At 42.2% G+C, this 60,948-nt stretch overlaps 1 protein-coding gene across 3 annotated transcripts; it reads left to right on the plus strand.

The window, feature by feature from the left end:
- The first annotated feature begins 4,318 nt into the window (after nt 1-4,318).
- On the plus strand, nt 4,319-55,065 carry GRB2 (growth factor receptor bound protein 2). Of its 3 annotated transcripts, none has more exons than XM_083148023.1 (6): nt 4,319-4,456; nt 32,475-32,708; nt 45,979-46,076; nt 48,346-48,468; nt 48,639-48,843; nt 51,620-55,065. In XM_083148023.1, exons 2-6 carry the CDS (start codon nt 32,631-32,633, stop codon nt 51,803-51,805), a joined length of 690 nt encoding a protein of 229 aa, XP_083004149.1. In that variant the 5' UTR covers nt 4,319-4,456; nt 32,475-32,630; the 3' UTR covers nt 51,806-55,065. The 3 variants fall into 3 exon arrangements, with proteins under 3 accessions (XP_083004149.1, XP_083004151.1, XP_083004150.1); XM_083148025.1 differs by having other exon boundaries at nt 48,639-48,807; XM_083148024.1 differs by lacking the exon at nt 4,319-4,456 and adding an exon at nt 4,691-4,808.
- The last annotated feature ends 5,883 nt before the right edge of the window (nt 55,066-60,948 follow it).

The following is a 60,948-nucleotide window of genomic DNA, read 5'->3' on the forward strand; positions in this document are numbered from 1 at the left end:
TATGATACAATAACATAAACCACATCTAACACCTACAAAGGATGTTTCAGCAATGTTTTAAGCCCATGCCCACTATTTTGCACATTAATTAATTTAATCAATTAATTAATGTTCATAATTATAGTTGAAAGGCAAGATTTGCAGGTCCATATATGTGAAGGGTATGCCAGCGTACACGGACGTACGCTCACTCTCACGAGCGGTGACATAAGCTGAGTTTTCTATTGAAAACAATAGGGACCCGTCCGTGCAAGCTGGCGTACGCTCAGATAGCCGCAAGAAGTCGGTGGGAAGACGGACGAGAGACGTCCGTAAACGGTGGCGTACGCTCTGTTGTACGCCAGTTGTCGGAGTGTAAGGGCTGGTCCGTCCGTGTACGTTGGCGTACGCTCAATTGTACGCCACTCCCCTTCGACGTTGTTTCTGGCTGTACGTATGCGGCTGAGTTGTGGGTGGACTTAACCCCAAAGGCCGCGTACGGAGAGCGTACGCTAATAGTGAACGTACGCACGTTTGCCCGCTCCGATCAGAATAACCTCCTTAATTCCTACAGCCTGCAGTGCCAAACAGGTGTGAACATTCAGTGATTGTAGCAGCAGGTTTTCTGTAGTTACACCACTGTTCAAAAGTCTGGGGTCATCCAGACAATTTCATGTTTTTACATGAAAACTTACTTTTATTTATTAAATGAGTTGCAAAATGAATAGAATATATAGTCAAGACATCGGCAAGGTTAGAAATAATTATTTTTATTTGAAATTATAGCTTTGTCCTTCAAACTTTGCTTTTGATAAAGAATGCTCATTTTGCAGAAATTACAGCATTGCAGACCTTTGGCATTCTAGCTGTTAACTTGTTGATTTAATCTGAATACATTTTACCCCACACTTCCTGAAGCACCTCCTACAAGTTGGATTGGCTTGATGGGCACTTCTTGTATACAGTCAAGCGTCTCCTACAACAGTTCAAGTTGAGATCTGGACACTCCATTACAGACAGAATACCCGCTGCCTGCTTATTCCTTAAATAGTTATTGCATAATTTGGAGATGTGCTTTAAGTCATTGCCCAGTTAGAGGAGGAAATTGGCTCCAATCAAGCGCTGTCCACAGGATATGGCATGGCATTGCAAAATGGAGTGATAGCCTTCCTTATTTAAAATCCCTTTTACCTTTTACAAATCTCTCACAAATGTTCTTGTGATCCAAACACCTCAAACTTCGGTTCGTCTGTCCATAATACTTTTTTCCAATCTTCCTCTGTCCAATGTCTGTGTTCTTTTGTCCATATTAATCTTTCCTTTTATTGGTTAATCTCAGATATGTTTTCTTCTTTGCCACTCTGCCTAGAAGGCCAGCATCTCTGAGTCATCTCTTCACTGTGGATGTTGACACTGGCATTTTGTGGGTAGCATTTAATGAAGCTGACAGTTGAGGACCTGTGAGGCAGCTATTTCTCATACAAGAGACTCTAATGTACTTGTCTTCTTGCTCAGTTGTGCACCAGGGCTCCCAATTATCTTTCTATTATGGTTAGAGCCTATTTGTGCTGTTCTCTGATACCCCCTTCACACCAAGAAGCAAATGACCAGGTTAAAGCTTTTCAACTCTTTGTGACTGCTCATGTATTGGGGTGTGATTGTGTATGCAAGGGTTGGAGAGGGGTTCTGCTTATTTTGTTAGTTCCAAACCCATGGCAGCTCTGCTCCAATATACAACTTCATTGTTGCACTTTTTAATAATACCCTTTCAGAAGAACATTTTATGTATGTCAAGCATAAATGTGTTTCCATTTTGACATTTTGACCATGTCGACCTTTAGACTGATGAACTTTTGACCCGGTCGAACTTATGACTGTCGACCTAGACATTGTAGATCTAATGACCGTATACCCAATAGAACATCATCATCATCTTGACCCAGCAGGACCCCTAGACACACTTAAGGATCTATTTACTAAAGCTGTGTACACACTGGAGCAATGTGTACCTAGACCATATGATATGCCATATACCAGCCGACATATCATAATGTGCGTACACATCAGAACAATGTAAAGATGACAGAAAGATCCCTTGTTCCATGCTTCAGAACACTGTATGGAGCCGGAATATATAGCATGTGACTTTAGGAGTGTGTAAATTGGCCATAGCTCTGAACGACCCGACAGCAAAAAAAGGCATTTCGGGCTGAGGTTGCTCCAGTACCAGCTTAAGCCATAAAAATTAAGTGAAATAAAGAACCAGCCAATCAGCTCCTAACTGTCACATTACACATTGTTTTGAGAAATAGTTATTAGGAGGTGGTTGGTTTGTACTTTATATCCATCCACTTTATTGGTCTCTAAAGCCGTGTACATATGGACCGATTTACAGGTGATTTTGACTAGATTGTCAAAATCGGTTGGAAAGTTTGACATATCGCCCCCAACGCTATAGCTCGGCCAAACAGACAAGAACAGTGCAAGAGTGCATTTGGCCACAACGCCCTACATCTTGATTACACATTGAGTCCTGTGTGTACACCCTTTTAGGCTTAGTATATAGACACCTGATTTACCTTCCCAGCCACTCCAACAAGTAATTTCTATTATCAAGGTAGGTAGTTTGGCAACGTCTATTTTTTTTTTGAGGGGGGGGGGGGATGTCATACCTCCCAATTCCTTAGGACAAGTGTAAAGTGCAACAGAATATGCTACGCTATATAAAAAACTGTTCATAAATAATAATGGGCCGTACAAATGCTTCGATTTGGACACATTTCGAATCTAAATTGAACAGTGTTAACTGCCTTCAATCTAGATTTGTTCCTGATGCGCGGCCCCGCAGCACTGGGATCGAAAGCAGAAATAGACTTGCCTGGCAAGTCTATTTCTGCTTTGATCTGGAAGATTGAAGGCAGTTACATGCTGCTCTATGCAGAATCCCTCCCTCCCCCACATGCCATCCTCCCCCCCTCCTATTCGATTGCGGCAACCCGCCGGATCCTGGCGGCTGTCGATATTAAATCAGTATCGATGGCTGCCTGGATCGAGCCGTGCGTACACCCCTTCACAAAAGAGGGCTTTGAGAAAAGGAGGGAAAAGGGCCTTGCTCCAGGGAGTTTACAATCTAGCAGTGAAGGAAATAGTAGGGAATAGCCATCAAATAATTGCAACTACTTTCTGAAGTATATCCAATCAATTTTTTACAGTTCAAATTGATCACCTGATGTATCTGTTAGCGTGTTTCTATAGTGTAAGTCGATGCAACTTTCAACACTCCTTCTATGTGACGGTTGCGAAGCGAACTAACTAGAGATGGGTTGTTCGCGAACGAAGCGGGTCTTTTGAACGGATCCCATAAAAGTTCTAAACGGAACGGATCCTAAAAAGGTGACCCGTCGTTCTTTTACTTTCAGTATTGTTACATTTGCCTGATCTCAGCACTGCCACCTGTGGCAGCTGAGATGTACTAACTCTGGAGACTGAGTTACAGTGCTGTGACTGCAAGTAAAATAAAGAATAACAAGGCTGCTGCTGCTAGGGATGGCCATCGGTGCAGACCATAGTTGCCTACCCTCCTGCATTCTGAAGGAGACTCCCTGAATTAGCAGCAATCTCCCTCTCTCCCTGATTAGTCTAGCAATCTCCCTCATTTCTCCTAGCCCACATTACAATGTTACATTTATGGGGAAAAAAAGGAATGAGAGACAGATACATTTACATTAAATAATCAGAACCATTTCCCAGCACTTTACCAAGTATAGTAGCTCTTACTAATGGCTTTGGGGCTCATGTACATTTGGATCTAAGTAATTTTAAAAGATTCCTCTTAGATGTAGCAGTACACACCCACACTTCTAGGTGCCACATTCACAATCTCTAAATAGATGGAACTAGACATGCCCTTTGGGTGGAGCACGACATGCCCCCTCAATGGGGCGCTGTGCAAAATTCCACTACCAACTATAATCTCCCTAAAACTAGTTTTCAAAAGTAGGCAAGTATGGTGCAGACGCCATCGATGGTTGCCATCGATGGCGATTCTGCACCCAACCATCGATCAGTTTTACCCGGTCATGTATTTTCTTATTTGTTCAGCTCACTGTTTAAAAAAAAAAAAAAAAAAATTATTGTAAAACAAATGACCCCTTCTTTCAAAGTAAGACGTTGATACGTGTAAAAAATTCGGATCTTGTCACGGACCGAACTTTCGGATACCGACTCTCGTTAGTGACCCGTTTTGCCCATCTCTAGAACTAACTAGCATAACGTAATATCATTACATTTACCCACAACAAAGATGGCCCCCTCTGAACGTCATGAGTTCTATCACGTGATACATTGACACAAGGCGTTCCTACGCCCGCGGGATCTGACGTTGTCCCGGAAGTCTCGCGGGAGGATCTGCCCCGGGGCGGAGCGGAAGCGGCCAGCAAGAGAGAGAGAGAGGGGAGAGGTAGCTCCGCGGAAAACGGTGAGACCGGCAGACGGGGAATAACGGGGCGGAAGTGGCACTGAGACATAGGGAGGCATACTGTCATCTAGACGGGCTGGGTTAGAAAGAGATGGAAGGTAACACCCCGGCCCGGCTATGGAGTGTCAGCCTGGTGCTGGGGACATCTGCTGGGTGGAGTAGGGTAGGCAGGGACGCCTGTACGATGTACGTGATGGGGGCAGCGGTGATGGCACTTGGTGGGTGGGGGGTGGTGGTCATGAGTAAAGTGCTAGAGCTGTGGTGTTATACTGACTAATGGACGGACGGCAGTGAGCTGAGCTGACTGCATCAGGCTTGTCCTGTATGCAGGAAGAGGATGGAAGAGAGATGGGTGAGTGAGGGGGTATTCTGCCTTTTTCCCCCCCAGAAGCTGTATAGGCAATATTGGGGGTTGGGTTGGAAGTAGTAGAGAGAAGTGCGGGTGGCATGAGCAATCCCCTGCTAGAGGATGTGATTTTAGTTTAAGCAAGTTCACTGAGTCTCTGCACTAAAGAGTATAGGACAGGCAGTGGCACAAGGTGATGGGGGAGCAACAGATGAAGAGAGTGTGTTAGTGAAGGCAAAATGGGGAAGCAACTTTTGGGAGGGGATATCTGATCAAAATACTTGTTGTGGGTGGATTTGGAGCTGATTTGGAGCTTTTTTTGGCGAGAGACTGATGCAGGAAGTGATTTCATATATAGATAGATATGAAGAATGGTGTAAACCTCATCTAATTTGGATACTTGTCATCTCCATTTTACCCTACATTGAGCATTCCTCTAAAATGTTAAGGCTTTCTTCGGACCATGTATTATAACTTATTCATTGCAGGCTTAGGAGCAAGATATAGCCAATTGACTACTCAGTACAGCTTGCCCAGTACGTGGCATCAGTAACTGATTTTGCATGGTGTATAATACTGAGCTTTTCATCTGGGAAACCTTTAAAAATACAATATCACAAAATATAACACTTGACCAAAACTACAGTATCAAAGCTGGTGATTCATTTTCTATATAATGTGATTTGCCAGACCCTGTGGTTTGTATCTTACACATTATCTTTTATTTAAATATTCTTTTTTGGGGTTTTTAGATATACAATCTTTTCATTTTGTCCTTGATGAATAAGCATGACTGCTGCTTTGTCTGTGGTGCCTTCTTTCATGTAATACCCCTTTTACATCAAAAATCCCGGATCCGACCCGGGATTTGGAAGAAGAATCCAAACTGGGACGGATCTGGGATTTACACTGCGGTGCCCACCCACAGTGTAGAGGGAGGCGGCGCTTGGAGATGACATCATCTCCAAGCGCCGGGACCGCAGTGATCCCCGTCGGAAACACCGTTCGCCGTGCTGGGGGCAGCCCAGCACCAAGGTAAGCTGCTGGTCTGCCCTCAGCCCCTGTGCACCCCCCCAGCTGTCATCCGGGAGGTGAATGGCTGCCGCACACAGGCCTCCATTCACCTTCTATGCTGCCGCCGCTGCTGTCTGCAGGGTATAGCGGTCCGCAGGTTGCACGTCCTGCATTGATGTAAATGTGAGCTGGGTCGGATGACCCGCCATACCCATTTACACCGCCCTCGGTACTTTTTTTTTTGCATCCATCGGGACCCAAAAAAATCGCGTTGATTGCATTGCATGCAACTAAATCGCATGCGATGCGATCAACGTGATTTTTTACATTGGAACCAATGTAAAATGCCCCCCAGACCACAATTTTCATTGTATACCCACCCTCATGGGTGAAATGCCCCCCCCCCATTGTTAACGCCAACCTGAAGCATGGCGAGTGGCGGCGGTACGCTTCCTCTGACATTTTCATACCCCCACTATCCACGTCGGCGTGCAGTTGATTTTATATAGTGTGGCGAGCGCAGTGGGGGTATGAAAAGGTCGTAGGACGCGTACCGCCGCCCCTCGCGGGCTCGCTACGCTTCAGGTTGGCGTTAATCGTGGGTTGCCGTTAACAATGTGGGGGCATTTAACATACACTTTACCCATTAGGGTGCCTATACAATCAAAAATCGGGGCCATTGGCCCATTTAACATTGTTCCCTATGGAAAATTTATAATGGCATGCAATGGACGCGATCAACACGATTTTCACATTGCCAGCAATAAAGGCTAAAAATAGCTAAATATCGCGTCGGTCGCTTACCTTAAGTTACCTTAACTTAAGGTATGCGATCACCCACGACGGGCGCCGTACTAGGAAACAAGTACCCTGCCCTCTACCCAGGTCCTAGCCATGTTTTACCCAGCTCAGGACCTGGGTAGAAGTCCCTTGTAAAGGGACACAGCGTGTCCCATTTACGCTGCCGCTGACCCGGGTCTGACCTGCTGAAGACCCGGGGTTTTGCGGCGGTGTAAAAGTGGTATAATCCAGAAACTGTCTTATCTGTGCTGTCCCATGCAAGTGATACATCTATGATCAGCTGAGATATAGGTGAAGCAAACATAGATTATACCTCATGCCTTCTGTCTGGTGATCAGCGATGTATCTTGACATACCTAGGACTATGTTGCTTAGAAACATAGTCCTAGGTATTTGTAACAAAATTTGTTTTGTGTAGGTTGTTATAGATCATCCTGATTTGCTGTACATGATCACATGATGTTACTCAGAGTGGGAAATATCCTGTGTAAAATAAGTGCAGCATTTGTGATGTCAGCAGTCTCGAGATTTCCCCTCAGGTCTCAAACAGGGAAATTTGGTGACACCTATAACTTATTGGGAAACTGGGAAAGAAATGACCATATGCTATATCACAATAGCATGGTCACATAGCTTTGTTTTTCATATTAAATTAGTAAATGTGAATAGCAAGTGCAATTTCTGAGCCAGTTTGTCAAACCTGAATATAAAGTGCATCCGGAAATTATTCTTAGAGCTTCACTTTTTTTTTTTTTTTTTTTTTTAATGTTACAACCTTATTCCAAAATGGAATAAATGTATTATTTCCCTTAAAATTATACACACAATATCCCATAATGACAACATGAAAAAAAACTTTGGGGGAGATTTTTGCAAATTTATTAAAAATAAAAAAACTAAGAAATTGTATTGTAAACTAAAGTATTGACAGCTTTTGCCGTGAAGCTCAAAATTGAGCGCATCCTGTTTCCACTGGTCATCCTTGAGACATTCCTACAGCTTATTTGGAGTCCACAAGTGGTACATTCAGTTGATTGGACATGATATTTAAAGGCACACACCTGTCTATTTAACTAGACATGGCATGTCAGAGCGCAAACCAAGCATTAAGTAAAAGGAATTGGCTCTGAGACTGGATTGTATTGAGGCAAAAATCTGCAGAAGGCTACAGAATAATATAGGCTGCTTTAAAGGTCCCAATGAGCACAGTGGCGTTCATCTGTAAATAGAAATTTGGAGCCACCAGGGCTTCTCCTCCTAGAGCTGGCCAGTAATCTAAACTGAGTAATCGGGGGAGAAGGGCCCTAGTCAGGGAGATGACCAAGAACCTGATGGTCACTTTGTCAGAGCTACAGCATTCCTCTGTGGGGAGATGAGAACCTTCTAGAAGGACAGCCGCTCCTTAGCCAAAAGCACATGGTAGCCAGCCTGGAGTTTGTCAAAATGCACCTGAAGGAGTCTCAGACCATGAGAAACTAAATTTTCTGGTCTGGCCGCATCATGCTGTGGGGATGTTTTTCAGCGACATGAACTGGGAGACTAGTTAGGATATAGGGAAAGATGAATGCAGCAATGTACAGAGACATCCTAGATGAAAACCTGCTCCTGAGCGCTCTTGACCTCAGACTGGGTGTTGATGGTTTATCTTTCAGCAGGACAACAACCCTAAGCACACAGCCAAAATATCAAAGGAGTGGCTTCAAGACAACTCTGTGAATGGCCTTGAGTGGCCCAGATTTGAATCTGATTGATCATCTGTGAGAGATCTAAAAATGGCTGTGCACCAATGCTTCCCATCCAACATGGAGGAGCTGCAAAGAGGAATGGGCGAAACTGCCCAAAGATAGGTGTGCCAAGTTTGTGGCATTATATTTAAAAATACTTGAGGCTGTAATTGCTGCCGAAAGGTGCATCCACAAAATACTGAGTAAAGGCTGTGAATACTTTATGTACATTTTCTTAGTCTTTTATATTGTAAAACTTTTTTTTGCATGTTGTAATTATGTGGTATTTTGTGTAGAATTTTGAGGGAAAAATAAATTTATTCCATTTTGAAATAAAGTTGTAACATAAAAAAATGTGGAAAAAAGTGAAGCGCTGTGAATACTTTCTGGAAGCACTGTAATAAAGCACAATATCATATTCTGATAAAATCAAGGTGATTGTTTTGAAAAGATAAGACAAAATAATTGGTATGTTTTTAAAATCAAAGTTAACCTGGGAATGTATATCCTACCTAAGGAATTGGCCAGTTTTCATATTGAGCACAGCATGGTCTTTCAGATCTTATGTGTGTCATTTATAAATGCACAACATGAAAAATTAGATAAATCCTGCTGAGCCAGTACACTGCATCCTAGGGATTTTGGTTTTTGGGTATCCTGCAGTGAAAATACTAGAGAAGATAACCATTGCAACCTATATGCTTTGAGATTCAAGTAGGTTCTATAAAATCATAGGTAGACCCATTGACCCTTTATACTGTTTATACCCGAACTCGGTGGTTCCCAAACTTTTTGAATCACTGCACCCTACCGTATATAGTATATTTTTCATAGCACCCCAAGGCCAAAAGTTTTGATACTGAGAATTTCAGAAAAAAAATATTAAATTAGATAAATTGTGATTCTCCGGTCTAGTTTATAAGTGGAAGCCACAAGAACTGATTTTAGCTAGATTATTGATTTGATTTGATGATTGAATAATTTGAAATGGTCCTAGACCACAAACCTGCGGCACCACTGCAAGTACTCTGCGGCACCTCAGGAAGCCTAAGCACACAGTTTGGAAACAACTGCCCTAACTGTTTAAGACAGAGGTTCCCAATCTTTTTTGATTCAGGGCACCCTAGAGAATCAGAATTTTTTTCACGGCACCCCTAGGTCCAAAAAAAATGAATTAGATAGGGTTTATATGCGATTCTTAGCGGCAGTTATGTGGTAAAGGGCAGGATTTGCTTCTGTTTGTACACATTCTATGATTGCCAGCCACCAGCACTGGTCTTGCTCATAAATAATTAACCATTAATAATTTGAGTTGGTCCTGGACCACCAAGCCGCGGCACCCCTGCATGTGTCCCGCGGCACCCCAGGGAGCCACGGCACACAGTTTGGGAACCACTGGTTTAAGCGATAACAATGAACAGAAAACATGTTAAGTTATGCAATAGAGTAGAGCTTACTTTAGGGTACATGGGCCCTTATTCTGGTTCACTCACAAAGGCAAATTCTTTCTCAAATGGACAAAACCATGTGCCTTGCAGGTGGGGCAGATGTACCTTGTGCAGAGAGAATTAGATTTGGGTGGGGTTTTACTTGAAAGTTAGATCTGTATTGCCATGTAAACATAATGCGGTCAGTATTTTCCCTGCACAGAAACAAAATAACTCACCCCAATCTAATTCTCTCTGCATATGTTACATCTTCCCCCCTGCAGTGCACAAGTTGTTTTCCATTTCAGCAGGAATTTGCCTTTGCAAGTGAACCAGAATAAGGGCCATGGTGTGTTCTAGGACAGAATTATTTCAGACCCAGCAGTGTTGATAAGGTCTCTTTGTTGTGAACGAAAAAAAACAACAACATTTTTTGGGAGATATGCATATGAATAGGTGCAAAGCCTATTGCCCTGCTCCAGACAACATAAATGTACCCTAATATATAGCTTCCTTTGTTCATCACCTTAGTAAAACGAATATTCTGTCTACTTCTCCTCCCTGACAACAAGGCACTTTGCCAGAACAAACTTCTTTAATAAGTTAATTTTTAAAACAGGAGATGGGAACCAAGGAGAAACTTTTACAGTATGTGTTCTCATGAGCAAGCTGCTGCAGTGCTGGAAAATCTAAAGCTAGTTTCACATTACACGATTTTTCGAAGCAATATGCATGATAACGATATAGTTCTCAATATTTTATGCATGTCGTCTAGTGCACAGTTTCTCAAACTCGGTCCTCAGGACCCCACACAGTGCATGTTTTCTGACAGAATAATAATCTCCACCTGTGGGTCTTTTAAAAGGTGTCAATGGGTAATGAATTCACCTGTGCACCTGCTGGGTGACTTGGAAAACGGGAAATGAGGACTGAGTTTAAGAACCCTTGGTCTAGTGTATATGCACTATATTAACAATGCGCGGTCCAGCAGGTGGTTAGTGACCTCCACTGTCATCTACACATGCATCTCATGGACAGCATGAGCCTGGCTGTTACTGCTGAACAATATCATTCAGTGTGTATGCACTATATTGTTTGTCCAGGAGTTCAAGGGAAAATCATTGGCCATATTATTGTCTAATGTGTACCCGGCATACGGGGTATGACTTGTAGGGTCGACCTGCATTAGCTCGACCACTGGCGGTCGACATGCATCAAGGCTGACATGTCTGAAGGTCGACATGGGGTTAGGTTGACAGGGTTATTAGGTCAACACAAGCATTAGATCTTCATGGACAAGGTTGACAGTCAGAAGGTCGACATGGGAGCTTTCACTTTTTTTCCCCCAAATGTCGACATGGACACTAAAAATGTGTTCTGCGGCCCCTCGAATGGCTCACTAATCTCGCCATGCTTTGGGTACACTATTTTATTCTCTCACCATGCCCTAGTGGTTGGTAGGGCAGTAAATAGCGCCTATCGGCTATAAAAAAAGGTGAAAAACTCCATGTCAACCTTTTTGACTGTCAACCTAGGCCATGTCGTTCTAGAGACTGTATTCCGGCATAAGAATGTCTCCAGGAAGCAGTACATTAGTAAAGTGTAAGGACCAGACAATGAGTACATTTATACAATTTTCTTGGTACAAATGGCTGTCCTAATAAGCCTGTGATTTTCAATTTCATTTAGGATTTGGTGTAACAGATTTTGTGGCTAAATCAGGAATATGCTTCAGCACTCCACATAATCCATATTAAAGTATGACCTATGTCATTACACACTAGGCATACTTAATGCTTTTTCCAGGAATTATAAATGTGCGGCCAGTCAATAGGACAGCAAAACTCCTAATTAACACCATTCCACTATATCTTATATAGGCCAGTGAATGAACATCCCATTTGTTTTATGCAAGAACTTGACAGAAATGCCTGTTTCACTTTGGTGACTTTCTATCCCTATAAAAAATGGCTGCTTAGGCTAAATAGCATTGTTTTAAATAATATATATATATTTTTTTTTTTAACTATGTAATAAAAAAAAAAATACAGTATTTTCTTTTCATATCTTAACAATGTGACTTCTGTTGCTTAATTCATTGATAAGCTGGGCCGTGTGTATGCCTACTTTGTACACCCCTGCCATTGTATGGCCCCCCCCCCTGCAATATTGCCTACTGTGTATGTACTTGCCAATTCGGGGTCCTGTAGCCTGTCTGTTTGGCTGGGTACACGTCATTTAGTATGTACCCATCTTTAGTATGATGGATAGTATCATATGTGAAATAGGCTTATGTATAAAGTGCATTGGTTGTGTAAAGCAGAAGTAACCCTTTTAGAAAAGATTGACTTGTACCATAAAGGGCACATTTCCACCCTTTGCCTGCGCATGTGATGATGGTAGATTTGGGATGTAGTACTGGTATAGCATATTGTTGCCATGCTATGAAAGGGTTTTGCTGTATAATATTTCCCACAATTCATTGGACACCCTTCTTGAGAGTGCGGTCTATCTAGCCCAGCGGTTCCCAACCCTGGTCCTCAAGGACCCCCAACAGTGCACGTTTCCAGGTCACCCGGCAGGTGCACTCATTATTCAGACACATTTTAAAATATCCACAAAAGGAGCTAATTATGTCACTTGTGATTCTGTGTGGAGACCTAGAAAACCTGCACTGTTGGGGGTACTGAGTACCAGGGTTGAGAACCACTGATCTAGCCTATTAGATGGTTAGTGAAGCAGTGATGCTTCCCAACCGAATGAGAATGCATATTCTGCTTCAGGCAGTAAATGCAAGAATAATGTGATGGGCGTCTTAAAATAAGGAAATCTTTAAGCTTTTATTATCCTAAATATTTCTCCCCAAGGGAAGAGTAAAGTTTGCTTAAAGCAAAATGTAAGGATAGAATCCAGCTATCGCCCAGTAAAACCTCATTCACCTGCAGAGGCCACCAGCACACTGTGCTGCGTTCCTGCCATTTTCAAAATAGTCTTTTCCCTTTACATCTTATTACTGCCTTTATTGGTCTCTCTGACCTAGATTGGCGCTAAATAACATGTTTCAGAAAAATGGCCTATAGGGAAACACTATTTAACTATATGCTTATTAAATAGGTCCTGAATTTCTTGCTCATAAAGCCTCTTCCTTCTTATTTTCCTTAGAGATAGCAGGTGCTTCCCAGTTTTCCAAGACTAGTGAAAACCTTTTCACTAAACCCAGAAAGGCTACACTTATCTGAATCTGTTTATTGATAGGTCATGACTTTTAACAGATGGTAACTCAGTAACTCAGTAGGGTACAGTATATGTGTTGGAGACCCCTACCTTACAGTGCATGCACTTGCATTTCACAAGCAGATGGTATAGCCTGCAGTTCTGTCATTATGGGGTCAGACAGGCAATACATCATCTGAGCATGCACAAAGCAGCAACTTGGCCTGACATGGGTTAAGTCAGCATTCTCCTTAAGAGGAAGTTAGCATTTTAGCGTTACATCAAATTAAAGTGGTAGTTCTGCCTTCTGTTTGTGTTCTGTTAAGGATTAGACCCCTAGCACGTACAGTAGAAGGCCTGTTCCCTCACCGCTATTTATTCGGTACGCAAATAGCTAAAAAACTAAATTAATATGCGAGGATAGTAAACAGCAGTGCGTAGAATCACTCTGCATGCATTTTGTTCTGTGCTGCACACAAATCTGGATTCATAACTAGACCATTTTCTGTTCTTTGCTAACACCACGGTAATAACACAGTTCTAAGAACATATTTTCATTTATTTATGTACTGGTTTTATTTAGACGTTCCTCCTTGCTAACTATGGAAAGGCTTTTGGCACACTACTTCGTTAAAAACAGCCATACCAAAACACTGTGATGCAGAATTATAACCATATACATACAATTGATATCTTTTAAATCAAACACATTTATTAATGTAATTGACTTTATGATGTATTGTTCCTAGTGAATTCATATGCTGCAGTACCTTTGGATTTAGGTTCACACTACACAAAGATGAAATGCAAAAAAGATTGTATTTTACTTTTCCGTTTACTTTGCATTTTAATGTGAATCTATCCTGGCCCTCTTTAAGGGTTGTGGCTTATAGCCTGTGTCTACATAGACTGTTAATAGCTCGACCGGCACTATTGATTGACAGTGGAAAGGTCAAGGCATGAAAAAAGGTCAGCATGGTTAAAAGGTTGAAGCAACCAAAAGGTCGACATGGGAAATATCGACACATGAAAATGTCAACTTGAGGTTTCTTTATAAATGGTGTCTGCATCTGTTGACATGGACCCCCAATTTGTGAAATACGTACCCACACATGGCTCACTTCGCTCACCATCCTTGGGGCCTGCTGCTTCGCTTGGCACACTTTACCATTCTCGTTTGTAGTCCCTGTGCATGGTAAAATATGCAAGGCCAAAAAAATGGGAAAACTGATGTCAACCTTTTGACCATATTGACCTTTTGCATGTCGCCCTATTGTCTATCTAGACCAGGGGTAGCCAATCCTAGCCCTCGAGAGCTACCAACAGTTCACATTTTCCAGACAACCTAGCTGCTGCACAGCTGCAATCATTAATCACTGACACATTTTAAAAGATATATAGATGGATCTAATTAGCTTACTTGTGATTCTGTGAGGAGACCTGCAAAACATGCACTGTTGGTAGCTCTCGAGGACTAGGGTTGGCTACCCCAGATCTAGACACTAGGGGTGAAATGTAATAGGATGAGAAATTCAGAAGGTGAGACATTTGGTAAGAAATCTCCATATTTTTTTTTTTAAAGTGGCAATCATTTACACTGCAAAACCAGTTTCATTTTGAAGTGTAAGTGATTGCCGCTTTAAAAAAATATGGAGAATTCTTACTAAATCTCTCACCTTCTGAATCTCTCATCCTATTAAATTTCACCCAGTATCTATCAACTGGAACCATCCTGCAAGGTACAATCAGTAAACATGTCTGGCAGCAATGGGGTTAAGCTGATCCCACCAATCTCCAACTCTTGCTGTGATGTTTGTGACTGTATTTCACAAGTTTGTGGGTGAGAAGACTTTCCGGTCTGATTTCCCCTGCATGCTACAAATATATTTTGTTTCTGTGTGTGGCAATCCAAATTTGTAATGTATATTCCAGTGAAGTATAAAGGTTCCCATATCGTAGGGCAATTTACATCCGATTAATGCCCCTTTCAGACCGCACTTTAAAAACGGTATATTGACGTTTTTTTACCGTTTTAAAACGGTAATGTGTGCGGTCTGAAAGGTGCAGGACCACTTAACCGGTTAGAAAAAAACGTTTTTTCTAACCGGTTAAAATGCAGGGTCCTACCCGTTTCAGAACCGGTATTTTAGGCTCAAAATCGGTTCTGAAACGGTATTTAGGACCCAGCCAATGAGCTGGGTCCTAAATTCAGCACAGTGAATACTTAATGAGCGCTCAGTAAGTATTCACAGCACTGGAGCCCCCCCCGCGCGCGCGTCGACACCCCCCCGCGTGTCGGCGCCCCCCCGTGTCGACTTACCCCGTTCCGGTATCTCCGTTGTGGTTCCCGGCACTGCAGCTCAGTATGCTCGGAAAGCACTTATGAAAAAAGTGTCTTTCAGAAAATGGCTGCCCCCATACGAAAGACAGTTTTTTTAAACAGGGTTTCCTATGGGGCAGCCATTTTCTGGAAGACACTTTTTTTCATAAGTGCTTTCCGAGCATACTGAGCTGCAGTGCCGGGATCCACAACGGAGGTACCGGCACGGGGTAAGTCGACACGGGGGGGGGGGGGGGGGCGACACGCGGGGGGGGGCGCGCACGTAGACACGCGCGGGGGCGTCGACATGCGTGGGGGGGTGTCGACATGCGCGGGGGGCGTCGACACGCGCGAGGGGGGGAGGAGGGGGGAGCTGCACGGAGGGGAGGGCTGAAGGCTGCACTGGCTTTGACCCTGTATTTGGAAAGTTTCCAAAAACGGGTCTGCCAGTGTCAAAAAATCGGCACTTAAACGGTAATATACCGTTTAAGTGCTGCGGTGTGAAAGGGGTTTTATCTGGCAGACCCGTTTTTGGAAACGTTTCCAAATACAGGGTCAAAGCCAGAGATGCGGTCTGAAAGCAGCATTAGTCACCTTTTTATGCAGTTGCGATGCTAAATCCAGGTGGTCCAGTGCAATGCATTGTATTGTGGCGCACGGGTTGCAGAATAATGTTGGATTGCCAATCCTTCAGGCAGGCTTGCCTGGGATCGCAAACGATACATCATATGCAAAATTACTGCATATGGTATATCGTATCTGGTAACCTCCTGGGTGGCACAAGGAGGGATTATGCGTGACTTCCCCTCAGAAAAGTTGACCTAATGTATGTCCAAATTCAGGGTTATTTAGGAGTAACTTTGGTCTAGATCTGGGGTAGCCAACCCTAGTCCTCGAGAGCTACCAACAGTGCATGTTTTGCAGGTCTCCTCACAGAATCACAAGTGAGCTAATTAGCACCATCTGTGGATCTTTTAAAATGTGTCAGTGATTAATGAGTGCAGCTGTGCAGCAGCTAGGTAGTCTGGAAAATGTGCACTGTTGGTAGTTCTCGAGGGCTAGGGTTGGCTACCACTGGTCTAGATGGTTTTGTTTTTTTAATCTGTATTTCCACCGTGCATGCTTCGCTTTCAGCCACCTTTTAGCTGGTATTGGCAGGTTACAGTGAACGTAAGGTCGACGTTCATTAGGTCGACACCCTGAAAAGGTTGATATGGCTTTAGGTCGACAGGGTCATTAGGTCTACACAAGCATTAGGTCGACATGGGCTTTTCACATTTTTGCTGAGCCGACAGAAGGTATTTCATGCGTTACCATCCAATAAGGCATGGAGGTACAATAAAATAGTGTGACGAGCATGGTGAGCGGACGCGTTGCGCCAATAGTGCCCATGTCGACAGTGTTGATATTCTGGCCAAATGACATTGTCGACGTAAGGCCCGTCGACCTAATAATTGTGGACCTTTTAGTGGTCGACTCAATTATCTTAACCCCAGTGAACAATAGCTCAAACTTGTCTGCATAGCAATTTTAAATGCAGTGTCAAAAATCATTAATTTTGTTACAATATGGAAACTTACTGTGAATGTTGTTATTATCACTATTTTTAGATAAAGTAACTTTTCATTTCAGATTATATGCCACACTTTCTTCCACGTTTAAAGAAGACCTGTCCATTTTTAGATAATTGGTTGTTTAATGTACTGCAAAGTGTGACGTGTAGTACCCAGTTTGTTTTATTTCTGTTTACTATTGTAAAGCGCAACAGAATCTGCTGCGCTATCTAAAAAAATTGTAAATAAATAAATATGTCTATGCTCAGGGACATCGTGGAAAATAGCCGAGCTGTATGCACAGTAATGTTGGTTTTATAATCTCCCAGTTTACTGAGATGGTGAGGTAACTGTGTTTGCCTTGTCATGTATCATGTGTTGGATATGCTGTGTGTACTGTGCTCTAGGTGATGGGTTGGTCATGCTATCTATAAAAGGTTACCTGTATTGGATTTGAGATGCTTTCCGTACTGGGTTGGGTGCGGTATGCCATCTACATCTATAATGGGTTGTATGTGCTTTTAAAAAAAATGGGATATCAATAATGGGTTGGAAAAGCTATATATAATGGGTTGTTTATAATGAGTGTGCATTCTATTAATATTGTGACATTTCTAATGGGTCAGCTATGCTCTGGATTAATTGTAATGGGTTGGTGATTGTACCTAGTGGGCAGGATATGATATCTATAATGGCTTTATCATGCTATGTATAATGGATTGTCAATGTTGTCTATAATTAGTTGAACACAGGTGGGTATTCAATTTAGTGCCGCTTCTTCGACTAGGCAACAAATCTGCACTTTTCAAATATTTTTTTTTTTTTTTTTTTTTTTTTTTTTTAGGGCGAATGGTTATTTGCCCTATTCAATTAACATGCCCAATTTTTGCTCAGTGCTGAAAAACATGTGACTCGTCAAATTAGCCACTGATTCATGTGTTTTGGCTACTTTCTGGGCAAAATTCCTGGCATTTTTACCCTTTGTGTCCCTTTTCTCCCATGCCTTTTCGCGTCCCAATAAAGGTGAAATGGCATGTGCAAAAATACTCAACATTTAACAAACTGCTCCTTGTTAACTCTACACGTTTTGGTTTGTATGGAACACTTGTAGCTATCTTATTAGGGTTTAGGGACGTGTTAGATTCTGTATGGATAATGGAGGGCACTTCTATAGAGATTTATACTAATTTTGCAAGTGAATGTTGATTCATGTTAATAGTGTATACAATTTGGTTTTAATTCCCTTTTTTTATATACTCTTATCCCTTTTCATTTGCATAAATTTTCCCACCTGAAAAGATGCATCAGTGCACAAATGTGTAAGGGTAACTCCACATACAACTAAAATGTCATTTCTGCAGAGTGATTAAAACGAATAATATATTGAAAACACTTTGATAGGGCAGTATAAAATGCGGCCGATGAGGAGGTTTGTGCAGGAGGATTGCTTGTTTTCAGTGAGCATGGTCGAAAACAAGCCATCCTAGCTGTCTAACCACCTCGCCGGCTGCTCGCTGTATTCAATGTTCCAGGGAAAACCTCACCATCAGAGGATGGCGAGGATTTCCCGGAACGGCGAGGCTCGCCACAAATGCAGCGAGCCCTGCCGTTTCCACGGCCACACTTGCTGTTTCCACCTTACTGAAAAGAACCAGCAAGGTGGAAACGGCTTATGAAGGGAAGGCCGTTGAATACTCTGATGGCGAGCTATCGGCATTGGTCGCTGTATAGCTCGTCGTCAGAGGCTTGCCTGCGGCTTTGAATATACCCCACTGTGTTATCCAGGGACCCTAATAGGTTTAGCATTTGCCACTATTTTTGGACTTGAGTACAGATAACCTGTAAATGATGCTTGTAATAAGTACATTTAGTATTACATGATCTCTGTTCAGATGTGTGTTTTGTATTGTGATCAGTCGCATTAAAAGAATGGGAGTGTATTGAACACAGTGAGGAATAGCACATTCCTTTTCCCAGTATTGGCAATGTCTAACTATTTGTTGTGATAATAACATTTCTATGAATAGTGATCAGCTGTTGCTGTGTAATCCAGGCTGTTTTGTATAGACACAGGGTAGGCAGGACACCACATGTTACAATGAACACTGAATACTAGCCACATGTAACCAGAACTGGCTTTTGCAATCCATGTTTACTCCCAATTGCACTACGGCACTCCCTCCATCTGATATGCATCACAGAAAACATTGGGACCAGCACATCCATCACTGACATCGATGGTCGGATCGGTTGTATGAAGCTGTTAGGAGATTGAAAGTGTAGTGAGTTAAACTACCAACCAATCATCTCCTGTCAGTTTGAACAATGCCTGTAATATGGGCGTTAGTTCGCTGCTATTTTATCTCTCTCTACTTTATCGCGCTCCAATGCTTAGTACATCTTTCCTCTTATGGCTCATACACAATGGGTGATTTTTGAGCTTCTATCAGCTTCAAAGCCGCCCATTGCGTATGGTTAGGCGATGCACGCTCCCTCACCATCGCCGGTGGCCTCTGTTCATCTGCTGCTATTACCAGCAGACTGAACGGCTTTCCATAGCGTCCATCAGGTCAGAATTAGGTCTATTATTTGATAGGGGTTGGTATTAAAAAGATGCATGTTTTTAGATGCATGCTTGCTAAGCACATGAGCAATTGCATACACACTGCCTGGAGGGAAGCGGTTCTGGTATCTGGATGCCTTGTCCCCCCGGGTGCAGATTGACAGTATTATGGTCGACCACTCTTGGTGCATCCCGCTAAGTTAGATGGCTAAATAAGCAGTAGCTAGCTAGACTTCAGTGGGTTATCGGCGGTTCCGTAGTCGACCAGAGTTTTTCAGGATTTTTTGATGCAGGTCCACTTGGGTCATACTTTACTATACAAGTGGACATAGAGTTAGAATAGAATTGTGTGCCGAGCATTGCGAGGTGCCGTATGCATGGCGAGCGGACACTGTGCACATACTGTATACAGTGTCCCCGGGGGTCCCTGTGACTAAAGGCACCAAATAATTATGTGAATCATGTGACTGCCGATCCCCAGCTGGCGTCTAACTAGTGTTACTGCCGCTCTACCGGCCGCCGTCTAACTCGTCGAGGATGGTCTACCTGCTATACCATAACCAATGGTTCTGGACTTGTTAAAAATGTCAGTCTGAATAATTTTTTTAAAGAAATGTCATCCCACATAAAATCTTTAATGTTAGGTCACACATTTTTGAATAGCACCTTGGTAATGTGCACTACACTGATTGCAGCAGAATTTTAGCACACGCTGTGTCAAAAGCACTTTTGTGTAATTGTGACCTTTTATTGATAATACATTTATTTTCAGTGACAGTAATGTAAAGTTGTCCATACACATACAATATGACACGATTTCGACGTATCGGGCCAGTGAATCCTGTGAAAAGGATTCTGACCCGTTCGGTCCCGTGCACGTCTGGTCCAGCTAATAAAGATACATCATATCCTTCAGCATTGAATGGAATCGAATGGTTTTTGATTAGATTAGATACGTCTTTATTGTCATCACTCCAGGTAGGGTGAAAAAATTCAGTTAAGCATCCATCCAAATACAGACATTAATAAAAATACAAAATGATCCACAGGCTTTACAATAAAACTAACACCCATAAACCCTCCCCTAGCCCAATTCAGCATTTAATTCTAAAATTGCCCTAGGATAAAACTACTCCTCATCCTACTTGTCCTACTCTTCAGACACCTATACCGTCTACCCGAAGGTAGTAAGACAAACAACCCATTTGCCGGATGAGTTCCATCCTTTACGATGTTATGTGCCCTGCACAAGCACCGCTTCCTATGAATGTCATCAGCAGCAGGGAGAGAAGCCCCCACTACCCGTTGGGCCAGTTTAATTACTCTCTGGATTTGCTTCCGTTCTGCAACAGTACAATTTCTGGTCAGGATGCTCTCCACTGCACACCTATAAAAATTTGTTAGTATGCGCAGTGGTAGTTGTTGTCTTTTAAGCATCCTGAGGAAAAAAAGGCGTTGATGAGCCTTTTTAACCAAACAGTTGATGTTAGTTGACCATGTTAGGTCCTCTGAAATATGGGTGCCCAGAAACTTAAAACTAGAGACACGATCCACATTCGTCCCATTAATTTGTACCGGCATAACTGGTCTAGATTTCCTCCAGCGAAAATCTACTACAATCTCCTTCGTTTTGTTTACATTTAGGAAGAGATTATTGGCACTACACCACTCAGCCAAATGCTGAATTTCATCTCTGTATGCCGTTTCGTCATTATTATCAATAAGGCATACTAATGTTGTGTCATCTGCAAATTTAATAATGGTATTGGAATTATAAACTGGCTTGCAGTCGGATGTAAAAATTGAATAAAGAAACGGGCTTAATACACAACCCTGAGGTACCCCAGTATTCAAAATGGTATATATTGTATGCAAAATGACTGCATACAATTTATCGCATGCAGTCTAGCTGCAGGGGAGCTGCCAATGTATTGAATGTGAGGCTGCAGACAATACCTCAGCCAAATGTATGGGGTCCTTTTCTGTTTCACAATAATATATATGAGGTGCCTAAAAAACTTGGAAGAGAAACATTATACTCTACTAAAGCAGTGTACACACTAGACGATATCTTAAACCATATGGACGATAACGACCAGTCACATCAAATTTTTGTCTATATCATATAGTGCGTATGCACTATATCAGCGGATCTCAAACTGTGGGTCCCGACCTTCTCAGCATGGGGTTGCAACTCCATGTTGCTGACCATCAGGCTAATAACTCTTCTAATCTCGGTCAGTGATTCAAGGAGTCTGAAAAATCTGTTGAATTGTCTGTTATTTTAGTCTCTTTCCATCCTTTTGTACCTGCACAATGCTGCCATGTATGTGCTGTCTGCTGACCACACATGTGATGTGATGACTGGATTCAGTACTGAATCCCGGTGGTCGGGATCCCGGCGTTCAGAATCCCGACAGCCGAAATGCAGACAAGGGGGGGACGTGGATCGCCCCCCCCTTGCGGGCTCGCTGCGCTCGCCACGCAGCGGGCCCGGTGCCTCGCTACGCTCGGCACACTAATTTATTCTCCCTCCAGGGGTGTCGTGGACACCCACGGAGGGAGAATGTGTCGGTATTTCGGCGGTCGGGATTCCGGCGTTGGGATTCTGAACGCCGGGATCCCGACCGCCGGGATATTAACTGCATCCCGTGATGACCTTCTGCAGTAACTTGCTGGGGTCGCGTAATTATTTTTATTGTCTGGTGGGGTCCCAGAGCAAAACCGTTTGAGGACCCCTGCACTATATCACTAATGATGCAAGCTCCCATGGGTCCTTCGTGATGGAAGCAATATGTGGAAGTAGAAAATGGTTATTAATATTGACCTAATGCATATACCATTTCATGGGGAGGTTCAGAGGTTAAAGCCAACAAATCAGGAGAGTGAATACAATATGTACCTATGTCCTCTAGTTGTGACCCCCTCCAATTTAGTCTGCGGACAGCATTGACTAGACTTAAACCATTTTATACCCCTGCTATTGCTGCGGTTATGTTAGTGGGATACTCATGAGATTTTTCTGTTACTTATGTATGTAAAGAGTGGGTTTCTTATGTTCTCCAATTGTTTTGCTGACCCATCTAATGTCGTCATAAATGTTTGCTGTGTTTATATCTACATGACATATGATGTCTGGATGTTTTTACTGTTCCTCTACCCCCTTCGTTCCTCTCCCTTTTTTTCTTTAACCCGTATACATATACTTATATTCAATAAAAACCGTTGATGAAAAAAAACAACAACAAATCATCCTGTCACAGCAAGATTACTGCTCTATCCATGCTGTGTGAAAGGAAGTGTTGTTGATGCAATTATTTGGACAGCACCGATGGTTTAATGGTTAGCAATACTGCCTCACAGCGATGAGGTCATCGGTTCGATTCCTATCATGGCCCTAAAGGCCCATACACACTGGGCGACTTGGAGCTGAATGCAGCTCAGTTTTGTCTTTTGAGCTGCTTTTAGCTCCAAAGCCGCCCAGTGTGTACAGTGCAGGGATGCGAACTCCCACATCATTGTCGGCCCAGCCGGTCATCTGCTGGAATTACCAGAAGATGAGCGCCAGGTTGGATGGCTTTCCTTAGCGTCTTGCTATGGGAAATTGTCCACTCCCAGGAAATTTGCCAAAACAAATAAAAAATGCTCAGTGTGTGTGCACTTGGCGCTCTTCAGCCCAGTGATTTTCTCTATCATCGGTCAGCATATACTCTGGGCAAAATGACCCAGTATTTATGGACCTTCACTTTAAGGTGCAGGCAAAGCAGGTCTGTGTCCATTAATCAAAAGAAGTGCAGCTTTTTTTTTTTTTTTTTTAAATAGTGCACCCACTAGCTTTCCATTACTGAAGGCAAAATGCAGATTATGGCTACAGGGAATCACAGACTAATTTCCTGATGTATGTTACAACATATACAGCATTGTAATAAATTAAAATCAAACCTTTATTTGGATATTTCATTAAGAAGGAAAACATACATTTTCTACTATTATTTGTACCTGTACCTCCTTGAAAGGGTTTTCTTAGATTTAGGCACTGGGGTGGTGGTTCCCAAACTTTCTTGACCAGGGCACCCTAGAATATCAGCATTTGTCCAAGGCACCTGTAGTCAGAGTTTCTTATGGATAAATACAAAAGGAAAGTAAATTGTGCTTAACTGTCACCCTCTGGTCCAGTTATGTGGTGGGGAACATAGCTTTGGTTCTAATTGTCCATACCTTTTATGATTGGCAGCCACTGCCTATAATTTTGAGCATAAATAATTTGTTTTGGCATGGACCCCCAACCCGAGGCGTTAATGCAAACATCCCAAGGCACACAGTTTGGGAACCCCTGCACTGGGGGGTTATGCCCCCTACACACGGGCACATTTTTTCCTGTGCTAAGCGATCTAGGTTAGCATAGATCGCTCGGCATATATCCATGCTATGCACCAAAGATCTAGGTTAGCCTAATGTTTGCATATTAGCATGCACTGAATATCTGAGCCAGCGATGTGCAGCACCACACATCGCCATCGCTACGGGCTGTACACAATGAGCATTCTAGTCAGATTGCTTAGAAGATAAGCAACAATTGCTATGTGTCTAGGGGGCATTAGACAAGGGCCCATTGTGAGCTTTTGTCAGATTTGAGCCAAATCAGGTGTATTGGGTCAATTTATCTGTCAAAATCTGATGTGTAGGACCCAATGCACAATCCCGTGCCATTGGGTATAACCAAGAGATTGATTCTCCTGCACATAGGATAAATCTCGAGTCAGTCAGGTCCAACTTGTTGGAAAAGTGTAAGGGGGCCATAAGGTTAGTGTTTGGCTGTGGGTGGAGGTGGTTAGATTCAGACACCCCATCCCACTTAAGGAAGTGTTAGGTTTGGGAACGTTAAGGCTCATACACACTGGGCAACTTTGAGCCGAAAGCAGCTCAAGTTTCATCGTTTGAGCTCAAAAGCCACCCTGTGTGTATGGGGCAGTGATGAGCTCTGATGCACGCTCCTGCATCATCAATGGCACCAGCAGATGAGTGATGGGGTGGGCGGCTTTCCTTAGCATCCTGATATGGAAAGTCATCCACCCCCTGGGAAAATCACTCAAAAGGGTGAAAATCTCTGTGTGTGTATGTACTGAGCGATTTTCAGCCCAGCAATTTTCAGTACTTGTTTAGTTTCACGGCAGCTGATATATCTGATGCGAGATTAGCCTATATATCGGATGTGATATCGGCCGATCCGATGCGATTTTGTTACCTGTTCATAACTCCACTACGCATGGAGTCGAGTTTATATAGTGTGGTGAGTGCAGTAATCCGCGTCCCCTCACGGGGCTTGCTACCCTCGCCATGCTTCGGGCTCGCTGCGCTCGCCACACTATATGAAATCAACTCAATGCGTAATGGATAGTGGGGTTATGAACAGGTAAAAAATCGCATCGGATCAGCCGATATATATTGGCTGATATCTCATCCGATATATCGGCCGCTGTGAAACTAAACAAGTACCCAATTTTCCCCATCATCACTCACCATACAGGCCGGGCAAAATCGCCCAGTGTGTATGGACCTTTAGAGTAAGCTGCAGGGGGTTGGGATCTTTTGGTCTACAGTATGTTGGTCGACACCACTAGGTCAACCTGGGGAAAGGTTCACATGGGATTAGGTCTACACAAGCATTAGGGTCGACAGTCAAAAGGTCGACATGGGGTTTTTCACGTGTTTTTTTTTTACCCAAATGTTGATACAGTCGACATGAACACCGTTTGAAGTGCACAGCATCACTCGATTCGCTCACAATGCTTCGGCACACTATTTTATTCTCTCACCACGCCCTAGTGGATGGTAGGGCATGAAATACTGCATGTTGTCTAAAAAAAAAGACCTAGACACTTGACCTGTTGACCTTGACTGGTGTCGACCCAATGTTGTCGCCCAACATACTGTAGACCAAATGACCGTATCCCGCTGCAGCTAAGGAGAGGGGCGTATTCTTTAGGTGCCCATACATGGAGTGATGTGCTCTGTACTTTTTTGTGCTAGAACGCATTGCATCTGGTTCAAATAGCATGCGCTGTGCTACAGCAGCATGCTTTTTGTACTAGATAGTACAGCTGTACATACTTTTTGTGCTGTGTGCAGAAGCGTGCATCGCATTGGGAAAATGCTCCGTGTATGGGCACCTTTACCAAGCCCATGTCTGTATTCTAAGTAGTGGGATGCCGCTGTTGGTCTTCTATCCATCCTGATCCTGTATGCAGGTCATGCATATGTATTCCCCGGAAGTAATACAGTGATCATGTGCACTAAAATAATGAATGGAAATGATTGACAAATGTGAAGGTCGACATGAGTTTATCAGTTTTAGATGTGTATGTCAGCAGAGCCAATGGGATCTAGTCATTTTTCAAACATATGACCAAGCGTTGGCTTAATTTTAACATTTGTAACAAGTGATGACAAGAATATCACCCGTTAAATCTTCAACAAAATTTGTGTCAATTTAGTAAAAGTTGTAGAGAAAAGGGGTATAGATGGAAAATAGAGAGAATATTGTGGTGGGAAGGCTTGTAATAGAACAGTTTGACAACCACTGTCTACTAACAATAGGCTATGTATTCTGATTGCTGTTTACAGGCAGCCTTGTACTGTGTGTATCTTTTCTGTAAAGCAGTCTGAGTTCCTCTGATAACTACTGCAATAGTCTTATCTTAATATAGCAAGCCTTGCCTCTAGTGTCATATGACATACACCCAGCCTATCGGTATTATTTGCTGTATTACGCATACAGGCCCAATGTGATGGTGGGGAACATTCTACAATGTTCTCTAGGCTGTGCATTGTGAGTTATACAGTAGATAGATGAGTTTTGATGCTATGTAGGATTTTCGTGGTCTCATTGCACAATTTGTGTGTTAAGACTATAGTTTGCGAACTCATTTGTATGCAGGTTTCAAAGCATTTTATTGATTTTTGGCCAAAGTGCTACTAGTAATGTCTTTACATTTTGGCAGCCAGCTAGCTCAAAGCTTGTTGTCAAAGTAATAGTATTGCGACAGGATTGGATTCGATGCAGTTTATGTTGGTTATAACTTTGACTGCAAAGCTTAGTCTAATGCGGGGTACACACCAGGACGATCCGCGAGCGGGTTCCGATCCGATGGCGACCTGCACCCGGGTGTTTCCAGATCCTGCCTGCTGCAGGTAGGATCTGAATAACGACCGACCCGCGGGGCCGCACATCCGATCAGGACAGAAAAGGGCCCAATCACCACACAGTCTACATCCAATCGGTCGGAATTGGATCTAGATTGATAGGATCAGACCCTTGTCGTCCTGGTGTGTACCCCGCATTAGGCATTTAGATACTCAGGCATTATTTAGTCAAGTCTCCTTCTATGAGGGTATTATTTAAAAAAAAAAAAAAAATCAAATTTTTTCCGTATGTCTGTATGCGTGCATAACAAATGGCAAAACACTAATATAAGTTGGTTTGTAACCATCAGTGGTCAGATTATGGTATCGACGGAGTCTAAATCGACTATGTTATGGTCGACCATGGTTGGTCGATACCATCTAATTACAAGCCTAAAGATAGATCGACAATAACAAAAGTTAGACACAAGCGTTCGGTTGATGGGAGCATGATCGACTGTCATAGGTCAACGTGGACATTGTATAAGTGCACAGTGTGCCCTCACCATGCTTTGAGCACGATGCCTTGCTATGCTCACAACACTATTAGAATCTAAGTCTACTTGGACAGTAAAGTATGAAACAAGTCGTTCTGCACCAAAAAAAAAAAAAAACATGAAAAACTCATGTTGACGTTGTGACGGTCGTCCAGGTTCCCATCGACATAACGATTGCGTCTGATTTTCTTAACTGTCGATCTAGACGCAGCCGACTATCTTTAGATGTCTAACTAGGTGGTTTTGATTAAGCGTGGTCGACCATAACATTGTCGATGTAGACACCTTCGATCCGTGGAATAGATACGCAGTGGTCAATAGCCAACCCTAGTGCTAAGAAACTGCTGCTACTGCCCTGCTGTGAAACATAGTATGTACCCAAAATGTATCAAAACTTTTTCCAGGTACCATTCAGTTAAATTAAACTTTTTTTATTTTCAAGTATATCCTGGATAATCTACAGAAGTATAAATGAATGAGGTTTGCGTATGGCTGTTCCACGGTAACTCTGAAACGCTTTAACTAATCGTCTTCAAACTTTAGGGTCATAAGGGTCCATGCTATTTCTGTTGTTTTCATGCATTGTGATATGTCATTGAAAAGCTTATGACTTTCTGAATAATACAACACAATAAACAGACTCCATTAAGTGGACCCTTAACAGAGTGGTGGGTTTTTCAGGGGCAGGAGAAACCTACTAGGGCAGGTTTGTCCTGCCCCAGAACTACTCGCCACAGAAGGGGCAGCCCTGCCTTCTACAGCAGCCCCTGCTGGCTTTGGCTGTTTGCGGCCGCTTAAAGAAGTTTGGGAGTGTTCAGGCGCTCAGCCATTCGTCTGTTCGAGCATTCTTGTGTTTGGACGCACGGACGGCCGAGTGGTGATGGAGATTATCGGCATTGGTGGGGGTCAACGACAGGGGGGATGGTGGTTCACCGCTAGAGGCACTTCTGGCGCACCCTTTCTTTACAGTGGCATGCCCGTAAAGTTTTCGGGAGAGCCTGCAGCGCAGCTCAGCCCGAGAAATTTCCAGGCATACCACCGAAAGGGTTAAGGGACTATAAGGGTCCATTAAATGAAAAACATTTTCACTTTACTTAATGGGATGGACAGACCTTAAGGCTAGTGTATAATAAAGCAATTTACTTGGTAAGAAGTAGAATAAAAAGTACTCTACATATTCAAATGTTGATTCAGGAGAACTTACTTGCATATGGAAAATCTTGCTGATTCAGCACTGGACAGATGTTCCAAATTCTTTTCAACTTTGTCTGACTCCTTGAATTCCAGTCAGTAAAACAAATCCCTTTTTATATACCAATGTCCTGAGGGCTGTCTTTTCTGCTAAAATGGTTTTGATTAACCAGTCTACAACATGCTATGAAACTATATCAGAGGAGACACCTTTAACATAAATAAGGAACCATATAGGCCATTTCCCTTTATGTAAATGGGTCATAATGAGAACCAATTTATTTTTCACATTCTGGGGCAGATGTATTAAGCCTGGAAAAGAGATAAACTGGAGATAAAGTGGAGATAAGGTAAAAGGAGATAAAGCACCAGCCAATCAACTCCCAACTGTCATTTTCAAACACATTTCATTGGCTGGTGCTTTATCTCCTTTCACTTTATCTCCACTTTATCTCAAGTTTATCTCTTCTCCAGGCTTAATACATCTGCCCCTCTGTAGCTTATGGTATACATCCTATAGATTTCTTAACCAGTTAAGCAATGATTCCCCCCCCCCACCCCGCAAAACCCCAAAAAGTTCTGTTCCATAATAAAGTCTTAAAAATAAAATAAAATTATCTCCCACCACCACTGGCAGTAGGGGACCCACCCCCCCCTCTCCCAGTGGTGTTAAATCCTAGGATAATATAGGAAAAATATTAAGTTAATTTGGTTTTATATGTTATCCTTAGGTTTAACTATGTAGGGAGGGACAGGATTCACTTCTGTTCATCCACATAGTTTATGATTGGCAGCTAGTTTCTAATTTGCATTGGCCTCCTACCTGAAGGAACGATAGTTCCTGGAGCAGTTAACAAAACTGCTGTTAGCAATCTATTCTGCTGCTCGTAAAACTATATTGCAGGTGTGGATTAAAGAGACCCCTCCAACTTTGAAGGTTTTTAAAGATAAGATATTTTTTATTTTTGGACTGGCTTGAAGCCTCCCTTCAAAAAGAAACACGCACACAAATTTTTTTGATACTTGGGGCAGCTACATTGAGACTTTACCACTATCTACCAAACAAGCCATATACCATTGTTTTTCAAAGAATTCTCTGGTATGAAGAACAAACTTTGCTCAGTGACCCTCCAATTTCTCTTGAATAACAATTTCTTTATGTACCACACTCATGCAATTTTTGTAAATCATCTATATTGTGTTTATTGACTTGACAATTTAAACATGTTTGCTTTTCCTTGCAATACCCCTTTCACATTGCAGCTGTAACACGGTATATTGCCGTTTTTTTAGTGCTTTAAAACGTTTCCAGCTGCAATGTGAAAGCTACATTGTCAATTTACCGGTTACAGAAAACCGGCATTTTGACACGTGTTAAAAGGAGGATCCTACACGGTTCGGAGCCGTTTCACCTGCAGTGTGAACAGCTCAGAAACGGTATTTGCTATAAATGATAACCACACTTGATCCCCGCCCACAAGCAGGAAAAAAAACATTTAAAATGACATTGTATGGCTTTCTATGGGTGAAACGGGTTGAATCTGAAAGGTACAAAACGGTATTTAAACTTCAATATACCCTTTTGACCAGTTTTAAGACACGTTTAGAAAAACGGGTTGAAAGCAGGTTTTTGCAATGTGAAAAGGGTATTACATTTATCATCTTGTCATGTTTTGAAGCTTTGACTAAATAAAGCACACACATATATATATATATATATATATATATATATATATATATATATATATATATATATATATATATATATATATATAAAAATAATAAGTGCATTGACCCTGGACCACCAACCTGAGGCACCCCAGGGTGCTACGGCACACAGTTTGGGAACCACTGGACTAACCCCATTTTCTGTAAATGATTTACCATGACGCAGTGACCAATGTATATTTTATTTATTTTTAACCCCTGTCCCATGGGCATATACCTCCTCCCTCACCTAAAGTACAGTGGAGCATGTGCCCTTAGTCTTCCCTACTGCAACTAATCTCTGCATGGAAAGATACCAGCTAACTTGTTCTCAGAGAGGGACTAAAGGTACATATCGCGCCATTTTGGCTATCAAAATATACTATATTTTCAAACTCATATAAAAAATTAGCCCAAATTACATTGTTTACCCTGCTTAAGTTTCTCTCCCTGCAGTCTTTTCCCTTACACATGCACTCCAGAAGAGATCCGTGCTGCACTAAAGCCTGGCATACTGTGAGGCAATGCTGTCATGTGATGCGACCTGGCCAGGTAACCTCAAATGTGACATCGCCAGGCAAGCGGTTAAAGAAAAATGTATGAAATTGGTAGGAGATTGGCTTTTCTCATCACCCCCAGCCATTCTGTTTGTCTTTTCAATGCACAGCATTGAAGGTCATAGGAACCAAGCTGTTTCCTTGTAGACAGACTGCCTACAGACTTGAAAGGGGTTACATGTAGCCAATAGCAAAGTTAAATCAAGGGAATGTGTAAATTAAAAACTACACTCTGGAGCTAAAGATGAAGCACATTATTTCATATAAAGCGCAACAGAATAATAAACCGTAAAAATAAATATAAGCTAATGTCGAATAGGGTGTTATACTCACAACATAGATCAAATAAAAATGAAACCTGTTCACCATGCATTCTCTCAGCCCTCTGCCGTACACTGCCATGTTAGCCGGAAGGGCCACAAAGCTCCATCTCTCAGCCCTCTGTCGTACACTGCCATGTTAGCCGGAAGGGCCACAAAGCTCCATCATATCTCAGGGAAAGGCCAGGCTTTTTTGTTTGTGTATGTGTACTATATTATCCAAAGCACATTTTCAATGTCTCCTTTCCAAGTCTTTGTAAATACCTAAGTTCTCCTACAGTTGCAAGTTCACCCACAAATACATTCATTATAATGGCCTCGTCAATTTGAAGACCACTTGTATCTTATAATGCAGAATTTAAACAACATTGGTTTGTGTAGTGTATGCGCTGTGCATGTTCTGAAATTTGGCACATGGAAGTACAAGTAATACAGAGTCTGGACTGTTTGAGAACACCTGTACTTGCAACCAGTTGTACTGGGCATTCTAACGTAAATAAAGTTTAGTGAGGTCTGTGCGACGATTGACGTAAGACCTATGTCCCTTTTTTATACTGTAGGCGCAAGTCCGCAATCGTGCAAACCAGATGCATGAAAAGGTGTGGCCACAGCTTAAGCTACAAATCACTGTCCATATAAGTACAGTATGCCGCATCTAATGAGGACACTATGTTGTGTGTTTGTTTTCTTATTACATTGCTTTAAGTACTCCTAGGTGTACATTTTACACTAATATAGGATGAACTCCTATTAACTCTTAAGGCATTTTTTATGGTTAAAAAAATATTTTTTTTCATCAACCCAATTCATTTGTAAACTGCCTCCTAAATGCTGTTTTTCTATTCATTTTTCTTTAAAGAGATTACAGTCTCCCCTTATGGTCCACAGATCATACAAAGGGGCTATAAACTCTCCCTCTCCCCAGTGACATCCCTCCCCCTCCAGACGGAGATGTACGGGTGAGAGCTCTTTCTCCACAGTGGCTAAAGGACACCAGAACGAGATTGGACCCAAATGTCCAATCTCGACATGTCCAATCAAGTCCTGGTTGTGCGAGCCCTCAGATAAGACATGCTGCACATCTTCTCCGTCTGCTGTCATTCCGGTCATAAGCAGATTGTATGTGCTTTTAAGCACATGCGATCGCTCGTTCGACCGCTCCACGACCTGCATACGATCAGGTCCTGATGTATAGCCAGCTTTAGATTTGCTGCAGGAATCCGGTCTGGTATTTATTCAATCCAGGAAAGGTTTTGAATGAAATAGATTATATACTTACTAAGCCTAGGTCATTGATATCACAGTAACTCCGATGACTGCAGTCTCCGCTTTTTCACCTGTATTGTTGATCTTCAGGACTCTGGATCTTTTTTAGTTCATAACAGTTGCAGCACAATTACCTATTAACTATGAAAAATATTTTTAAATGTAATGGTTCATATCTGAAAATGTAAGTTTGGAATTATGATGTCCTTTCAACTTTTTACCCGATCAGAAAAGTTTACAGTTGGTGATCCGTTATTACGAAGAAGGAACTTTAATGTCCATTTGCCAAATATAACTGTCTTTCCTTAACACTTAATAAGCGTTTCATTTTCTGCAGGCCGCGAGTGAGATTCCCTCGGATAAGTGACGTGTGGGGTGGCAGGAGAGTTGGGACATCATTGCCGTGCCAGGTGGCATTGAAAAGGCTTAGGCAGCAGAGGAGGGGTCCTTCCCCGTTAGACAACCCCCTCAGGACAGGGACGCTGCGGTAACCATGGAAGCCATAGCCAAATATGACTTTAAAGCCACAGCCGACGATGAGCTTAGCTTCAAACGAGGTGACGTTTTAAAGGTGAGCGGAACCATAAGGCATTTGTTTATGTATATAGAGATGATTACACTGTCCTGCTGTTTTTTTAGCTTTGTTTTTTTTTTTTAAATAATGTAATATTCCCATGCACTGTCATTACAAACTAGTCGGTCCACTCAACCTTTTTGCCTGTTTCATTAATTAAATCCGTCTGTCTGTTCTTGTGTTTCCTTTATCGAACGCTTCGTACTGTCTGAAAAACCTTCTTTAAACCACATACTGTACACAGCAACATCTGTCCTGCTCCAGCTGTCTATGCCTGTCATGCATTTGTTATTGCTATACCTCATAAAAAACTGAATATATTTCATAGTAAAATCTTCTCCATTGTATACTGATAACCCTTTATCGCTCCTCTTAAGTTTAAACAAGGTTCCTTTAGTGAACAAAGGCATAGCTACTGTTCATTCTCCAAAGTTTTCAAATCAAAGCCACTTCTTCAGAATATTTTCTTATTCCCACAGCCTAACTTATATTAATCCTATATAAACCCAACCTCACACTTTCATTTTTAATTTATCTACTCTGATTTTCTGTATCTTCAGAAGTACTACACACTACTGGAAAGTTGCAACTGATCCGATAAGTGCTATATTCATACGGACTGATCATTGGATTGCTGTACATGCTGAGCAATTTCTTGCTCAGTGTGTACTTTTGTTTGATCTCAAAAATGGGATATGGTGGTCGGGAACTATAGATCTAGTGCTGCACGTGTTTATCAGGAGGGTTTGTCTGTTAAAAACACTCAAACCTTCTTAAAATACATTGGCTGACCAGCCTGATCATTGGAAAAAAATTGTAAAGTCTGTACTTTCCTTTACTTGTAACTATTGCCTAAAGCAATTTCCCTTTTTTTTGTAAACTCATTTGCATTCATAATTTTCTGTGTAGTTATAAAAATAAAAAAAAACTCTCTGTAGCTTCTACAATTTCCATATTTTAAGGAGACAATTATATCACATATAGGGAAATGCAGAACAATATCTAATACAGGGAAGTAAACTCATAACTTTTACAACTCCTACCCTTTGCCCCAAAGTAAGGCTATTCTGGGAATCCTAATCACAAATGCAAAACTTGCACAGCGCAGCAGAAATGTATTAGCAGCAGCCAAAAAGCATATATATATATATATATATATATATATATATATATATATATATATATATATATATATATATATATATATATATATATATATATATATATATATGTGTGTTGCGTGTAGGGAACGCACACCGCTCCTTTAGCAAAGGTGAGTGCCAGGTCGAGATATTATAAACCCTTGTTTACACATGCAGCAAATGGATATCCACTGCAGATGGAAGGACCAGCACATCCAATATATAATGCAAAAAACGAAAGTGTTTAATAAGTCATGATACTCATCATCAGCATGGGTAGACAGCAGCCTTATAAGTCCACATCAAGCAAGTGGCAGCAGCACAATACAAGTCCACTCCATAACAGGTGTCCTGACGGACCGTTTCGGCGTGCAAACGCCTTTCTCAAAGGGTAACCAAATAATGACAAGAAAGCATGATCTTAAAAAGCAGTGGAATATACCACACTCACCAAACGCCGGGGCAGCCCATCTCACATTCCCGCCGCGCTCCTGCTGTGTCCACACCGTATCTCCCTGCCGCGCTTCCGTCCAACTGCCAGGAACCAAAGTTCCGGAAGTGGAACTAGAACCGCTGGCCGGGTCCCCGGGGAACTCTACATACAGGAACACCCGCCGGAAGTGAGTGGCGCTGCGTCACCGGTTACTATGGTGATGTAGCGTCCCATACACAAAAAGAATCCAGTATAAATATATAAATACATTACAAATGCAAAAACTGGACACATCACCAGTGTCACCAGTGGGAAAGAAAACCTAAAGTAAATAAAAACAAAAGAAACAAAAAAGGGGAGATTTATGTATACCCAGCAATGTATTAAGGGGATAGCGATATGTTAATATTACTGTCGCACATTAACCAACATGGTGTGCAATTAAATCAGATAGATTAAGTACAATATCACCCGCATTGCATAGGCTCACAAAAAATCCCTATGTTGGATAACCTAAAGGGATGGGCAACATGAAAATATCACCACCATAAGGGAAACAGAAAAAGCACACAAAAATCAAAAAAATGTAATGAAACATGAGCAATATCAAGAATAATCAAGCAATAGGTCATAGGTCAAATTCATCGCATGGACTGTGACACGAAATACGTGATCTACATAGTGATTTGTCCATGCCAAAAGATCTATGTGGGTAAGACTGTCCGATCTTTGAAAGAGAGGATAGCAACCCACCGTTCGTCAGTCAAAAAGGCATTGCTGAAGGTGGACAACACTACCCCCCCAGTTGCCAGACATTTTGCCTACTGTGGACATAAGATGAACCAATTCAAGTTCATGCCCATTGATCATATACCCCCATTGAGACGAGGGGGAGATCGACACAAGCGTTTACTTCAGCGCGAGAGCCAATGGATTTATAACCTTCAATCCCTGGCCCCTCAAGGGCTTAATGAGGAAATTAATATGTCCATTTTTATCTAAGCTGTTCCTTGGGTGCACCTGACCGGTCCCTAAGGTCTGAATTTGACCTATGACCTATTGCTTGATTATTCTTGATATTGCTCATGTTTCATTACATTTTTTTGATTTTTGTGTGCTTTTTCTGTTTCCCTTATGGTGGTGATATTTTCATGTTGCCCATCCCTTTAGGTTATCCAACATAGGGATTTTTTGTGAGCCTATGCAATGCGGGTGATATTGTACTTAATCTATCTGATTTAATTGCACACCATGTTGGTTAATGTGCGACAGTAATATTAACATATCGCTATCCCCTTAATACATTGCTGGGTATACATAAATCTCCCCTTTTTTGTTTCTTTTGTTTTTATTTACTTTAGGTTTTCTTTCCCACTGGTGACACTGGTGATGTGTCCAGTTTTTGCATTTGTAATGTATTTATATATTTATACTGGATTCTTTTTGTGTATGGGACGCTACATCACCATAGTAACCGGTGACGCAGCGCCACTCACTTCCGGCGGGTGTTCCTGTATGTAGAGTTCCCCGGGGACCCGGCCAGCGGTTCTAGTTCCACTTCCGGAACTTTGGTTCCTGGCAGTTGGACGGAAGCGCGGCAGGGAGATACGGTGTGGACACAGCAGGAGCGCGGCGGGAATGTGAGATGGGCTGCCCCGGCGTTTGGTGAGTGTGGTATATTCCACTGCTTTTTAAGATCATGCTTTCTTGTCATTATTTGGTTACCCTTTGAGAAAGGCGTTTGCACGCCGAAACGGTCCGTCAGGACACCTGTTATGGAGTGGACTTGTATTGTGCTGCTGCCACTTGCTTGATGTGGACTTATAAGGCTGCTGTCTACCCATGCTGATGATGAGTATCATGACTTATTAAACACTTTCGTTTTTTGCATTATATATTGGATGTGCTGGTCCTTCCATCTGCAGTGGATATCCATTTGCTGCATGTGTAAACAAGGGTTTATATATATATATATATATATGCGGCAGTGTAAATGGGGTTGTTCCGTGTCCATTTACACGGGTCCTCTACACAGGTCCTGACCTGGGTAGAACATGGTTAGGACCCGTGTAGAGGCCGGTGTAAATGGTCCCGCTGCGTGATGTGGCATCTGGGAGCAGCAGCCCTACAGATGCCGGAAGTTGGCGCAGGTGGGGAGACGAGAGAGCGCCGCACACGCAACTCCTCCACGTGCTTTCTTGGCGGCAGTGAGGAGAGAAGGGTGCACACACTTCACTGGCGCTGTACCGGCGCCCCGCCGGCCACGCTACCAATTGAGGGTTGTGAGGCAAGTGCCACGGTACCCACCTTATTAAGAAGGCCTCTTATCTTGCGACCCCCTGACTTAAATTGCTGCTTGTTTTATATTTATTTCAGCCCTTAAATGGCCATTTTTAATAACATCCACAAGGAAAGGCAGGGCTGACCCAGGTCGAAGTGCTGTGTAAATAGGGTATAAAGCAGGGTCAGATCCTGGAAACTCCAGCGGTCAAAGACCCGGAGCGAGTACATCTGGGACCGAGTCAGGCCCCATGTATCTATCTCCGAAACACAATAAAAGCAGCCTTTATGTGCTCCATTCTGGCAATGTTCACATTGATGATTTTTCTTCTACTCAAAAGTCCTTAAAAACTTGTATGGTGCATACGTTACACTGGGGTAGATGTATGAAGCAGTGATGAGGGAGGAGAAGTGGCCCATGGCAACCTACCAGTGCAGGCAGGGGGTATGGAAGGCGGCAGGGGGGCTCACCCATGTGGATTCCTATGAAAATGCTGGGCATTCCCATGGAAATTAGGCAGTGACGCGGCTGCCAGGGGTGGGCAGCTGACATCACTTGATGTCAGCTGCCTACACTCTTCACGTACAGGGAACGAGCAAAGCTAAGACACCAGAGACTGTCTTAGTTTTGCTTGTACCTTCCAAATCATTCAGAGGTCGGTGAACATAAAATGATTTGGCCCCCGCACCAAAGGCTACGAATGGAACATCATTTCAGCTGTGTGGGGTACTCTGTGGGGGTGTGGCGCCTGTGCGAGTAGTGGGTGGCATTTAATCTAAAAGCAACGCTGTAAATTTGGTGACATTGCATGCGGACCAGAATAAGGTCCTCAGTGTGTAAAATTTGAAGATATATGGAGTTGGTTTGTCATATAGGTACGTTTATGTGAGTGTCCTTGTACTAGTAGAGAACTCTTTGGGAGATGTATCGCAGATCGTGCCCATATAGCTCTCTTTACCTAGGCGAAGCAGAAAGCACTAGTGTCAGGATGTATGAACATCTCTTTGTGCAGAATTGAGGAGTAAAAATTCTACTCGCTGTTGATCCCTGTCAACAGAGAAACAGTCTAGTGTGGATGCGCTGTCTCTCTTTTCCTGGATGGCTCACTGGGCATGTGTGTTGCAATCCCGGGTCCAGTTCTTTCATATTAAACCCGGGTCACCCATTATACAGTGCTTAACCCTTCTTATAACCTGGGTGGAATTAGCGGGTTAGACGACCCCCGGGTTATAAGATGGGGTCCTTTCACATCGCACCTCAACCCCTGTCCATACATTGGGATGCGTTTGGAAGGTCGACAGTCAGTAGGTCGACAACTATCGGTGAATAGGCCATAGGTCAACACCTGAAAAAGGTCCACATATCTTAGGTTGAGATGGTCAAAAGGTCAACATGCGTGTTTCACGTTTTTTGTTGTTGTTGTTGTTTTCTCCAGAGCAGGTGTGTTTTCATAATTACCTATCCACATGGACATAGAGGGAGAATATAATAGTGTGTCTGAAGCATGGTGAGGGGAAGTGGTATGCTTATATAGTGTCCATGTGGATGTACGTTAATGGAAAAAACATGTTAACCTTTTTTATGTTGACTTAAATGGGTGGACCCTGTGACCTGTACCCCATACGTCAACAACCCAGCAATAACCTGGGTCCGAGGTACGTTGTGAAAGGGGTATGTGGGCCCAATTATCAACAAGTTTGAGCTATTTAAACTTATTTGTTATGATAAATGGGTGCTCCAGCCAATCCGTTCCTGTCATGCATTTGAAAAAATGAGTTGGAAGCTGATTGGCTCAAGCGCCACTTATCGTACCCAATGAGTTTTAAAAGCTAAAACTGGTTTATGAACAGGCCCTTAAACAAGATGTTCCTGACTACATATGTATTGTATTGTATTGTGCATTCGGTACTCTTTACCTAGAAGGGCGCCCACGATTTTGATCGTGGGCATCGTTAGTAAAAAATCGGGGCCATCGCGGGCATTGGATGCACTAAAAAATCTGGGGTGCGATGCGACCGACGCGATGCCCGCAATTTCCCATAGGGAACAATGTTAAATGTCCCAATTGACCCGATTTTCCTGTTCAATGTCTCAATTGTCCCGATTTTTCCATAGGAAACAATGTTAAATGGCCCACAGAGGCCAAATAGGCACCCTGAAGTGTGAAATGGCCCCCACAATTGTTAACGCCACCCCACGATCAACGTGAACCGGAAGCGTGGCGAGCGCAGCGGTACACGTCCTACGACCTTTTCATACCCCCTTTATCCACGTCGGCGTGGAGTTGAGAATAGAAAGTGTGGCGAGCGCAGCGAGCCACCGAGCCCGAAGCGTGGCGAGCGGACGCGGATACCTGTGAAGGTAGCCGCGTCCCCTCGCGGGGCTCGCTGCGCTCACCACGCTTCGGGCACTTTCTATTCTCAACTCCACGCCGACGTGGATAGTGGGGGTATGAAAAGGTCGTAGGACGCGTACCGCTGCGCTCACCACGCTTTGGGTTCACGTTGATCGTGGGGTGGCGTTAACAATTGTGGGGGCCATTTCACACTTCAGGGTGCCTATTTGGCCTCTGTGGCCCATTTAACATTGTTTCCTATGGAAAAATCGGGTTAATTGAGACATTGAACAGGAAAATCAGGTCAATTGGGACATTTAACATGGTTCCCTATGGGAAATCGCGGGCATCGCGTCGGTCGCATCACACCCGATGTTTTAGTGCATTCAATGCCCGAGATGGCCGCGATGGGCGCCCTTCTAGGTAAAGAGTACCGTGCATTCTTTTGGATATTGGTTCAGCGCACTAGACAGTTGCTTTGACGTTGGGAGGAGTACACACCAAACACCTAATTTTGTGTACATTACTCAGCCATTCACTTTCTCAAATACTTATGGTGCACATACATGGTGCATTTTTTGGGTGCGATACACAGAAAGTTTGTGCAGCCCATCCTTTAAGTATTAGATCGCATCGTCTCTAGTACAAAAAGCACACTGCTGTAGCACATTGTATGCTTTTTTGACTAGATACAATGCAATCTAGTTAAAAAAAAGTACGGATAATCGCTGAATTTTATTTTGTCAGACTTGTTTTTTTTTTTTTTCGGTACTTGTTTCCTAGCACGGCGCCCATTGCATACCATAAACCTTACAATGGTATGCGATGCGATGTTGCGCAATGGCACCCGATGTTATACAATTTGAAATCGTATACCATCGCATTGTATGCCATATACAATGGTATACGATTTAAAATTGTATAAGCATCCTAATGGGTGTTTTTAATGTTAAATGGCCCCCCTATAAGATTATTAATTGTATAAGCCCTGTAATGGGTGCTTACAATGTTAAAAGCACCCCCATTATCAACGCCAACCCGAAGCGTGGCGAGCAGCGGCAGTACGCGTTCTCCGACCTTTTCATACCCCCACTATCCATGTCGGCGTGGAGTTGATTTTAGATAGTGTGGCGAGCCATCAAGCCCGAAGCGTGGCGAGCGGATGCGGAATACATGTAAAGTAATACGCGTCCCCTCACTGGGTGCGCTGCGCTCGCCACACTATCTAAATGCAACTCCCCGCCGACGTGGATAGTGGGGGTATGAAAAGGTCGGAGGACACGTACCGCTGCGATCGCCACGCTTCAGGTTGGCGTTCATAGTGGGGGTGCATTTAATGTTGTAAGCACCCATTAGGGTGGTTATACAATTAAAAATCATATAGGGGGGCCAAAATTGCGTCGCATGCGGCTATATGGCAAAAAAATAAATAAATAAAAATGGTTTTAATTTGATAGCCCCATATTAACCATTGGTCAGAATTCACTCTATGAGGAGAAAAGTGATTGTGGGTATTTGGTTATCGTCCCATTTTATTTATTATTTATTTATGAACAGTTTCTTATATAGCGCATACATATTCCGCATACATATTGTATTTTCAACACTTCATGTCACTATATTATTTCTTCTCCTCCTGTAGTGAGGTCGGTCCACTTATAGTTTTATATTTTTGGGAATTTCTTGCTTTTTATCCCTTACAAGGTTCTGGCATCTGCCTGCTTCACACCCCCCCCTCCCCCCCCCCCTCTGCTTCACACACACACACACACACACACACACACACACACACACACACACACACACACACACACACACACACACACACACACACACACACACACACACACACACACACACACACACACACACACACACACACACCCTCTTCTCTCTCATTATCCTCCACTCTCAATCTTTTCTACATTTATATATTGATCTCTATGGTTTCCTGTTCTTTCTCTGCTCTGCTCCATTAGCTTTCACCAATTGCAGATTAAGAGCTCTCTGGCCTGTTTTAAATAATCTTATTTATCTCATCTAGTTATCTTCTACTTGGATGACAACATCCTACTGAGCCACGAGAGTGAACATTCATTTGGGGACATCGTACCGATTTAACACTACAGTTTCCTAGTTACTCCCAACGCATTTGTAGCGATTTGATCTTTGTTTCAAGATACGATTATTAGGAGATAAATCTTTTGAACATGTGCTGCCTCAATGTTCAGCAGCACACATTGCCTTATGCTATGGAAGCCAAGCATTGCTAGTTTTCCTCTGCTTCTGTATGGAAATTTTGTTACGGGTCATAAAATGCATTTGTACAGCTATTCTGGAGGCATTTGGTGGCCTTTGTGGGGTATGCAATCTGGGATCACGGCTGTCAATCCTCGTTGACAGCCATGATCCCAGATTGCATACCCAATCTGCATATTGCCGGATTGCAGTTGACAACATTGGGAAATAGCGGAGGCACATTGCATACCCACTTTGTGAAAAATTGGCTCCGCCCACCTCTTTATTTTGATCAATTCACAAGTAATGTGTTTTGAAAGATTTCTCATATGGTACTGTGCATTCTAAATGTACAGAAAGACTTTTAGGGCATTTTTGTTGCCCTTCCTGCCCTTCCTTGTACATTTCAGCATCTACAATTATATAATAATGTTAGCGCACATCCAACAGTCTTTCACTTCTGATTTGCATTGAACTATTTGGTTACTATAAATGTTAGACTCTTAAACGTTCTGTAAATATAGACTTGTGACAATATTGTTATTTTTTTTTTACCGCAAGATCTATTTTGAGAGGGCAACTGAATGTAAAAATATGGTTGAGGTATCCAAATAAAGGTCTTACCATTTAAATTTGCCAGTAGAAGAAAAAAATTACATTGGGGAACTGTTTTGGGTTTTGCTGAGGGTCAGAGTTCACATGAAAAGTCAACGTGAGAAGCATGTGGGGGCAGTGTAAATATTTCAGATTCAGACTTGGTGTGTTCTATGATCAGGAAAAGTAAAGTAAAAATAGAAAATAGACTCTTGAGGGAAGGCGTGAGCAATAAATAGGTTGTAACTATGTCTTGGAAACAACGTGAATCTCAGTCCAACAACATTTACAGCAAAGCCAACAGTGGCAGATTATCTATCTTCCAGCCATCCACTACTAGATAGCCCACCAAAATGGAGACATTGATGGCAAGCCTTGAATTCTCCGATTTGAGCAGCTCCTTGAGAACATCTTGTTTTACCTGATACTGCTTATTAAAATAACCATTAATTTGAATGTTTCCTAATAGTTTTATTTTATTTAGCCCAGCATTAATATGTATCCATGGTTGTACGCTCCATTTATCTCCTAAAAATTGTTTGCTAAGGGGGACATTTTATTAGCAGTGGTAGATTAGTGCTGCAAAAATGTTTGCTGGGAGCTTTGTAACTAGACACAATAACCAATATTTATTGGGGATTAAGCTTTGGGTTCCTCTTGCAGCCAAAACATAAACCACCCTTTGAGCCATACAGGTTGAGTAACCCTTATCCAAAATGCTCGGGACCAGAAGAATTTTGGATAACAGATTATTCCGTATTTCAGAATATTTTTATATTTCAATGACGTATCTTGTGGTATCTTGCATTTATGTTGTATAAACACATGAAATGCATACAGATATATTTTATTTGTGCATAAAACAAGGTTTCAAAACATGAAACAAAGTTTGTGTACTATCTCAGGAACTGAATGTGAATGCCAACCAATCATTTTCTTGCAGATATTTAGTGCCAGTTACATATCATGTCCCCAGTAGTGCCAGTTACATATCATGTCCCCAGTAGTGCCAGTTACATATCATGTTCCCAGTAGTGCCAGTTACATATCATGTTCCCAGTAGTGCCAGTTACATATCATGTTCCCAGTAGTGCCAGTTACATATCATGTTCCCAGTAGTGCCAGTTACATATCATGTCCCCAGTAGTGCCCGTTACAGATGTTCCCAGTAGTGCCAGTTACATATCATGTCCACAGTAGTGCTGTTACAGATGTCCCAGTAGTGCCAGTTACAGATGTTCCCAGTAGTGCCAGTTACATATCATGTCCACAGTAGTGCCAGTTACAGATGTTCCCAGTAGTGCTAGTTACAGATGTTCCCAGTAGTGCCAGTTACAGATGTTCCCAGCAGTGCCAGTTACATATCATGTCCACAGTAGTGCCAGTTACAGATGTTTACAGTAGTGCCAGTTACATATCATGTCCACAGTAGTGCTGTTACAGGTGTCCCCAGTAGGATTTTAGAAAAAAAAAATGTTTATTTCACTTTCTGGAATGTATGGTTTTCAGAATTATTTGGATAAGGGATACTCAACCTGTAATAACACTTATGATTGGGCATTTACCCTGGATCCCATGTGTTCTTGCACGATATCCGGTCCTTTTTCCAGTCAATAAAATCAGCCTACAATTGGATAGCCTGATAAAGACCATTGGTCAAAAGTCAGAATGTTTTTAACAGCCAAAAAATATTGTAGCTAATCTGATACCCCCTAATGCATACTCTTCCTAAGTGATACTACATGATGTATTCATGTACCTTTTGTAATGTTTCTAGAATGATTTTTTCTTTCATAATAACCACTGATTTGATAAGGAACACAAGGCACCCATTCATCACATCACAATTGCTCGTGTAACTTCTGCAAGCAGTTCTGAGGCATGCCTACTGAGTGTCATTTCAGTGCAGTTTACTTTGACTTGTGAATAATTCCCATGTGTACATCCTTATGAATGCAGTGAGAACAGTTATTTGGTCAGATGTATTAAGCCTTGGAGAGAGCAAAAGTACCAGCGAAATGACGTCTGTCTGTAATTTTTCAAACCTAGCCTGTAAAATGGGAGTTAGGAGCTGTTTGGCTCAGGATGTAGTCAGGATGACAACTGTCATAATACTGGCAGAAGCATCACGTATGTCACATTTTGCTGGAAAGTGTTAAGTTGGGTACTCACCAGAACGACCATAATCGTGCAACGATCGTGAAATGATTTCCTGAAATCTTACGATGGTCACACAATTGGATTGGAGTACAAGACCTGCACACGATCTGCACCCAATCTATTGTAGATGACAAATCTTTAGTACAGCAGGTAAAATCTCCAAAGCGACCAAACAACCGGCGGGGATGCACAATTCTGCTTTACACATACAATTTGTTGATCGATGCATCAAAATTGGGCAATTGAGTCCAAATCGTTCTGGTGTGTACCCAGCATTAGGCTCGTTCAGTTGAAGGGAGGTTTAGCTTAGGCTGTAAGAGGGGTGGGTTAAAGATAAGGGGAGGGTATAGCATACATATGGAAAGGCAAAAAGCCAAGGCTGGCAAAAAAGATTATGGCTCAACCCAAAGCCTATGGAGGCCTGGCGTATCCAGACCTTCAAGCGTACCAAAGGGCCTCGTTGCTAGCCTCTATAGGGGCATGGATGACAACGGATGAACCCAAACCATGTGTCATAGTGGAAAGAGGTCTAGTATCTCAATTTCCCCTCGTGGATCTATTATGGCTACCTCCATCAGAGGTAAAACAAGTTGTCCATCCCTCTATAGTGGTTCAAGCGGTATGTAAAACATGGAACACGCTGAGGACCCGTATGCTGGGAGGGCCACAACCCACACTAGAATTGTCATTGAGGGGACTGGCACGCCTGATCCCAGACTTGTCCCTCGACCTGTGGATAGCTAACAATATTATCACATTGAAAGATTTGACAGACTCAGGAACAATACTTTCCTTCACACAAATCCAAGAAAAGTACTCCATACCCTGGAAAGAGTTCTATAAATATTTACAGGTGCGACACTGGCTACAAACTGTCTCCCACCCCCCCGGGCCCTGAAGCCAATACCCAATACATTATTGGCATTACTCCAAAAGACAAACAATAAAGGTGCAATATCTAGGTGGTACAATTCTCTAGTCACACCCCAACAATACTCAAAAACTTCCTCTCAAGTCAAATGGGAAACAGATATGGGCTTGCCTATGTCAGAAGAGGAATGGCAATCCGTATTTCAGATGTGCTTTAAAATGTCTAAGTGTATATCCCATATAGAACAATTTTTTAAACTCTTACATAGGCTGTATATGACCCCCGCCCTCCTCCACAAAATAAGCGCTACGAACCCAAGATCCTGCTGGCGCAACTGTGGCGGGGTGGGATCAATATACCACATATTTTGGGCTTGTCCTCTAGTGGCTGACCTTTGGAAGAGAGTATTCCGATTAACCTCTAATATACTACATCACATTATCGACCCACAACCGAAAGTTGCACTGTTTCATATCCTCCCAGACATAGCCTCATACTCTGATAAATATGTCATCGGCCACATATTGGCCTCAACCAAACGTCTACTAGCCCGCAACTGGAGGACAACTAACATACCTAGCCTTAAAGAGATAGAAGAGGCAGTACAATCACACTTTGAATTTGAATCAGCTGGCACATCCTATAACTCAACGCCAGCAACTTCCGCAACTAGGTTATGGCAGACTTGGGTGGAATATAAATCAGAACTAGCAATGTAGGATTAAACATGTATGTACTTATTAACTCTGATCATTTTAATATATTGTATTACTGTACTTCTGCACTATATTATTACATTATGGAATTGTAACCGTACCCCCCCCCCCTCCTCCCCCCCCCCTCCCCCTCCTCACCCCTATCTTTGTTATGTACCATTTCCCCAAAAAATAATAAAATCAAAGTCATGAAACACACTTGAAATGTTTTACTGTTTATTTGAATTTGTGACATTCAATAAAAATTTTAAATTGAAAAAGATAAGGGGAGGGTAAGGGTTACAGTGCTTGCCAAAATTTGTTGGGGTTAGGACAGGCAGGATGCCGCCTTCATTAATTTGAATATCAGCATCCTGACTGTGGGGATCCTTTGCCCAACCCAACGGGTTGCTCAGTGTTTTAGCACATTATGGAAGTTGGTTTTCATGCTTATAAACCAGGTGAACAGTGGCGCTCTCATTTTGAACAGTTGTAATCTATGTATTATCTGCTTACAGGTTTTGAATGAAGAGTGCGACCAGAACTGGTATAAAGCTGAGCTCAATGGCAAAGATGGATTTATTCCTAAAAACTATATAGAAATGAAGCCGCATCCGTGAGTATACAGGTTACAGTTTTACATATGAGTTGTTTATTGACAAATAAAATATATTCGATACTCACCGACCATGTTCCCTCGAGTACCTTTCCTGGGTATAATTGACAGTGATGTTTATGTTGCACTGTAATCAATCCACAATGAAATATGTTAATGTAATATTACTGTGTAATTTTTTATATTCTTAACCCTTTATCAATATTGTTGCCAAATGGCTACAACTAAACCAGGAATTTTTTTATATTGCCTCGCTGCAAATCTATGTAAATTCAGACCTTGTGGCCATTTCACAACACCAAACCAAACATTACCATCTGGTGGTGAAATTGGAGTACTGCAGTCACAAGGAAAAATATTTTCTTATCAAGCATCTCTACGTTCAAGCGGGATGTGGTCATTTGGTCTACAGCATGATGGTCTACAGCAGGGGTGGGGAACCTCAGGCCCGGGGACCGTATGCGGCCCCTGTAGCCAGTCTGAGTGGCCCTCCCACCCGCCCGGCAGCTTTGCTGGGAGTAAAGAACAGGGGAATTCCCGCGAGAGGTCGGTAGTTCTCATGAGATTCCTCTTAATCAGCAGCAGCCGGAGACTGTCAGTCCTATTCTGCGGCAGCCGCCGAAGCGTGGGACGGCTGCAGCAGGACAATTCGTAAGAGACATTTTACATATGGCCCCCGAAGGATTTTTTCCCCATACAAACGGCCCTTTGCACAAAAAAGGTTCCCCACCCCTGGTCTACAGTCATTAGGTCGACAGGTCGTTAGTTTGACAGGTCATTAGTTCGACATTGTCTAGGTCGACAGTCAAAAAGTCGACATTAGGTTTTTTACTGGTTTTTTTTTTTTTTTAGCTGACATGTGCCGACAGGCGGTATTGCATGCCCTACCATCCACTAGGGAGTGGCGGGAGAATAAATTAGTGTGCCGAGCGCAGCGACGGGATTCTGTGCACTTTAAACTGTCCATGTCGACTGTGTTGACATTCAGGTCGAAAAACTGAAGGAAAAAAAAAACCACATGTCGACCGTTTGACTGTCGACCTAATGACCTGTCGAACTAATGACCTTTCGACCTAGAACCATGTTGACCTTTTCCCACGTCGACCTAATGGTTTCGACCTAATGACTGTCGATCATCATGTTGTGGACCAAATGATCCCAACCCCTTCAAGCTTACTATAGGTGCCTAAGAAAACAGTAAAACATTAATGCACTAAAGCTAGTGTCAATTATACTTTTTTTTTTTTATATTCTATTGTGCTTTTGTACAGTATATTGCCAGCATGTTTTAAATCTGATAATTTATTATTAAATCTTTGATTGTGCCAAAAGCCGTCCTAAGTGACATTTATACAAATAATTCTGAATTCATTTATAATGTCTTTTTAAAGGCTTAGTGACTTAATAAATTATAGGTGATTGGCCAAGCCAGGATCAGAGCAATGGCAAAATATTGCATAATATAGGCTTGGGACTAATAATGGGTAAGAAGGGTGTCTCTATGCAAAGCTGTATCTCCTACTATGTCATGTGATGATGTAGGGGTTGGTACATGGCCTGTCTCCTGTTTTATTATGCAGTTCTTCAGCAAAAAGTTATTTTCAAGTTGTGGTCTGCTTTGTAGCAGGCTCGTGTTAACTTTTGTTGTGACTGTATTCTCATTTGTCAGTGAGTTTAGTATTGTTTTCTAAGCTTTACCTTTGGTGCTTATGTTCCAGTCCAAAACATACTTGGAAGTTCCTATTGGTGGATGGCAGTGAATTTAGACTGCACCTCTGTTTCAGGGATAATGTGAAGGATTAGATTACTTTATAATAGTGGTGTCAAACTCATGGCCCCCAGCTGTTGTGGAACTACATTTCCCAGCATGCCGTGTCACAGTCACAGATTTTATATAATGGATTGTTAAAACTGTGGCAGTGCATGGTGGCATTCCACAACAGCTGGAGGGCCATGAGTTTCACACCACTGCTTTATAAAGAACTTCGTAATATGTTGAGTTTTTTTTTTATAAAAGTATTCATTTTGCAAAAACGTTTCTTGTGTTTGCATCCCAGTACCACTATCTGTTCCTTCCATATGGCCAACTTGTGCCACATACCGCTGTCTAGATGTGACCTGTGTACCCCTGAAAACCCACACAATGTTGCCCTTAATACTTCGTCACATTTTCCTATCTTCTCTCTTCCGACATACCCCTTTTCAGGTCTACCTCTTAATATCTTATTCTAACACATTTCCTTCACTTGCCTTAATTCCCTCTCTATAGGTGGTTTTTTGGCAAAATACCACGTGCTAAAGCAGAGGAGATGCTTGGGAAGCAGAGACATGATGGTGCCTTCTTGATCCGGGAGAGTGAAAGTGCTCCTGGGGACTTCTCTCTTTCAGTCAAGTGAGTCAATTGTATAACTGTGAAATGCACTTCTTACTTGGCAGTCTTAGACTTCATTAGGGGTCAAAGTAGTACTGGTATTTGGATGAATATTGAATAGCCAGTTAACTGTTCCGTTTGTAAGCTGTAAAGTGTTCAGAAGTTGCAAGAGTAAATGTCTTCCATTTCAGGTTTGGCAATGATGTACAGCATTTCAAGGTTCTACGAGACGGGGCAGGAAAATATTTCTTGTGGGTGGTAAAGTTTAACTCTCTGAATGAGCTGGTGGATTACCATCGGTCCACGTCTGTGTCCCGGAACCAGCAGATCTTCTTACGTGACATCGAGCAGGTGCCACAGGTACACGGGGGAGACAGAGCCACAAATTTACCACAGGTATATAGAGGGGGAAAGTAGGAGAGGGAGTGTTAAGGTTAAGAGGTGTATATCTGTATATTTTCACCAAAGGTATTTGGGGTGTTTTCTATATTGAAAATATTTCACATCTCAAATAGATTAATCTATGTTTTTAGCTGTTCAGTGGTTCAATTATAAATGGTTATGTAGCTCCATGAGTCATTTAAAATAAATGAAATTATATATAAAATCTAATCACACGCACACGCAGACACATGTACACACAGTGCTTTGCAAATGATATAAACTGCTGTGGAAACAATGCTGCAAATTAAGGGAGGATTCAAATGTTTCATCGCACCCGATCTCCTGTCTAAAGAGACATGAAATCATGAGATGATATTCAAGTGGTGATTTTTATCACACATATCGTGCCTATTCAGGTTGGGTTTAGACATGAAAAGCGGTTAACTCGATCCAACTAATGAGCGCAACACGAAAAGTCCAGTTTGCCTATCCAAACCCTGGGGTAACCAGCTTAAATCAGTATCGGCAGAAATATTTGAATAATGGGTGCCAGGACGGCTGCCCGCCCAACACTGGAATCCACCCCCTACCCTAAGTGTTAATAGTTAATTTATCAATGAACAAAATTCATAGTGGATGAACAGAAGACAAATGTCAATCAAATCAATATTTGGTGTGACTACCCTTTGCCTTCAAAACAGATTGAATTCTTCTAGTTTTACTTGAAGAGTTGTTGAAGAAACTTGGCAGGGAGGTTGTTCCAAACATCTTGAAGAACAATCAACATAACTTCTGTGGATATAGGCTTGCTCAAATACTTCAGTCTCTTCATGTAATCCAATACATACTCGATGCTGAGATCAGGGCTTTGTGGAGGCCATATCATTACTTCCTGAACTCCTTGCTGTTCTTTATGCTGGAGATAGTTCTTAATGACATTGGCTGTAGATTTGGGGTCACTGTCCGGCCTAAAGTTAGAGCCAGAACAAAGATTTTTAATAAAGGTATAACCGCGCCAAACCTGACTACAGCACCGTGTCCCACCTTGGGATACCACTCCCACTTTCAATACACACAATACACAAAAATGGTGGACAATGATGCGCTGTCTCTTTAACAGAGGCGTGTTGTTCACTCCTCCTAGTGGTGGTGTTTCTCCACTGATAATTTGCTCATATAAGCAAAAGAAGAAAATAAGTATTAATGGAGCAAAAGTTCAACACAAACATCCAGTGTAAATCCACAGGTCCTCTTTCTTACTGACCTTTATAACAGGCCCTATATGCCTGTAAAGGTATCTTTGTGGGAACCCCAATCACATCACACTCTATACAGGTATGTAACTTCATGGGCTCCTCATCCCATTAGATGTATGCTCACCTTCAACTGGTGCCCTATGTGCATCAAAAGGTATCTTTTGCGTCCCCACGTCTCAGTGGACCAGTGTCAATCCAAACTCAGCCGCAGGAGTTTTCTGGAAACCATAAAATGTATGGTTTCCAGAAACCTTTTAACTGTTTTGTATGCTGGATGAAATTGTTTGGAATAAAGACCTTTTGCTTTTACCTCCTGTGGCTGAGTTTGGATTGACACTGGTCCACTGAGACATAGGGACGCAAAAGATACCTTTTGATGCACAAAGGGCACCATTTGAAGGTGAGCATATATCTAATGGGACGAGGAGCCCTTGAAGTTGCATACCTGTATAGAGTGTGATGTGATTGGGGTTCCCACAAAGATACCTTTACAGGGATATAGGGCCTGTTATACAGGTCAGTAATGCTGGCCACACATCAAACCAACTTTCCTCCAACCATCCAACTAGTTGGTTGGACTGAAAATCTGGTACTGTATTGGGGCAAATGCAAATAAGAAATTTGCTCAGAAACTCAGGAGAATGGACACAAACATTCAGTGAAATTGTTTAAATCAAATAGGTCCAACTACAGTACATTGTCTGAGTGGCAGTTGTCCATTTTTTTCAGATTTGGGAAACAAATGACTTAATAACAAAATACATTTGCTCCAATCCAGTACCAGGTTTTCATTCCATCCAACCAACTAGTTTGGTGGTTGGAGGAAAGTTGGTCTGATGTGTGGCCAGCATAAGAAAGAGGACCTGTGGATTTACACTGGATGTTTGTGTTGAACTTTTGCTTCATTAATACTTATTTTCTTCTTTTGCTTATATGAGCAAATTATCAGTGGAGAAACACCACCACTAGGAGGAGTGAACAACACGCCTCTGTTAAAGAGACAGCGCATCATTGTCCACCATTTTTGTGTAAAGTTCCAATTAGATGCCTCCCTGATGGTATTGCATGATGGATATGTACCTGTCTGTATTTCTCAGCATTGAGGACACCATTAATTCTAACAATCTCCAACTACTTTTGCCAAAATACTTCCCAAACTTTGGTCCTTGGTGAATCAAGCACCTGACTATACTCATACAAAACTCCTGACTTTGTGCAAGTATACCTGGAAGAGAACATGCCGTTTTGAAGGCAATGGTTTGTCACACTAAATGTTTGAATTTTTATCTGTGCATTCCTTTTGCATGTTGGTAATTGATACAAATAAATATTAAGCATTCTTACTTTGCAGCATTTACTCCACGCCTGCCTAAAACGTTTGCACAGTGTTGTGTATGTATGTATGTATGTATTTATTTATTTATTTGTGTGTGTATGTGTTTGTGTGTGTATATGTAACTTGAACTGTGATAATATAAACAATGTAAACAAAGGAAACAGATCAATCTAACGTAAACTTTCCTTCCTGACAGCAACCTACCTATGTTCAGGCACTGTTTGACTTTGACCCCCAAGAGGATGGGGAGCTTGGATTCCGACGAGGAGAATTCATCCAGGTGGTGGATAACTCAGACCCTAACTGGTGGAAAGGGACATGTCATGGGCAGACCGGCATGTTTCCACGCAACTATGTGACACCTGTCAACCGCAACCTGTAACTAGAGACTGCACAGGACCGGAAGCCAAGGAGGAGCACAGGCAGACTTACCTGGGAGGGAGTGCGGGCTGACTAGGAGGTCACCGGGAGCCTATAGACTAACTTTGGGGTGAATGGACAAACGGACAGACTGAACAGAAGATCATGGACAGACTACTGACAGACCAAATAATAGTCCACTAATTCAAGGGAGCACTCTAAACTCAATGATTTCACCAGGTATTGTCAGGTGACAGAATATGGGGGGAATAAAAGACTTGAATGGGTGGAAATTTGTCACGGACTGACTTATAGAATTATGAGAAGGAATCCTAAGAGATCGGTAGTAGATGTAGACACAGGCCTAGAAAAATGAATACAGGATTGCCCCTAACGTGTTGGCTATCCCAGTTATCTGCCTTTGCTCAATGCAGTTGCTTCTCAATGCCTTCTCGAAGTGGGAATGACCCCTTGGCTCCACATGGGACTTTTTTTGAGGGGGGTGGGGGTGGACAGCGGGATTCATGATCTGGTAGGCCCTGTGGGAGGGTTTGGGAACTTACAGATATTTTGATTTAGAATGCCAAAACGTACCTTTAAATTAAAGAGACATTTTTTTAATTAACAAATTCCATTTACTGCTGCTGTTCCTTCCCTGTTCCATTTCGTTCTACATCTTCCTCTTTATCATGCATGTGTGTTTGCAACGCACTCAATACAACACGCACCTGTAAAATAAAATGTACAAAATCCAGCCATTTTCTCTCTATGCAAATCTTGGGCTCCTGATGTCTTTGCAAGAACAAAGAGGAAAGCCCTCAGTCTGCAGGTTAATTCAGGTGGGTCCACTACTAGGACACACAGGGCTTTGTGCAGGGATGGCACATCTGTATGTAGTCATCTAGCCTACATAAGACAGCCTTTTTCCATGTTCCCTAAAACAAGTCAACATGGCTACAACAGATATAGGCCCTTATTCTGGTTCACTCGCAAAGGCAAATTCCTTCTCAAATGGACAAAACCATGTGCACTGCAGGTGGGGCAGATGTAACTTGTACAGAGAGATTTAGATTTGGGTGGGGTTTTACTTCAATGTGAGCTCTATATTGCAGTGTAAAAATAAATCAGTCAGTTATTTTGTTTCTGTGCAGGGAAAATACTCGCCCAAATCTAAATCTCTCCGCATGTTACATCTGCCCTCCCCCCCTGCAGTTCACATGGTTTTGTCCATTTTAGAAGGAATTTGCCTTTGCAAGTGATCCTGAAAAAGGGCCATAGGCCGTCTATAACTGATGAGTCTTGAATAATGTGTATATTATAAGGAAAGGGAATTGCTCTTGTGCTTTGCGGGGAAGGGCTTACAACATAAGGCTTTGCTTTGGATTGATCACACACGTCAAGCCTGTGGTTGATGAGGGCTTGTGCTGTACTGGTTTGCAGATTACACTAAGATCTCTGATGAGGAGAAAGGCTACACATACGACATAAGCATTACTATTCCTCGTTTGAGTATGCTTTCTCCATAATTTGTCATCCTTATACTTTAAATAATTAAACCAGTGGGCTTTCTTCTCAAGGGAAGTTGTTCTGAGCTACTGTTCAGTAATAGAAGAGTTGGAACAGCGCTGGGTTTCACTGAATAATGCAACAATACATATCAAACATAATAATATATTCTGTGTTTAAAACATGAAATATTTCATATAATTAAAACAATGTATATACACGTGCATATTGCAAAGAGACCTTGTTATATACTCAATTTCTGGTATATCGGAGATGGGGTATAATGAAGTGCTGAGAAAATGGGTTGTAGATAGATGGTAGTCAATGCGCCCCTTTCATATATATACATGGTGGAAGTTGAGGGTATATTAACAGGTATTATGAGTTGCTGTTGATTTATCCAACAGGAGGTAAGTTTGGCCCTGGATTGGGGTCTGTCTGTTGGAGTCCCATGTTTTAGCAAGGCAGTTAAGCATGGTGATGGTGGTATAGCAAGAAGGTGTGAGTTTCACACCAAACTGCCTTGAGCCTTCCACAGCCATTTGATTCCGGACCAGCTTATACCACCTTCACCCTGCTTCACTGTTGCTAAAACACTGACTCCATCAGATGGACCCCAATCCAGGGCAAAACTTACCTTCTGCTTGGTAATCGACCGGGACTCCTAATACAAGTTAATATACACTCAAATTTTCACCACGTGTATATATATGAAAAGGGTACATTGACTGTACCATTTATCTACAGCCCATGCTTAGTACTATACCCCATCAACGATTCACCACAAATTGAGCATATTAGAGGCCTCTTTGCAATATGCACATGTGTATACATTGCTTTAATTATATTAAATATTTAATGTTTCATACCCAGAATATATATATCATAATATTTTATATGCATTGTTGCATTATTCAGTGAAACCCAGCACTGTTCCAACTCTTGTTTTTGCTTATAATTTTACTCATACAGGGACTTAACACATCCCTTATAAACAGCAGCAAAGTGACAGCGCCTGAAGATCCACTAGTCTTACTGTTCAGTAATATGTCTAACAGGAGAAGGACGCTGACCTGTATGTAGCATACACACAATATACAGACTATACAAGTTGAAATATTTTCAATGTAAAACAAAGCTCCTTGTGTTAACAATTGATGTAATGCCAATGAAAGTGGAAGGTTTGCTACGCTGTGTTTGTCATATTCATCTATAAACTATCATAACTACAGTTAGAATATGTCATAGTCTGTTAACACTCGGAGAGGGTATACAGGCAAATGTGATGGCCTTTCTGATACACAAAGGATTACGGATACGAAGTGTGATCCACTGGTATTGGCGATAACCTAAGAGGATAGCAACAGTTAAGAGCTTTCTTAAAACCATCCTTTTTTATTTTTTTTATTATTAATTGCCTTCTCTAAAGTATTAAAGTGTTGGCTCCATTGTAACCTAAACCTTACAATGCAGCAGCCATTGCTCTTTCTGTCCTTTCCTCTTGACCGTGTCTGTCTTGGTCAATAGTTGTTTGCTACCTTCAGGTCTATGTGAATGGGGCTAGGAACACTCTGGGACCATATGATTGTGTATTTGGGAATTTGTGTATATCCTGCATCCTTGCAGATGAATAATGTGTGTGTATATATATAAATATATAAAATCAAATCAGTGTTTAAATAATTAAGAAAAGCTTCTGTATTTAATCCTCCAAATGCATAACTTGGTAGATAGTTATTAACTGTGAATAATAATAAAATTCATGTGTATTCTTCACCTGCCTGTTATTGACCTCATTTCATTTCTATGCCAATCTTGTTAGCTACAGTATGTTCAAGTTGAGTGCTTCTGGACTGATTAGGCTCTATATTCAGGTTATACTGTAGGACAGTGGTTCCCAACCCTGGTCCTCAAGTACCCCCAACAGTGCATGTTTTGCAGGTCTCCACACAGAATTTCAAGTGCTAATATTAGCTCCACCTGTGGATTTTTTTCAAATGTGCCCGAATAATAAGTGCACCTGCCGGGTGACCTGGAAAATGTGCACTGTTGGGGGTACTTGAGGACCAGGGTTGGGAACCACTGCTGTAGGATATATCTTGTAGTTTTGTGGGAATTTTTTAAATGTTTTTATTTATGTTTTTTGAACTTATGGCTCTGCATTTTTCATACCTATTGTGCATTTTATTTGTCGACAGCTGGTAAAGAGAATTGCTGACTAGTAGCTGTGCCTATTTACATTGTCACATCTGTAGCTAAGCATTTGTTCTTTCCTGCTTCATTATTCATTGTGAAGCTTCCCAAATCATTACCCTGGCAAAGAGATTTCAAATGTCTTTAAAGACAGTGGTTACCGTTATAAGTTTCCACTTTGCAATACAGTTTTTGTTTTGTGCATGTCACTTAAACTCAGGTTTGCCTACCTGACCCTCTCCATGAGGGAGAAAATGCTCTGTTCCTGGACTTCCCTGGTAATGTAGGATTGCCATCACCTGTGGGGAGCTAGGTAATGGAGAAGAAAGATGTTTTCACCACAGGTGATGGCAATCCTACATTACCAGGTAATTCCAGGAACAGAGCATTTTCTCCCTCATGGAGAGGGCCAGGTAGGCAACCATGGCTAAACTGTATTTTCCTTAGTTTTCTAAGCATTACAAAAACTGTCTTCATTTAGTACGTTTTCTTCTTAGAGTGGTTTCACCCTTTTTTTTTTTTCTTTAATAAAATCCATTATTTTTACCTAAAGTCCTACTATCAACCTTATTCACATGCGAGACGTGGTTTGGTGTTTAAGGGGCATATTTATCAAATATTGTCATTCTCTTTTGTAAATCAAGCTGCATTTTCTGTTTAATTGCAACAATGATCTCACCAGATCCTAAATTGTTCACTGTATGGTTATGGGTCATTAGGTTGCCCTATATGAGGTCGACAGGCATTGGGTTGACCATAGAACTTCGACATGGTTTAGGTTGACCCATGAAATAGGTCAACGGCGACAAAGCCCTTACTAGTCTGTTAAAGGAGGCTAGAGATAAAGTCACTAGCTTCTATCTAGTGGAGGTCCAACGTAATGTTAGTAAGTTAAACCAAAAGTTTTATCAATTTGGGAACCGAGCAGGTAGATTGTTAGCCAGAAAGCTGAGGGGAAAGAGAGCAAAAGAAAAAATTCACATGATCTATTCGGAGCATGGTTCAAAGATACACGACCCAAAAGAGATAGCGAATGTCTTCTCAGAGTATTACTCTAAACTCTATAACCTAAAAAATGACCCTTCTACTTGCCAACCCCTCCTTGAAAAGATCAAAGGCTTTCTGGGAAAAATTAACCTCCCTACTTTGTCCCCGGAGTCCTGTCTGTCTCTTAACGCACCTTGGTCACTAGAAGAGGTCCAAAAAGCTATTGACGCCCTACCTTCTGACCCTGGGATGGGAACCCGTCTGGCCCCTGGGCCAGACGGGTTCCCATCCAACTTTTACAAGACCTTCAAAACCCAACTGTCACCAGTGTTACTCAGAGTATTTAATGAGGCCTCTTTGGTAAAACATTTTCCCCCCGAGATGTTAGAATCCCGTATTATCACTATTCCTAAACCAGGGAAGCCCCAAACAGCAGTCCAAAACTTTAGGCCTATCGCGCTCCTAAACTCTGATTTAAAATTATATGCTAAACTGGTTGCTAACCGTTTAAGCCCCTTACTCCCTTCCCTTATTAAGAATGATCAAGTTGGTTTTGTTCTGAACAGACAGGCCCCGGACAATACACGCAGGGCTCTGGGCGTTATAGAGTTTTGTTCAACAAGGAGGGTCCCCCTTTTGGTACTTTCCTTGGACGCCGAGAAGGCCTTCGATAGGCTCCACTGGGGCTTTATGCAAGCTGCCTTAGAAAAATTTGGCTTCAATGGTCGGATACTTGATTCTATCTTACCTCTGTATTCCTACCCCTCAGCTAGGGTATATGCGAACGGATGTATCTCTTCAGGTTTCCAAATCTCTAATGGTACCCGACAGGGGTGCCCGCTCTCTCCTCTAATCTTTGCTTTGGCGATTGAGCCCCTGGCCGAAAGTATCAGATGTAATGACTCAATTAAAGGTCCAGTAATTGGAAACTCATCCCATAAAGTTAGCCTTTTTGCAGATGATGTTCTACTATGTATTCTAGATCCCGAAACTTCTCTTCCTGCTCTCCACGGGACTCTGCGAGACTATTCTGAAGTCTCATTTTATAAACTTAACACTAGTAAAACAGAAGCCCTGCCCCTGGGTCTCCCCCCTGATATGGTCACTAGACTAAAAGAAATGTACAATTACGCGTGGCAAACCCGCTCATTGAGATATTTGGGAATTAATCTGGCATCGGAAAAACACCTTATTGAATGCAATTATATCCCTCTGCTGAGAGCCTTTGCAGTGCTAACAGGCGACTGGATGATGCACGATGTCTCTTGGCTTGGGAGAGTGGCAGCAGCTAAAATGGTCCTCCTACCGAAGCTGATGTACCTATTTCGCGCTATCCCAAGACCCCCTACCAAAACCCTGTTTAACAAATTTAACCATCTTTTGTCTAAGTATATCTGGAAGGGGGCTAGACCTAGAATCGCAAAGAAAATATTAATACGGTCCAAAGCGGAGGGTGGAGTCGCCTATCCAGACATAGAATCTTACTATACTGCATGTATGCTGAATCAGGCCAGAGATTGGTATGACCTTCAAGACCCAAAACCGTGGGTGATTATGGAAAATATGTACTCCCACCCTACCCCCATTGCAGACCTGCTATGGCTCCCAATAGCTGAAGCAAGGAAAACCTCAGCCCTATGTAAATCCATCAAAGCAACCCTGGATGCCTGGCATAAAATGATGGCATCCTTAGAAAATGTAGCTCTGCCGGCACCATTCTTATCACTGAAGGCTTTGACATCTTTAATCCCCAATTTGCCATTAGAGGGGTGGGTTAAAAAGGGAATTAGTACAGTGGGGGATCTCTATCTTGAAGATGATATTGTGTCCTTTACTTATCTTCAAAGTAATTTTAACATCCCCAAGCAAGATTTCTTCATATATCTACAGATAAGAAGCTGGCTACAATCACATCTATCCAAATCAACCACAAAAAAACCAGCTTTCCCTGCATTCCTTAAAATTAGGGCGAGTACATCTTCGCATAGGGGGGGCATATCGTGGTGGTACTTACACTTACTTTCTGTCGATAGTAGACCTAAACTGAACTCCCAATCCATGTGGTAGAGAGACCTGGATAGACCTCTTAGCGAGGAAGACTGGGAGAATATTTTTAGATCCTGCTTCAAGGTCTCTCGGTGTATAAATCATTCTGAGATGTTTTTTAAGCTGGTTCACAGGGCATACTTCACCCCGGAGAGGTTGCATAGAATTTGGCCATCATCCTCCAACTCCTGTTGGAGAAAATGTGGCAACATAGGGGACATTTTCCACCTATTTTGGGAATGCCCACGCCTGCGGCCTCTCTGGGGGGAAGTGTTCCAGATGCTAAGTTTGATTTTAAATCAACCCGTTCTCCCGGACCCAGCTCTCACGCTGCTCCATGTTTTCCCAATACAACTTTCAGCAGCAGACAGATAACGTTGTGGGGCATGTCCTTATAGCCACAAAGGCCGCTATTGCTAGAGTGTGGAAATCTGATATACTACCGTCCATAGAGTCTATCCGAAGTAAGGTACACAGCCACTTTGTATTCGAGACTACCGATGCTAAATATTCCTCTTCTCCAAACTCGATAGTTATGAAATGGTTTGGCTGGTCTATGTATAATGAAAAGATGGGCCACTCGGCTTACCACAGCAACCCTCCTGACCTGGCTGTACTATGCTCTCAGTAGTGGAGTGTAACTTTGGTATATAACAATTTAGTGTTTTGTGAGGATGCAGACTGTCATATTAATGCAATTTTTTTTTTCCTAGTGCGATGTAACTTGTTGAGACAACTTTTGCTCTATTATTGTTGTATTATTTATGATTCTCTCTTGTCCCCCCTCCCCTCCTTCCCTTCTGTACCCCCATGTTACTTCTATGAAAAAAAATCACAATAAAAACTGAATGTTTAAAGAAATAGGTCAACGGGGTTGGAAGATCGACCCAAGCATTAGGTTGACAGTCAAAAGGTCAACATGAGCTTTTCACTTTTTTTTGTCCCGAATATCGACATGGACATTATAAGTGTACCGCGCCCCCTTGCATGGCTCACTGTGCTCGTCCTTTTGGCTGTCGACCTAATGCTTGTGTCGAGCTTCCTACCCCGTTGACCTATTTCATGTGTCAACCTAAGCCATGTCGAGCTAACGACCGTATCCTCAAATGCATACCTCCCAACATGACCCTCTCCAGGAGGGACACAATGCTCTGCTCCAGGCTTTCCCCTTAATGTATGATTACCCTCATCTGTGTTGAACAGGTTAATTTATATGAAAGGTGTTTCACCACAGGTGATGGCACTCATATATTACCAGGTAAGAATAGGAGCAGAGCAATGTGTCCCTGGAAAGGGTCATTTTTTGGAGGTATGAAAATGTTTCTCAGCAGAAAGAGATTGTATTTCGGTGAAAAGCCAAGTGCAATGGTTACAAACACCTTATTCATGCATCCATGCATCTAGTCTTCTAAGCTATCTCTCTTGTCTATTAAACATAGAACTGCCATTATTAGTGTAAAACCATGGGGGATGTGGCCATATTTTTGCAGCCTGTTTTCTAAAATGTACTCTTTAGGAACCTCCATCTTTTATTTTTATTTTTTCATTGGGGTCTGTATGGATTTATGTCAGCTTGCATTTGCCCAGCACCTTCCAATAATCTTTCGACCTGGTACAACACAATATACCATAAATTCAAAGACAAAGCAAGCCATATTCAGCCCGAGCCCGAAGCAGGTATCTGTGTCCCCTCGCGGGCTTTACAGGTATCCATATCCCCTTGTGGGGCTCGCTGCGCTCGCCACGCTTTGGGTTGGCGTTGATAGTGGGGGTGGTACAGTGTGAAAAATGACATTTGGGGTGCATTTTACATGATTTCAACTCATGTCCATAATTTCTGTGAAAAATGACATCGCATGAGATCGCATGCGATCTCATGCGATGCGATTTTTCCCTGTACGATGCCCATCGTGGGAGCCGTGATACTACATAAGTACCGAACATCTTACTGGAAGTACATGTAGCTATATTCCTTTTTCATTTGTGCTGAATTAACTTTATTCACAAACCACTTAGTTCAGTTTATTAGTCCAGTTAGTTACAATTGAGTCTAAATTAAGTTGGGTACACATATAAACATCCATCATTTTTTACTAAAGGCTGCAAAAGGGACAAAACTTTTATTTGGACAAATATATTTCATTAAATGGATTTAACCAATTTGTCTAAGTGAACATTGTCAGCTTTCCATTCTGGGAGCAAATTATCAATTGTAGTTTTCTCCAAAACATTGCCTGATTTTTTTGTTCCCACCAGATTGGACAGATTTTCAGGTGTATACCCAGCCTTCGAGATTAGTGTGTTTAATAAATGTATTAATATTGGTGCATGCATGATAATGTAACTCGTACTTAATACACTATAGTCCTGTGCAGTATAAGGTACCATATGTATATTTCAAGTATGCAGTCTGGAACTGAATCCTTAGATCAG

The sequence above is a fragment of the Crinia signifera genome, chromosome 6 (assembly GCF_055691185.1).
Source record: "Crinia signifera chromosome 6, ASM5569118v1, whole genome shotgun sequence".
NCBI lineage: Eukaryota > Metazoa > Chordata > Amphibia > Anura > Myobatrachidae > Crinia > Crinia signifera.

What these genes read in the sequence shown, in the direction of transcription:
- GRB2 (XM_083148023.1), top strand. Translation starts at nt 32,631, where the DNA reads ATGGAAGCCATAGCCAAATATGACTTTAAAGCCACAGCCGACGATGAG. An exon ending in GACTTCTCTCTTTCAGTCAA is followed by an intron (nt 48,469 to 48,638) that starts GTGAGTCAATTG and finishes CTTCCATTTCAG; the next exon opens with GTTTGGCAATGATGTACAGC. An exon ending in GAGCCACAAATTTACCACAG is followed by an intron (nt 48,844 to 51,619) that starts GTATATAGAGGG and finishes CCTTCCTGACAG; the next exon opens with CAACCTACCTATGTTCAGGC.